At 44.0% G+C, this 71,925-nt stretch overlaps 2 protein-coding genes across 10 annotated transcripts in view; both read right to left on the bottom strand.

Moving 5' to 3' along the window:
- Positions 1-7,891, bottom strand: part of BRPF1 (bromodomain and PHD finger containing 1) — a 58,426-nt gene extending 50,535 nt beyond the window's left edge. For 7 of the 9 annotated variants that reach the window (XM_070738008.1, XM_070738009.1, XM_070738010.1 and 4 more), the window contains exons 1-2: positions 7,737-7,819; positions 2,643-3,258 (exon numbers count right to left, since the gene is read on the bottom strand). In XM_070738008.1, the coding sequence (XP_070594109.1) occupies positions 2,643-3,244 (602 nt within the window). In that variant the 5' untranslated portion in view covers positions 3,245-3,258; positions 7,737-7,819. Of the gene's footprint in view, positions 1-2,642; positions 3,259-7,736 lie in introns of all 9 variants that reach the window. The other 2 variants (XM_070738011.1, XM_070738012.1) reach the window with 2 other exon arrangements.
- A 17,593-nt stretch (positions 7,892-25,484) lies between these two features.
- On the bottom strand, positions 25,485-64,143 carry LOC139158397 (copine-9). The gene is made up of 14 exons (XM_070735706.1): positions 64,128-64,143; positions 58,711-58,814; positions 55,816-55,920; positions 51,933-51,974; positions 49,481-49,556; positions 47,680-47,733; positions 47,051-47,112; positions 46,660-46,706; positions 45,133-45,314; positions 39,977-40,104; positions 38,729-38,831; positions 37,181-37,238; positions 33,796-33,869; positions 25,485-26,067 (listed from the first exon to the last, which is right to left on the bottom strand). Exons 2-14 carry the CDS (start codon positions 58,800-58,802, stop codon positions 25,924-25,926), a joined length of 1,167 nt encoding a protein of 388 aa, XP_070591807.1. The 5' UTR covers positions 58,803-58,814; positions 64,128-64,143; the 3' UTR covers positions 25,485-25,923.
- Positions 64,144-71,925: the final 7,782 nt, after the last annotated feature.

Below are 71,925 nucleotides of genomic sequence, written 5' to 3'. Positions count from 1 at the left end.
AGTTATTGCTTCCTCTGATTCCAGAACCATAATAATGAACCTCCCATCTGTTTGCATCTGTTTGCCCTGCCTGGAGAAGGTTCTATTGCTGGGAAAGGTGGAAGACAGACTAGGAGGAGAAGAAAATCAACAGCAATATGGAAGGACTCGGTGGCAATAAGAATGTAAGAACCTAAGAAGTACTATGCTGAATCAGGCCAAAGTCCATCAAGTCCAGCATTCTGTGCCCACCAATTGTCTATGGGGATCTTGAGCAGAAAGAGAAGGCAAGACCCTCTCTTTTCCCTTGACCCCCGACAAATGGCAATGTGGGGAAGGACCAAGTTAAGTTCAGATTATCATAGAGAAAAATCTGTTGATGTGGCCCCCAAGAGTCAACACCAATTTAATGACACCCTATCTATCTATCTATCTATCTATCTATCTATCTATCTATCTATCTATCTATCTATCTATCTATCTATCTTTCTTGTTGGTTATGACCTATAAAGCCCTTCATGGCACCAGACCAGATTGTCTCAGGGACCGCCTTCTGCTGCACGAATCCCAGCGACCAGTTAGGTCCCACAGAGTGGGCCTTCTCCCGGTCCCGTCAACTAAACAATGTCATTTGGCGGGACCCAGGGGAAGAGCTGTGGCAGCCCCGGCCCTCTGGAACCAACTCCCCCCAGAGATTAGAATTGCCCCCACCCTCCTCACCTTTCATAAACTTCTTAAAACCCACCTCTGCCATCAGGCATGGGGGAACTGAAATATTCTTTCCCCCTAGGCCTTTACAATTTACGCATGGTATGTCTGTATGTAAGTTTGGTTTTTATAATAAGGGTTTTTAAATTATTTTAGTATTGGATTGGATTGTTACATGCTGTTTTTATCATTGTTGTTAGCCGCCCCGAGTCTACGGAGAGGGGTGGCATACAAATCCAATAAATAAATAAAATAAAAATAAATATCTATCTATCTATCTATCTATCTATCTATCTATCTATCTATCTATCTATCTATCTGTCTCTCTATCCATCCATCCGTCCGTCCATCCATCCATCCATCCATAGCCATTAGAAGTCACAATGGTTTAAAAAAAAGCACAAATGGTACAAATCATGTAATTTGCGTCATCTATGTCATGGTGCAAATGCCAAACAATGTGCCTTTTGCTGCATTTATGCCATGAAGTCACGAGGCGTGTGATGTATATGTGTATACTCAAGTCCCGCTTTTTTTCTAGCTTACAAAAAACCCCACAGCATCTCATAATAGGAAACCTTTAAACTTAAAGAACTCCTGCTATTGAAGCTGAGTGGAAGAGGCTGAGCAGTGTTGTTGTTACAATTGTGGGGGAGAAAAAACTACAATGTACCAGTTTCATTCAGTACAAGATACTTTTCAAAGCCAAAACAACAGAGGAGGAAGGAAGAAGAGAATCTAGCAATAGTAAAAGCATTTAGACTTATATACCGCTTCATAGTGATTTTAAGCCCTCTTTAAGCAGTTTACAGAACCAGCCTATCGCCCCCAACAATCTGGGTCCTCATTTTACCCACCTGGGAAGGATGGGAGGCTGAGTTAACCTTGAATCTGCCTTTTGTGGACCTTCTAGCAACAAAGTCAACTTTGGGGAAGTCAAATTAACTGAACAATTGCGTTATTGACCTAACTGCAGCAATTCGCTTAGCAACGGCGGTATAAGGAAGATTGTCGAAACGGGGTAAAATTCTCTTAACAACTATCTCGCTTAGCAGCAGAAATTTCAGACTCAACTGTGGTCTTAAGTTGAGGACTACCTGTATCCCAATGGAGTCACTTCCCAACCAGAGAGATACTTCTTTCGGTCCCCCCTAACCCCTCTGTCTTCCTACTGGGAAACACATTCTTAATGAGCCCTCCTCTCTCTACCCTCCTCTTTCTACCTGATATATGTTGTAAGCTGCCCCGAGTCCTCAGAGAGGGGCGGCATAAAAGTCCAGTACCTCTACTTACGAACTTAATTCGTTCCGTGACCAAGTTCTTAAGTAGAAAAGATTGTAAGAAGAAGCATTTTTTCCCATAGGAAACAATATAAAAGCAAATAATGCATGCGATTGGGGAAACCACAGGGAAGGTGGAGGCCCTGTTTCCTCCCAGGAGATTCCTAGATAGGCCCCACAGAGGCTTCCCCCCACCTTTTTCGGCCTTGTTTCCTCCCAGAAGATTCCTAGAAAGGCCCCACAGAGGCTCCTCTCTGCCTTTTCCGGCCCAGGAGATTCCTAGAGCGGCCCCATGGAGGCTTCTCCCCAACTTTTCCAGCCCTGTTTCCTCCCAGGAGATTCCAACAGAGGTCCCAGGGAGACTTCTCCCCACATTTTCCAGCCCCGTTTCCTCCCAGGAGATTCCTAGAGAGGCCCCACGGAGGCTTCTCCCTGCCTTTTCCAGTTACAGATTCGGAGGCTTGGGTTTGTAAGTGGAAAATTGTTCTTGAGAAGAGGCCAAAAAATCTTGAACACCTGGTTCTTATCTAGAAAAGTTCATAAATAGAGGTTTTTCTTAGGTAGAGGTACCACTGTAAATAAATAAATAAAGGACCCTCCATCTCTCCCACTTAAGCTGTCTGAGCCACGCTGTCCCGCATCCGGAACTCCACTGGCGGTCCGCCACTATATTACCTGTAATAAGAGGTGGGGCGAGGTGGGGCGTCGGGGGTGTCCTGGTCCAGCTCTCGGTACACAGCCTCGGGGAGCTTAGGCGTGTTGCCGGCTGAGGCGTTGTGGTGATGGTGGTGGTGGTTGGAATCCTTGCGCTTCTCCTTGTTCTTGTGCTTTCCGGCTTTGGGCGCGACCGAGGGCGTTTCGGTGTTCTCCTTGTTGCTGTTGTTCTCCGGGGCCTCTTCGGGAGTCTCGTCGTCCTCGGACACCACATCCAAGTTATCGAAAATGCTGATGCGGTGCACGCGGCCGTGCAGATCCACCTCGACCATGCGCTGGGCTTGCGCGTAAGTCATAACGTCCCGCCCTGGGGATTGCGACGTCTCGGAAGGGCTGGGCGACTGCTTGTTGGTTGCGCGGCCGTGCCGTCCTTTCTTTTTGTGCTTGCGCAGAGGGGTGTTCTGGGGGGGCGGCGGATTGTCATGGTCGTAGTGGTAGAGGTGGTACTCGATGCCGCTGTAGCTCTTGTAGATCTTGCGGCAGGTGTCGACAGGGCACTCGTAGGGTGGCTTGGTGGCCCGCAGATTGTGGCAGAAAGTCTTCACGTCAAAGTCCACCCCCATGGTGTTCCTTGGCTCTGTCGGGAAGGAAGGCCAAGAGGAGGAATGGTTAGAAACATAGAAGATTGATGGCAGAAAAAGACCTCATGGTCCATCTAGTCTGCCCTTACACTGTTTCCTGTATATTATCTTAGGATGGATATGTGTTTATGCCAGGCATGTTTAAATTCAGTGGCTGTGGATTTACCAACCACGTCTGCTGGAAGTTTGTTCCAAGCATCTACTACTCTTTCAGTAAAATAATATTTTCTCACGTTGCTTCTGATCTTTCCCCCAACTAACCTGATTGTGTCCTCTTGTTCTTGTGTTCCCTTTCCTATTAAAAACACTTCCCTCCTGAATCTTATTTAACCCTTTAACATATTTAAATGTTTTGATCATGTGCCCCCTTTCCCTTCTATCCTCCAGACCAGTGTTTCCCAACCTTGGCCACTTGAAGATATTTGGACTTCAACTCCCAGAATTCCCCAGCCAGCAAATGCTGGCTGGGGAATTCTGGGAGTTGAAGTCCAGATACCTTCAAGTGGCCAAGGTTGGGAAAGACTGCTCCAGACTATACAGATTGAGTTCATTAAGTCTTTCCTGATAAGTTTTATGCTTAAGAGGTTGGTTAGGTTTAGTTTAGGTTTGGTTAGGTTTAACCTAATGTGGTTAGGTTTACCACATTAGCCATCAACCAACACCCAGGTCCAAAGTGCAGAGAGGCTTCAGCATTGATCCTGGATTCCTAGGACTGGATCTATTTCACCCCAACCGATTCAGCAGAGTTGAAACCAGAAAGGCAAATGGAGACCTCAATGATCCAGGAGATCAACGGGGCAAAACAACTGGATCAGAACAAGTATTACAGCCATGACAGATATAACTTTGCATGTTTTTTAAAACAAGTATTATTTCCATCCTATTTCTTCCGCTTTATGGCTAAATTATGCAGATTGATAATAGCACTATCAGGAGACATCTTTAATTACAATCAATCTTGATCACCTGTAGCATGCTGCCAACAAAATCACCCAGCACTGTGAAGATATATTAATAATTGTGGTCAACACACAACTGTGACCCAAGACACAGAATTGCAACGATCCCTCACATCCAAACAGGAATATCCTGCTACAGTCTGTCAAATTTCCAAGTTGAGAGTTGATGCATCTTGCCCTCATTTACTTTATTAAGAAAATATTTACAACCGCCCAACTCACAGTCACTCTGGATGGGTCATTTTATTTTGAGTGGCTATCACACTTATTAGTGCAATTGTTGATACTTGGGGGGATTGTTTTAAAAATACTAATTCCTGTGTTTTCTTTCTGCTTCAGATAACGATGCTAATTTCTAAGGCTGGAATGCTGCTATCGCTACATTATAGTTGATACTGGAAATAAATTCTAAGAGCTGTAGAATTCAGCACCTCTTTAAAACACCGTGTAGAAGTCTGTACTGAACATTTAGCATCAATTGCAGCACTGTTAAACTTGGCTGATTGCAAAAAAAGCAAGCAAAACTAAGCAGGTCTGGACCTGATCAGTATTTGTATGGGAGACCACAGAACTGTAGATTGGGGTGGGAAGTCAAGAAACGTTTAAGAAGGCAACAGTAAATCAGTTCTGTTGTTGACAACCCCCCCCCCCAAAAAAACCCCAACCCCTCCTATCTGGACATATTTATGAGATCACCAGGAGTTAAACTCTACTCAAAGGAGATTTTATTTTTAACCATCAATCAAAGATGCGAAAAGCTTACAAGTTTGAAAATAATCCCATTTTCAGTTGCATAAGGAAGAAAGTAACCATGATTATCCAAATGCTATTTGTACTGAATTAAACCAGGGTACATTGTGAGAAATGATTCCAGGAGAAAGATTTCCCCAAGTGCCAACCTATTTTAGAGGAAGCATTTTCATTTGCCTTTCTTTTCAGAACTAAATTCTTCGATTTGTTTTTTATGCTGGAGCTTTACTGCCTTTATTGAGACTGTCGAAGCTAACTTATATTATTAAGGATGTTCTTCTCTGTCTTTTTTTTAATTCCAAGCCTCCGGGAGACTCTGGGACACTCCGATCATGTTCACAAGTGAGGAAAGAGGCTCCCGGCTCAGCCCCAAGCATACCTAGCTCCCTCTCACACTGCTTTTTACGGAGAGGGGCGGCATACAAATCCAATAAATTATTATTAATTATTATTATTATTTTTTCATCCCGCAGGGAGCCATTTGGCTAGGCAGGGAACAGGAATTAAGAAGGATGCATGGAAAGATGATGGGGGGGGGGGGGGTTTAATCAATCACTTCACAATTATATATATACCAATTATATATACATACACACACACACACCACTACTTAGCCTGAAGCAAACCCAATGGACAATTAAAAGTGGACAGGTATAGTGCACATTTTAAAAAGGAAGGGTAGTACCAGTGTTACTGTGATGGTAATTTGGCGTCATTGCCATCCCATCCATTACCTTAAGGAGAAATCTCACTAATCTCATCATGCTGGTTCCTATCCTTCTGTCATTATTCCCAAAGGAAGGGAACCGACTGAAGGCAATATGTCAGCATGCTAGAAACATAGAAGTCTGACGGCAGAAAAAGACCTCATGGTCCATCTAGTCTGCCCTTATACTATTTCCTGTATTTTATCTTAGGATGGATAGATGTTTATCCCAGGCATGTTTAAATTCAGTTACTGTGGATTTATCTACCACGTCTGCTGGAAGTTTGTTCCAAGGATCTACTACTCTTTCAGTAAAATAATATTTTCTCATGTTGCTTTTGATCTTTCCCCCAACTAAGGAGGATTCCCCTTCTTGCTAATCCCATGTTTTCCCTCTTGCCTCTAAGAATGATGGAACCCCGTGTGGTGGAAATGGCTCAACCTCTGCATGGTTAATGACAACTATGGACAAGATAGAAAGAGACAGAGAGGGGTGTGTGAAGAGGAATGAGAAGGTGTAGTGGACGAATGCTAACAGTTGGCACTACTTCTAACAGTTCAATCGTTCTCCGCAATCTTGCTACCAGCAAGGGGGGGGGGGGGGAGAAATGACAGTCAAGGTGGAGATTGTTCGGGCAACCCTCCTGGCAGCTGGGATTAAATAGGAGAAAATATTAAAGAGAGTGCAAAGAATGACAAGCATCTACTGCCTATGGCAGGTCACACCATCCGCTGCCTATGTCAATTGACAAGGCCATCTTCCTTTTGGCACCCAAGCTGAAGTTGCAGGGGGGGAAACTTCCACTGTCTTTCCATCCTATACTGTACCTACATGCATTAAGGAGGGAAGACAACTAACTGGAAAAAAGTGAGCTGTCAAAAGTCAGGCTCATGTTTTTGTTTGGTTTTGTTCTGTTTCCATTTTAAGAGAAATCATGCAGGGGGGGGGGGGAGAGAAACAAGGTAGCAACAAGACATTGAGAGAGAGAGAGAGACAGAGAATCCCTCCTTTAAGTGCATTTGCAGCCATCCCTGTTGAACGCCTGTGCTAAAAAGTGTGTGCGTGTGTATTTGTCTACAGCAGCCATTCCCCCAAACTTTCACATGTGTCGGCAAGCAGCTCCCCCCCAAAAACGAGCGACAATGGTTAAAAAAAAAGTTTTGCGATCTGCCCCACCACCCACCTGGCTCCAAATGGGGTAGGAACTCCTTCTTGAGTGGGATGGGGAGTGGTGGGATTGGGGTTGGACTAGCTCAGGGGTAGCCAAAGTTGGCTCTTCTAGGACTTGCGGACTTCAACTCCCAGAATTCCTGAGCTAGCATGATTGGCTCAGGAATTCTGGGAGTTGAAGTCCACAAGTCCTAGAAGGGCCAACTTTGCCTGCCCCTGGACTAGATGACCTTACAAGGTCCCTTCCGATTCTTAACCATAAAATCCAAGTCTAAACAGGCAGGCTTTGCACCAGAGGGGTTGGCAGCCGGGCATTATTGCTGTGAGCCGCCCCGAGTCTGCGGAGAGGGGCGGCATACAAATCTGATTAAACTTAAACTTAAACATTCGCGCACCCCTGACTTCCCAAACGCTACCTTGCCTCCCCAATTTTCACCTGCTCTCCGCCCACCGCCTGCAAGTGGGGGGGGGGGGCGCATAGGATTTCCCCACTCCCTTAAGCTCCCTCGCCCCGTTTTGTGAAGCGAGGCGGCTCCAGATTTTGGGGGTGGGGTGGAGGACGGGGGGGGGGGCTGTCACGCTAAACCCCGAAGCGGCCCGCCACCTTCCCGCTTCCCTCTGCACTTCCAAGCGGGGCTGCTGGGGTGGAAGAAGACCCGTGCCAGCCTCCCCACCACCTGCCGCCGCCGCCCCGCTGCTTCTCCTTTAACGGGCAGTCGTGGCTCATTGATTCCCAACCGGCCTTCTCCGCCCTGCAGCCTCCGGAGTCGCCTGTCCTTTTCCGGGAAAGGGAAGAAGCCGCTTTCGCTTGCTCGCCCGCCCGCCTCCCCTCTTCCAGGCCGCCCGACGGACGCCTCGCCCAGCCCGCCCAGCGCGGATCCTCCTCACCGAGCTCGCTTTCAAGCCCCGGGCCGCTTGAGACGCGGCGGCTGCAGGGCGACTCCCGCGGCGGAAGAAGAGCCCATGGGCCCAACCCGGCCCCGGACAATGGAGGGGTTGGAAAGCTCCGGCAGGAGGCGAAGCGGCGGCGGCTCCTGCGCGGGGAGGCCGCTGGGTAAAGCGGCGCCCTGGCAACCGCACTTTCGCCACGGCTGGGCCCGACGCGCGGCTCTTCCAAACACACACACACCACCCTCGATGCTCCTCTGCTACTGCTGCCGCCGCCCCGGCCTCGATTTTTTTGGGCGGGCTCGCTTCGATAAAATGTTCACCCCCGCCTCGCGAAAGCAAAGTGGCCGGGCCCGTCAGGCGCGAATCTGCCGCCGCGAATCTCCAGGCATTCGTTATGCGCTTGGCTCGAGAGCCGGGAAAAGGGGCCCCGCTTTGCCGCGTCCTCTCGCGGGCTGGAGCTCTGGAGAGAGGAGACCTCAAGTTGCTGGAGGGAAGGCCCCGAGGGAGGAGGAAGGGTGGTAGTTTTAATTGGGCTTCAGCGTGGCGGGGGACCTTCTCCCTCGAGAAACCATGTGTATGTGTAGGTCGATTGCCAGTTTGTGTGTATGAAGACCGATTGCGTGTGTGTGTGTGTGTGGGTGAGTTGCCAGTTTGTGTGTATGAAGACCGATTGCGTGTGTGTGTGTGTGTGGGTGAGTTGCCAGTTTGTGTGAATGTAGTTCGGTTGCCAGTTTGTGTGTGTGTGTAAGTGGGTTGCCACCAGTTTGTGTGTGTGTGTGTGTGTCTGTGTGAAGGCCGATTGTGTATGTGTGTGTATGTATGTAAGTGTGTTGCCAGTTTCTGTGTGTGTATAGGTCGATTGCAGGTTTGTGTGTGTGTGTGAAGGTGGGTGGATTGCCAGTTTGTGTGTATGTGGAGGTCGATTGCCAGTTTGTGTGTGTGTGTCTGTGTGAAGGCCGATTGTGTGTGTGTGTGTGTGTGTGTGTGTGTGTGTATGTAAGTGTGTTGCCAGTTTCTGTGTGTGTGTAGGTGGGTTGCCAGTTTGTGGGGGGGGGGGTGTAGTGGATTGCCAGCTTGTGTCTGTGTGTATGTGCAGGTCGATTGCCAGTTTGTGTGTGTGTGAAGATGGGTGGGTTGCCAGTTTGTGTGTATGTGGAGGTTGATTGCCAGTTTGTGTGTGTGTGTGTAGGTGGGTTGCCAGTTGGTGGGGGAGGGTTGGGTTGCCAGTTTGTGTGTGTGTGGAGGCCGGTTGTCAGTTTGTGTGTGTGTTTAGATAGGTTGCCATTTTGTGTGTCTAGGTGGGTTGCCAGTTTGGGGGGGGATAGTGGATTGCTAGCTTGTGTCTGTGTGTATGTGTAAGTCGATTGCCAGTTTGTGTGTGTTTGTAGGTGGGTTGCCAGTTTGTGTGTGTCTAGGTTGGTTGCCCGTTTTGTGTGTGGGGGGGGGTCGATTGCCAGTCATCACTGTCCCCCCCCCCCAAGAAAAGAGCTCCCAGGAAGAAGAAAAAATCTCGACCTGCGATGGGAAGCTAACTTGTCTTTATTTTTGGAATCTTGCCGATAAAAGTGGGATTTGAGTTTGTGTTGGGGGGGGGATGAAAAGAAAACCTGCTTTGATCCATGGCTTGAGTACGTTCAAAGCATTTCATATCCATCTGGCCGTCTTTTTATTATCCTGTAGTTTATGCACAGAAATATACGATTTCCTCAGTCAGAACCCGGAGGTTTACAGAATTGCAAAAAGCCTGGAGGTGCTTAACCCATGCTGAGTGCAGTAAAATACAATAGTGTTATTATTGTTTTTTTTGGCAGAATGATACATTAAAACAAACTAGAGTTACATTCGTCCCTGTTCACCAAACACTGTAGAGATGTTTCTATTTGAATTGGTATTTGCCTGGCAGAAAGCCAAGATTACCTTTAACCACAATATCCAACTGAAGGTTTGATTTAAAATCATCATTAATACCTGTCAATAGTTGGTTGCAAAATATTGTGAAATTAAAAGAATAGTGAGAAGCAGATGGATAGTCTTATGTTGGTTACTAATTTAATACAGGTAGGTATGTTTTGCCAAGTGATCAGGTGCCCAGGCAGTTTTGGATCTAGAGACAATGAACGCTACAGTAAATAAATTTTAAGCTTTATTGTTAGCTCAAGCAAACAGATTTAAAAGCATAACAAAAAGCATACATACTAAGCAAGATAACAGCTAACTTCTCTTAACAGGTTGTCAGGAGCCTCCTTAACAATAGCAAAGGTACCCCAAGGGCAGCCAATTTTCACAGTAAATAATAATAATAATAATAATAACAACAACAACAATAATAATAATAATTTATTAGATTTGTATTTGTATGTATGTTGGTTCCCTGCATAAGTTCCTCATTGCCATGTTTTCCCCAAAATAAGACCCTGTCTTATTTTTTTTGGAACCCTGAAATAAGCCTTGACCTTATTGCCAAGCAGTCAAAAGCCCAATTGGGCTTATTATTAGGGGATGTCTTATTTTGGGGGAAACAGGGTAATAACAAACCCACAGTTTTTATCAAAACCTGACACCGTGACTTTATGGTCCTGCTATGTTAAGGAGACTGCAAGGCATGGATTTTAACTGGATGGCATCTGATTGGGACGGGAATTGAAAGTCACACTTTTGAGTGAGTAGGTGTGGGGGGTAAAACTTTGAAGATATATGGAAATAATCTTCCCACCCACCCCTTCTCTTGTTCAGCAAGCTACAATGAAAAGCAAGCAGACCAGCTAGCCCAGAATGAACCCGAAACTTCTATACTTTTCTTAATATGAAGGTGAAATCAAAATATGTCACTAAACTGGCTGAAATAACCGTGGCCTTCCATATTGTCATTACAATGCAATGCCCCAATGGATAGCTGTTTTAAAGCAGTTGTGGAGTCCCATGATCTAAGGCTGTGAGACATGGTCAGGTGTGCCATGGGGAAATTAAACATGGGTCCCCAAACTACAGCCCGTGTGCCAGATACGGCCCGCGGAGGCCATTTATCCGGCCCACCGCCAGCCACCTCCATCCAAACATAAACATTCCCCTCACAATCCCTCCAGCTATCAGCGACAGGAAGAGTGGAGGCGCAGTGAACACTCACTGACCAATCACCTTCTAGGATTCATCTTGACCACTAGCGATGAACCAATAGCAGGCCGCCTCTCATCCACACCCAGGAGGGCCCCTGCTCAGGCTGCTGCGCACTTGTCATTGTGTGGCCGCGGCGAGTACAGTGTTCCCTCGATTTTTGCGGCTTCGAACATCGCGAAAAGTCTATACCACGGTTTTTCAAAAATATTAATTAAAAAATACTTCTCGGGTTTTTTCCCTATATTACGGTTTTTCCCACCCGATGACATCATATGTCATCGCCAAACTTTCGCCTGCCTTTAATAAATATTTTTTTTAATAAACTTTAATAAATAAACATGGTGAGTAATAATCTGAATGGTTGCTAAGGGAATGGAAAATTGCAATTTAGGGGTTTAAAGTGTTAAGGGAAGGCTTGTGATACTGTTCATAGCCAAATAAAGTGTATTTACTTCCGCATCTCTACTTTGCGGAAATTCGACTTTCGCGGGCAGTCTCGGAACGCATCCCCCGCAAAAATCGAGGGAACACTGTAGTTGAAGCTGCTACTCCTCCCCATGGTCCCGATTTCTAATCCTGGTCAGGACTGGAGGTAAATGGTGCCACCACTAGATGAAGCCTCAGTCTCAGCTGGTTATGTCTATGTATAATATGTACTGTGTTGGAGTGTCATTTTATGTCATTTTGGTTGGTGGTGTGCCCCAGGATTTTGTAAATGTAAAAAACATGCCGCGGCTCAAAAAAGGTTGAAAATAACTGATCTAAGGTACAATAAGCACATGAAATTTGGGCCACAGCTTGTAGACCTTCTGGAAAATGTGGAAAAGAATGGAAGGAAAGCTGTTGTGCTCATGCTTCAAAGACTGCCTTATATTTCCTGCCAAGGTTAAATCTTGCATTAGTCCCTCCAAAGCAATGCCTCTCAACCTTGGCAACTTGAAGATGTGTGAACTTCAGTTTGCAGAATTCCCTGGCCAGCACGACTGTGTGAAGTCCAACATGTCTTCAAGCTGCCAAGGTTGAGAAAAACAGCTCCAAAGAATTGCCGACAAGGTGAGTTTTTAGTTTATTCTCTTCACTCAGCAAGGTGATACCTTATCAGTGATAGCAGTTTGTAGAGTAGCAGTCCTATGAAAGCCGCTTAAAAGTTGAAAGGCAAAAAAGGTAGATCAAACAGTATTTTAGTTCCAATCATTCTGCAAGCATGAGAATGAAATCTACAGATGTTATAATGATGCACTTGTAATTATAATGTTATCTAACTGGTTTTTAATTTGCATCTTTTATTTTATTAATTAATTTATTAATATGCATATTAATGCATATTATTTTATTATTTTGTTAATTTATTTATTAATGCATATTATTTTATTTTTGTATTTTTAAATTATGAATTAAAGGAACAAGTGACAAGAAAAATAAAAATCACACATTAATCCTGCCATTTGAAGAAATCTGGAATATTTCAGGTTCTCCTATGTTATTTTTAAATTAAATTTTGGCTTATAATATGTTGGATATTTGAAACATAAATGCAGCAGGAATGATAAATTGACCACCTACTGGGAGACTTTTTCTCATGTAGGTGTAGAAATGCTGTGATGGTGGGAAGAACAAAGATTGATCATAAGTAAATTTTTTCAGCACTGTTATAACTTCAAATGGTTGCCAAATGAATGATTGTAAGTTGAGGAAACAACTTGTAAACAATTGCATGACTTACAGTATGAAGAGTTTGGTTTATTTGACATTTATTTATTTATTCAATTTTTATGCCACCCTTCTCCTTAGTCTCAGGGCGCCTTACAACATGTTAGCAATAGCATTTTTAATAGAGCCAGCCTATTGCCCCCACAATCTGGGTCCTCATTTTACCCACCTCAGAAAGATGGAAGGCTGAGTCAACCTTGAGCCGGTGATGAGATTTGAACTTCTGACCTACAGATCTACAGTCAGCTTCAGTGGCCTGCAGTACAGCACTCTACCTGCTGTGCCACTCCGGCTCTTAAGGCAATGACTGGATTCCTATAGTGCAATGAACCACAAATATATTTTAGCTTGGGGTATGAAAACATCTATGAATCCAGACCTTGTCAAATAGTTGTCCTTTTGTGTCTTTGTTAGACTTAGCAAGACCCATTCCGGATTTGGGAGGAATAGGTGGTTTTGATATAGTTACAAATTGGCATGAACAAATTTCCAAATTGCTTATATGGTTCTGAAATGGATAGTAACAATCCATATTATTTGTTGGTTAGTTTTGGTCTCTCGTGATAAAGTTTAAAAGCAAGGTGACTCCCATGGTTACCACTTATGGGTTGACAATCAACAAGCCCCACATTCAGGACTCGAGTGATGCTGCATGGTGGGGTGAACTCCCATCATTTGCTCCACTTCTGACACAAATGTGAATGCAATGATGAAGCTGAGTCTTATCACACATGTAGCACCATACTTGTAGCTTACAGTTATTACTCTGTACAGATTGTCACTGTTTAATTCCATGAAATATACTCAGTGTACCCGTGAGTTAGTACATTGACAGGAATATGCTATGGCAGTGATGGCGAACCTATGGCACGGGTGCCACAGATGGCACATGGAGCCATATCTGCTGGCACGCAAGCAATTGCCCTAGCTCAGCTCCAATGTGCATGTGTGTGCCGGCCAGCTGATTTTTGGCTCACATAGAGGCTCTGGGAGGGCATTTTTGGCTTCCAGAGAGCCTCCGAGGGGATGAGGGAGGGTGTTTTTACCCTTCCCCGACTCCAGCAAAGCCTTTGGAGCCTAGGGAGGATGAAACACAAGCCTACTGGGCCCACCAGAAGTTGGGAAGCAGGCTGTTTCTGGTCTCCAATGGACCCCCAAAGGGGGGGGGGTTGTTTTCACCCTTCCCAGGCATTAAATTATGGGTGTGGGTACTCACGCATGCACGATAGTGCACACGCACACTTTTTCAGCATCCGAGGAAAGAACAGTTCACAATCACTGTGCTATGGCATTGAAGTTCTTTCAGGAGTAAGTATAATTTATTATATTACCTAATTGCTCTCCCATAAAAAAGGGAGTACAGTGATCCCCTGTTTTTCATGGGGGATGCATTCCAAGACCACTTGTGAAAAACAAATTTCGGTGAAGTAGAGGAAATATTTTTTTAATGTATTTAATGAGTATTTGGACTTTTATTGTTTTTCCAATATATTTTATTAATTTTCTTAAAATAGATAAAACTGACAAACATACATTTAACATAAAAGTGGGGTTGTATCTTCCCCGCTTATTCTAGAAGAGTATTTGGACTTTTAAAACCCACCTTTTGCATTAAACAGTAATTCTATAATGTTTCTCAGCTGGAACTACACGTGATAGCCTACCAGTTTCTTTAATAGAGTACAGTAGTACTGTAGAAGAGTTTTATGAATTTTTAATGGATTTAAAATTTTCAATGGGTTTAATGGATTTAGGCCCCCTTTGAAAACCCATGAAGTAGCGAATCCGTGAAAGATGAACCACGAAGTAGTGAGGGATTACTGTAACTATAATCTCTTTAAAATCCAGTTTTAAACGTACTGGAGACAAAGCTTCCAAAAGATGGCACTGTGACTTTGGTCATCCCTATCCACATTTGCAGCTGCAGCTGGGAATTGTGGGCTCCCCGAAGGAAAAAACAGGGCAAATGCACCTTGGTTCCTTGTCGCTGGCTTTTAATTAACACAATATCTTTGGAGACTTTTCAAGCAAAAGTCATTACACACGGGAGATTTAATGGAACAGCTACTAAGGAAAAATCTCTCTGCCATAAAGCAGCGCAAGGAATGAAACTCGGTCGCATTACAGATTGTGAAGTTGGCACCAATAAAGGAGAATGTTTGTAGCTCAGGTTTGAAATGAAGGATCCTTGGTACGCTCTGAACTTGATCAACGTTTTCTTGAAGATGTGTCATTAGCCAAACTAGGTAACATCATCATCACCAGTGCTAACATCTGAGCCATGTTAGCTCAGGAATTCTGGGAATTGAAGCCCATAGTTTATAAAGTCACCATAGATGCCCGATCAATTTCCGGTCACAATTCAAAGTGTTGGTTATGACCTATAAAGCCCTTCATGGCATCGGACCAGAATATCTCTGGGACCGCCTTCTGCTGCACGAATGCCAGCGACCAATTAGGTCCCACAGAATTGGCCTTCTCCGGGTCCCGTCGACTAAACAATGTCATTTGGCGGGTCCCAGGAGAAGAGCCTTCTCTGTGGTGGCCCCAACTCTCTGGAACCAGCTCCCCCCGGAATTTAGAACTGCCCCCACCCTCCTTGCCTTTCATAAACTCCTTAAAACCCACCTTTGCCGCCAGGCATGGGGGAATTGAGATATCTCCCCCAGGCCTATATAATTTATGTATGGTATGTTTGTGTGTATGTCTGCTTAATAACAGGTTTTTTTTTAAATGTTTTTAAATTATTAGATTTGTCATGAATTGTTTTATTGCTGTTGTGAGCTGCCCCGAGTCTATGGAGAGGGGTGGCATACAAATCTAATAAATAAATAAATAAAATAAATTATGCTGTAGGGTGATTGCATGCAGGCAATGGACTTGTGAAATTAGGCTGGTGCTGCCATAATTAAAGATAAAACAAATTCATATGGATGGAGGACAAAAAGCCAATACTGTAATCTTGTCTAAAGGATCCCTTTGGGGAAAGTAAATAAGGAGGAAAGAAGTCCTTAAGAAGACAAAGGGAAAATCCAGAACTGATGTTCTTGAATGAGAAGCGAAACAACTTCCTCAAATTAAAAAAAAACAATCCAGATGATGGTAGCACACACACACACACACACACAATGTATCAATTTATTCTTACTGGTACTTGAACTGAACCACATTTGCCACTTGGTTGACCATTCACTCCAACGAGGTCTCATCTCATCACAATCACGTCATTTTTTTTTACTACTGTGAATAACACGATATTAGCCAATCCAAGACAAAGCTGAATGCAGCCCTAGCTAACTGCTAGCTGTAGTTCAGCAGTTCAAATCTCATCACTGGCTCAAGGTGGACTCAGCCTTCCATCCCTCCGAGGTGGGTAAAATGAGAACTCGGATTGTGGAGGCAATAGGCTGGCTCTGTTAAAAAAGTGCTATTGCTAACATGTTGTAAGCCAAACTGAGTCTAACGAGAAGGGTGGCATAAAAAATAGAATAAATAAATAAATTCCGTAAACCATTTAGAGAGGGCTGTAAGGCACTGTGAAGCAGTATATAAGTCTAAATGCTATTGCTAAGATAATTTTTGAACCAGTTAAAAAGCACCGCTCCCATCGCAGATCCTTAAGGATCACGACTATCTCCCTATCTTTCGCCAAGAATGTTACCCATTTGTTCTACTCTTTGCATTCTGGGTTTTTTTTAAATAATCAATTGGTGTTATTTATTTATTTATTTATTTATTTATTTATTTATTTATTTATTATTTGGATTTGTATGCCGCCCCTCTCCGAAGACTCGGGGCGGCTCACAACAAGTGCAACAAATCATAAATAATCCAATTAATTAAAATATTTAAAGATTTAAAAAAAAAACCCATATACTAACAGATATGCCTTTGGAGAGCCTGTTCGGTGTAGTGATTAGGCCAGGAGATTGGGAGTCCTAGCCCCAATTTAGACATGAAACTAGCTGGGTGAGCTACGCCCAGCCCCATTCTCTCAGCCCTAAGAGGCACTTCCAAAAACTCTGCCAATAAAACTTCAGGGACTTGTCAGGAGTCAACACTGACTTGAAGGCAGAGGGAAACGATACATCTTTTGAGGAACTGTTGTGTTGTCAAAAGTGAAACAAACTTGCCATATAAATGGTGTTTTTCTCCTTCCTCTGCATCTGAGATTGAAACATATTGTAGTACTAAGAAGGTGGCTCCTGAATTGAGATTATGGCATCATTTTTAAGCTTTCATCCCTGCCCTGATGTTGCCGTTTTGTGTCTTAACGATTGCTCTTCTATTTCTCCTATACAGTGTTCCCTTGCTTTTTGCGGGGGATGCGTTCCGAGACCGCCCTTGAAAGTTGAATTTCCGCGAAGTAGAGATGCGGAAATAAATGGATTTGCAAATGGATTTGTTATTATGTACTGTTTTTTATTATTGTTGTGAGCCGCCCCGAGTTTGCGGAGAGGGGCGGCATATAAATCCAATAAATCTAATCTAATCTAATCTAATCTAATCTAAATACACTATTTTTGGCTATAAACAGTATCCACAAGCCTTCCCTTAACATTTTAAGCCCCTAAATTGCAATTTTCCATTCCCTTAGCAACCATTCAGATTTTTGCTCACCATGTTTATTTATTGAAATTTATGAAAAAAATATTTATTAAAGGCAGATGAAAGTTTGGCAATGACATATGACGTCATCGGGTGGGAAAAACAGTGGTATAGGGGGAAAAACCCGCAAATTATTTTTTAATTAATATTTTTGAAAAACCGTGGTATAGACTTTCCGCGAAGTTCGAACCCGCGAAAATCGAGGGAACACTCTAATGTTGTCTTCAGCAGAGGATCTAATGTTTCTCAGATGTGAAATGACCCATTTCAGTCCATTTCAATTTGCTGGTTCACAGTTTTGACGCCTCTGGTCCAACAATAGCAACTTTGTCCTTAGTTTGGGTTCTGACATTTCAAGAATGCACACACACACACATATTTGCAGCACTGAACTCTCTAGTTGTCTCCGGATAGATCAGCAACAAGACAAGATTTCAGTGTTAATCCTGCCATGTCACAAATATCAGCGGTACTCATAACTCGTTCCCTTCTCTTCCACTGTCCCTTCTTGGATAGCAGCTCATCTACTATAGTGATGGTGAACATTTTAGTTCCCTCCCAACCACACATGCACACACCCAGGGATGGGCAGCAGGCAGGACGGGGTGGAACGCAATTCCACCGGCGGAAATGAAGATGCGTGCACAGCTCCAGCTGATCGACGGCTGTCACTCCCTGGATTACTGGTCTCGGCTTGGCTCTCCTTTTTCTCCCCTGCTGCTGCTGCTGCGCTCCTTGCTTTTTTCCTCTTTCCTCCTTCCTGGCCTCGGACGAGCTTCCCTCTCTCCTACCCGGCTCCCCTCCAGCATCACACGGCCACCTCACACCTGAAGTGCAAGCAGAAGGCTTGGTGGAAGCGGTGCTGGCAGCATTTATGCTTCTGGCAGCACCCGTTCGCCTAGCTACCCAGCCTGGGGCCAATCAGGAAGGAGAGTGCAGGAAACGCGAGACAAATTGTCACCCCAGCAGCAACACTGGTAAGGTTGTAAGTCGAGGACTTAACAGCTCACTTGAACGATGATGATTGTTCAAACCACTCCCATCTGGTCACATGACCAGCAAGCCACTCCTACCCAGTCACATGACCATTAAGACACACCCACAAAATAAGCCACACACATAGTGTGGCAGGAAAAATTTTGGCTACCCATTACTGCACATGACTATCCTATGAGCATACAGCACAGATTTTATCCTGCCATTGCAAAGGCCTATTTGTTCCTTATAAACGAGCTTGGGACTCTCCGTTAAGCAGCATTAGCGTACAGTCACTGCAATAGACACTTGGCTTAAATATTTATTCATTTTCTCCAGTCGTGACCTCATTCTCCATTATTTGCTCCCTTTTTTCCTACCTTCTCCATTGTTATATAAGGTATTGGCTGGTCCTCCACTGAGTATGATTCAGGAATTTCAGCACAGAACAAACGTTGAACACATTCGAGTAAGAAAATAGAGAAGAAGTATAAAAGACATTGTCAGGATCAGAGCTTACCCAATGCAATATTCCAAATTGCAGACAGAAGAATTGTAATGACTGATTGATTGATTGATTGGTTGATTCATTGATTCATTCATTTGATTTTTATGCCGCCCTTCTCCTTAGACTCAGGGCGGCTTACAACATGTTAGCAATAGCACTTTTTAACAGAGCCAGCATATTGCCCCCACAATCTGGGTCCTCATTTTACCCACCTTGAGTTGGTGATAAGATTTGAACCGCTGACCTACAGATCTACAGTCAGCTTTAGTGGCCTGCAGTACTGCACTCTATCTGCTGTGCCACCCCGACTTCCAACAATGTAAAACCGCTTCGTCGTGGTGAATATGCAGATGGTTATTATTATTATTATTATTATTATTACTATTATTATTATTAATTAGATTTGTATGCTGCCCTTCTCCGAAGACTCTGAAGTCATCTGATTGGCTGACAAATGTATATAACACATGATGCACCTTTGCATAGATGTGGCTTCTGGCTTGCCTTGAAGGTATTGTGGCTTAGTATGGTTTAGAGTGGCTTGTGAATTAGTGTGGCCTGTGGTGGCTGAAGAATTGTAGCTGAATATTGTAACTGAGAATAGTAGATAGAGAATTGTGAGTACTTTGTATAGTAACTGCTAGAGAGATAGCTACAGTGTAAATAGTTACTGTAGGTTTGCTCAGAGAGAAGTTAATATTTTCCTAAGAAACTCTGCAGTAAGTGTCTTCAATTATCTTCAAGACAAAGATTCCTGATATCATGGTCTGAGGCAGGCTGGTTAGCTTCTTTGGCTATCTGGGTGGACTAGCTCCTGCAAAATGTTACTCCAACAGATTATGGGCCCAGACTAACCAAGATTAAGCTCAGACTAGACTAGTGATAGCCCAGACTGAAGGTCCGGTGCTTGAGTGTTGGATATGTTAAAAATTGGCACACTAGAGAAAAGGCGGTCAGAATCTCAAGTCTGTATGGACTTGTGGACTCCAACTCCCAGAATTCCTGAGCCTATTTTTAATGGATCACACGGTGAATCATAAGCCAATGGGATGAGGCAGCCTCAACATCCAAAAAAGAAAATTCACTACAGATAGTCCTCGACTTATGACTGCAATTGAGGCTAAAATTTCTGTTGCTAAGCGAGATACTTGATAAGTGAATGTTGCCCCTTTTCATTGCAGTTGTTAACCTAATTTAACACAATTGTTACAAGGATCTGGTTTCCCCATTGGCTTTGCTTGTCAAAAGGTCACAAGAGATTATTAGATGACCTCCCCCAGAAACTACAACTGTCATGAATATGAGTCAGTTGCCAAGCACCGGAAATTTGATCAGACAAACATTGGGGATGCTGCAGTGATCATAATAGCAATAGCATTTAGATATATATATACCGCTTCATGGTGCTTTTAGAGCCCTCTCTAAGCAGTTTACAAAATCAGCATATTGCCTCCACCAATCTGGGTCCTCATTTTACCCACCTCGGAAGGATGGGAGGCTGAGTCAACCTTGAGCCGGTAGTGAGATCTGAACTGCTGAACTACAGCTAGCAGTGAGCTGAAGTAGCTTTCAGTGCTGCATTCACTCTGCGCCACTCCGGATAAGTGTGAAAGACAGTCATAAGTCACTTTTTTCAGTGTCATTGTAACTTGCAACGGTCACTAAGGAAACCTTTGTCAATCAAGGACTACTTGCAATGGTTTTGATTCTCATTTCACTAAATATGAATTATTTAATGCCATCTTTCATCTTCAACTTACTGTCACGTTAAATATTACAACAGCAAATTATGAATCCCACGGTAGATGGATTGGAAGGCCAGGGAAGTAAGCCAGAGAAGATTTTAAGAAAAGAGGGATGAGATGGATGAGAAGGCAAACAAGATACTTAATCCCCAGATCTCCTGTCTGTGTTGAAATAGTCACCCTCTGTATGTCTGGACTTTGGGGAAAAGGTGTTAATGTTTGTTTAAATGGTTACCTTTGTTTTTTTGGTTCTCCTTCTGTCCCAGTTGAAACAGTGTCGTTTGGCGGGACCCAGGGGAAGAGCCTTCTCTGTGGTGGCCCCGGCCCTTTGGAACCAACTCCCCCCAAAGATTAGAATTGCCCCCACCCTCCTCGCCTTTCGTAAACTTCTTAAAACCCACCTCTGCCGTCAGGCATGGGGGAACTGAGATATTCTTTCCCCCTAGGCCTTTACAATTTACGCATGGTATGTCTGTATGCATGTTTGGTTTTTATAATAAGGGTTTTTTTTAGTTATTTTAGTATTGGATTGGATTGTTACATGCTGCTTTTATCATTGTTGTTAGCCGCCCCGAGTCTATGGAGAGGGGCGGCATACAAATCCAATAAATAAATAAATAAACCCTTCTCAACTGTGATTACTGTATTTAAGTTCAGTTTGCTGTCTACCCTTTGTTGTCTCTCCTCCTTTCTTTTCTTCTTCTTTCTTACTGCACACACATGATGGCGCATTATGTGCCCACTTGTTTAGAATATTTTTATTGTTAGGATGGGAACCCATTTTCTTTGCGTAGTTACTTTGGTGTTGAACCAGAAAGGTAATGTGTATGTTGTGGGTTTGCTTTGATTAAAATCTGTTTCTTTTAAACTTTTACATTGACAGCTTGAATTACACAGATCTACAAAATCATCGCAGTTGACCTTGTACTTTTCTGAATCATTTTTTGTTCTGATTTAAAAAATGAATATATATATGAATATAGTTTTTCTGTAGCAGGTATAGTTTTCACAGAACAGCATCATTATTATAAGGTGTTGTGGTTAGCTCTGGCCCAGCTCCTGCCCCAAGGACTGTGGATGTGGGGGAGACATCCACATGCTGCAGGCCTGTTTTGCCCCCGGTGGAATCTGCTGATGAAGGCTCCTCTGACCAAGAAGACATGAGTGACAGGGAGGAGGAGAGTGGGGCAGACGGCTCAGAAGGAGATCAATTATCTAGCTCCTCCTTGGATTCGGAACAAGAGTTAATGATACAGCCACGCATGCGGAGAGCGATGCATAGGCAACAACAACTGAGAGATTATTATCAAAGAAAATGAGGCCACCTGTGGTTGGGTGGGGCTGTGGTAATTAGTGAGGCTGCTATAAAGAGCAGCGTGTGGGTTTGGCCATTGTGGAGGATTATCTGATCATTATGTTCCGTGCCTGCTTTGCTGACTTCAACCTTGGTGTGTTGCTTTTTTCCCGCTTTGAAACTAAAGCAGAGCAAAGGGTGTTTCACTTTATGAAAGAAGAAGGACTGTGAATTGCCTCAAAGCTGCAAGCTATCTCAGAACTGATAAGGGACTTGTACAAATTACCAGTTTGTTTGGAGATGAGTGCTCTTTGCTATACAAAAAGAGGGCTTAGTTTAAGTGAATTTTCGTTATAAAGAACATTGTTTTAAATTTTCAAACATGTTTGTGTCTGAAATTTGTATCTGACTTTTCGGGAGGATTCTGCCATAGAGCTCGACAGAACAATAAGGTATAGGAAATATACTGGCGACATTAAGAAAACAGTAACACAAGCCTACAAAAAATTTTTGTTTGTAATCATCGTAGTTGACCTTGTACTTTTCTGAATCATTTTTTTGTTCTGATTTCAAAAAAAATATATAGTTTTTCTGTAGCAGGTATAGTTTCCATGGAACAGCATCATTATTATAAGCTATAGGAAATATACTGGTGACATTAAGAAAACAGTAACACAGGGGTACAAAACAATATATTTTGTAATCATCGCAGTTGACCTTGTAGTTTTCTGAATCATTTCTTTTTGTTCTGATTTCAAAAATGTGTATAGTTTTTCTGTACCAGGTATAGTTTCCACGGAGCAGCATCATTATTATACGGTAGAGGAAATATAGTTTATAGTTTATTAGATTTGTATGCCACCCCTCTCCGAAGACTCGGAGAGTCTTAATACTGGCGACATTAAGAAAACAGTAACTACCACACACATTGAAAATGTAGAAATAATGTAATATTAAGGTTCAAACTTAATATCAACCGCTCCAAACTTGACTGTAAAAATTATGACTTTAGTAATCGAGTTGTTGAAGCATGGAACTCATTACCAGACTCCGTGGTGTCAACCCCCAACCCCCAACATTTTTCCCGTAGACTTTCCACAGTTGACCTCTCCAGATTCCTTAGAGGTCAGTAAGGGGCGAGCTTAAGTGCACTAGCGTGCCTTCCGTCCCCTGTCCAATTGTCTCTCCTATATTTTATATATCTTTTCTCCCGTTCATATATCCTTTCCTCTACTCTTCATTGATGTATTCTATTCTCATATCTCTTCTTCTATCCCTTCCCTGATATTTACTACTACACGTTTTTATTCTCTTTAACTTTCAATTTGTATTGGACAAAATAAATAAAAATAAATAAAACAAAACAAAAATGCTTCTATATCAGAAACTCTATGTGATAGAGCAAAACTAAGCATATTTTTGGAATCAGCACATCAAACTCCCTAAAACAGACATATTACCTTTGCTGATGATTTTTTTTTTGTTGACCAGTGTTATTAACAGTCTGTCCACCATCTGTGTGGCCCTATCACTGCCCCCAAAAGAGCAATCGCTTACCTGCTCTAAGGTAACCCAGGAACTGAGGGCCTTCCTCTAACATTAAGTGGAGCTCTTTGGACAAGAGTGACAAAGCAACATCAAGTCAAGGCTGAGGCAGCAGCCCAGTTTAGTTAGACTTCCTGCCTCTGGTGAATGAGCCGAGGCAAACATCTTACCAGCTGCTTCTGGGGCAGGGGCAGGAAAGCTGTGCTCTCCTTTCATAAAAAGAAGAACTAAAGTAGGCCGCCACCACCCGCAGAGGTGGGAATTGTCTCTCGCCATCTGCTTGGTAGTGTCAAGCAGTTGAACCTCACAGGCCATGTGCTAAATAGTTATCCCTAGTCAAGCAAGAGTTGCCACTCCCGCTGCTACCGCATGTACAGGAAGCAAAATCTGTATTTTCTCAGACTCGCCATGCATGGGGCTGCAGCCGACTGGCAATTTGCAGTGAATAAAATAGTTCTGAAAACCACTGCTGTGTTAAATGTAAGTAGGATTGGACAGAGAGATCTTCACTCCTGAACAAAGAGACAGAGAGAGAGAGACTCACTCCTTGTCTGGGAAGCCTAAGAGAGAGTGAGAGGAACTCAACACTGAAAAAAACCAGAACGGAACAGAATAACAGAGTTGGAAGGGACCTTGGAGATCTTCTAGTTCAACCCCCTGTTCAAGCAGGAGACCCCATGTCCATGATGGCTGCGAGAGCCATCGTGGGGCTCCCTAGATTCGCCCACGTTTCTGCAACACTCCACGGCCTGCACTGGCTGCCGATCGGTTTCCGGTCACAATTCAAAGTGTTGGTAATGACCTTTAAAGCCCTACATGGCATTGGGCCAGAATACATCCGGAACCACCTTCTACCGCACGAATCCCAGCGGCCGATAAGGTCCCACAGAGTTGGCCTTCTCCGGGTCCCGTCGACCAAACAATGTCATTTGGCGGGCCCCAGGGGAAGAGCCTTCTCTGTGGCGGCCCCGGCCCTCTGGAACCAACTCCCCCCACAGATTAGAACGGCCCCCACCCTCCTTGTCTTTCGCAAATTACTTAAGACCCACCTTTGTCGCCAGGCATGGGGGAGTTAAGTTATCCTTTCCCCCTAGGCTACTACAAGTTGTGCATGGTATGTTTGTGTGTATGTTTGGTTTTTTTATAATAAGGGTTTTTTAGTTGTTTTTATTAATTGGATTGTTCATGTTGTTTTACCACTGTTGTTAGCCGCCCCGAGTCTGCGGAAAGGGGCGGCATACAAATCCAATAAAATTTTTTAAAAAAGAAAAAGATGGTGAACCTTTTTTTCTCAGGTGCTGAAAGAACGTGGGCATGCACTATCGCGCATGCGTGAGTGTCCACACCCGTAATTCAATGCCTGGGGACGGCGAAAACAGCTTCCCCTGCCCCTCCGGAGGCCCTCTGGAGGCCGGAAACGGCCTCTTTCCCAACTTCTGCTAGGCCCAGTAGGCTCGTGTTTCACCCTCCCCAGGCTCCAAAGGCTTCCTTGGAGCAGGGGAAGGAAATAACACCCTCCCCCACCCCCCCTGGAGGCTCTCTGGAAGCCAAAAACGCCCTCTCAGAGACTCTGTGCAAGCCAAAAATCAGCTGGTTGGCACACACATGCAAAGTGGAGCTGAGCTAGGGCAACGGCTCATGTGCCAGCAGATATGGCTCTGGGTGCTACCTGTGGCACCCATGCCATAGGTTCACCATCACCCATGATGGTGATGCGTGCCACAGGTGGTATGCGGAGCCTTATCAGAGGACATGCGAGACTTTGCTGTGTTTCAGCTTCAGTGCTGACCAGCTGGTTTTCGGCCATGGGAAAGTCCATTTTATCTTCCGGATGCTCTGAAGCCCCGGAGACAAAAAAAATCCCCCAATGGACAAACTGGAAGCTTGGAAAAAGACACTTTTGGTTTGCTGTTTTTTGCACGCCGGAGGGTTCAAGGAAGTTTCTCGAAGCCCCGGAGTGCAAAAAACCCAGCACAATGAACAATGTGTTTTCCAAACTTCCGGTTTGCCCATTGTGCTGTTTTTTTGCACTCAGAAAGCTTCCCTGAACCCTCCAGAGTGACAAAAACAGCACAACAGGCAAACCAGAAGTCCTTCTTTTTACTAGACTAGACGTACCCAATTCCTCCAACCATTTTTCATGTTTTATCCCTCCCCCAATAATTTCTGATGCTCTTTTCGGCATAAAAGAATAAAATAGCCATGTGAGAACATAAAATGATAAAAGAAGAAGAAGAAGAAAACTGTTGTATGAGAACCTGGGACCAAGGATACTTTATTGTCAATAACCAGGCAGACAGAACCATGGCACCTTATTAAATAAACTGGTCAAGAAGTAAACCCAGCCCCCAGGGTCCCCAGCATGCTGCTGCCTCTTCCGAACGTCCTCTTTTGAGGCTCTTGGCGGGGCTGTTGTATGAAACTGGAGCCACCTCCTTGAGATCCTGGATGGAGCCACACTTTTTTGTGCTGGTGTCTGAAGTGTGAAGTGTGGCACTCCTATCCTGCCCACTTCCTGGTAGTGAACTTCCTGTCCCCCCTCCCCCTGCCACCTCTGAACTATCCAGTTCTGAATAGAAAGAGTGGGAAGAACCCCTCTTGCCTTAAGTGGAAATCATCTTCCCAGTCCCAATTACAGTATCTCGAAGGGCTCCCGGCTGCGGAGAAGACAAGAGCTACTGTGGTCTAAGCAGAAAGAGGCTTGATGTCTCGGGTCTTCATATAGGAAAGCAGCTGCTCTGGGATTTCGGCTAGGACGTCTTTCGCTAGGCGTGCCATGCTTAAAATGTGGTTGCCGGAATGGTCTACGTAGTCTCGGAAGGGCACAAACTGCAACAGCAGGAAAGACACACACACACACACACACACAAAAGTCAGTGGGTGCTGCATAGAAACATAGAAACGTAGAAGTCTGACGGCAGAAAAAGACCTCATGGTCCATCTAGTCTGCCCTTATACTATTTTCTGTATTCTATCTTAAGATGGATATATGTTTATCCCAGGCATGTTTAAATTCAGTTACTGTGGATTTATCAACCACGTCTGCTGGAAGTTTGTTCCAAGGATCTACTACTCTTTCAGTAAAATAAAATGTTCTCATGTTGCTTTTGATCTTTCCCCCAACTAACTTCAGATTGTGTCCCCTTGTTCTTGTGTTCACTTTCCTATTAAAAACACTTCCCTCCTGGACCTTATTTAACCCTTTAACATATTTAAATGCTTCGATCATGTCCCCCCTTTTCCTTCTGTCCTCCAGTCCAGACTATACAGATTGAGTTCATTAAGTCTTTCCTGATATGTTTTATGCTTAAGACCTTCCACCATTCTTGTAGCCCGTCTTTGGACCCGTTCAATTTTGTCAATATCTTTTTGTAGGCGAGGTCTCCAGAACTGAACACAGTACTCCAAATGTGGTCTCACCAGCGCTCTATATAGCGGGATCATAATCTCCCTCTTCCTGCTTGTTATACCTCTAGCTATGCAGCCAAGCATCCTACTTGCTTTCCCTACCGCCTGACTGCACTGTTCACCCATTTTGAAACTGTCAGAAATTACTACCCCTAAATCCTTTTCTTCTGACATAACATAACATAAGTAGAACGTAGTAATAGAAAAGATAATAAGACAGTAGGACAGGAACATTAGGCACATAAGTGCATTTATGCACGCCCCTTACAGACCTCTTAGAAAAGGGGAGAAGTCAATTGTAGATAATGTAAGGTTGAGGATTTTGGGGTTGGGGGAAGTAACAACAGAGTCAGGTAATATATATATATAGTATAATATATAGTATAATATATAATAAAATATACAGTGGTACCTCTACTTAAGAACTTAACTTGTTCCGTGACCAGGTTCTTAAATAGAAAAATTTGTAAGTAGAAGCAATTTTTCCCATAGGAATCAATGTAAAAGCAAATAATGCATGCAAACCTATCAGGAAAGAAATAAAAGCTCAGAATTTGGGTGGGAGGAGGATGAAGAGGAAGAGGAGAGTCGCTGCCCAGAGCGAAAGGAGCATTTCTTTTCTCTGGGTGCTGGCATAGGTTTATTCCCTCTCCAAACGCCCAGAGAAAGGAAATTTGTTCGCTCTGGACTGCCAAAGCCTCCTTAAGTGCCACCAAAAGGCTCCTCTAGCAGCCCAGAAAAGCCCGCGATGGCCGATTAAAGGGGGAATGGCAGGAAACTGGTTGGGCCTTCGTGCCGCTCTAAAATTTCCTGGGAATTTTTTCTGGGCTCGGGTTCTTAAGTACAAAATGGTTCTTAAGAAGAGGCAAAAAAAAAAAATCTTGAACACCCGGTTCTTATCTAGAAAAGTTCTTAAGTAGAGGCATTCTTAAGTAGAGGTACCACTGTATATATAAAAGTAAACACACAAAATACAAGCAGTTAAACTCACACAGAAAAAGAAAAACATTAAAATAAAAGCAAAACTCTTGATGATCACCCGTTAGAAATCCTAGCACCTCACTCTTTGCATAGATTGAGGCTGTTAAGAGAAACAAGTAGAGAAGAACCGTTGTACCTACCTGAACGGTCTTCTCAGTGCACTGGAAGGAGAGTCCAATATGGGTTATTCTCAATCTTATTGGTCGAGACTGAGTTTAGAATTAACATATTATTAGGCACCGCCCCTTGCCTGCCCCCAGTGAGCTCAGTTTTAAAACGAAAGGTAATATAATCCAACACAATTTTATTGAACCAGAATCCGTATATAGATATATAAAACAATCAACAAGAACCGAACCCAGCTTCCCTGAAACAATCTAATGCTGGGAGGGTTTGGACTCTCCTTCCAGTGCACTGAGAAGACCGTTCAGGTAGGTACAACGGTTCTTCTCCATTGCATCTGGAAGGAGAGTCCAATATGGGATATACCCAAGTTCCAATCAAATGGGAGGGAGATTGTTAGCAAGGGCAGCTGGAGAGGAACACACCCTCTGTAATACCCTTCTCCCAAAAGATGCCTCAGCTGAAGCATAGGCATCCAGTCTGTAATGTCTAGTGAATGTAGAAGGAGTCTTCCACGTTGCAGCCCGACAGATGTCCTCAATCGAGGCTTGAGTCCTCCAAGCTGCAGACGTGGCTGCACTGCGGGTAGAGTGCGCCGTGACCCCTTGAGGTGGATTCTGAGCTCTAGCCTTATACGCCTCCCCTATGCAGTCCCGGATCCATCGGCTGATTGAACTGGGAGAGACGCCCAGACCCTTTTTTGGTTCTGCAAATGAAACAAATAATGACTCGGACCTTCTAAAGGCCTCAGTCCTCCTAATGTAAATTTTAACAGCTCGCCTAACATCTAGTTTGTGCCACCTAAGTTCTGTAGGGTGGCTCCCTTGCGAGCAAAAGTCTGGCAAAATTAGTTCTTGCTTCCTATGGAAAAGCGAGTTGACCTTAGGAATAAATGTCGGGTCTAAACGTAGAACTACCCTGTCCGGATAAAATATACAAAGGTCTGGTCTAATGGATAATGCAGACAAATCCGATACACGTCTGGCCGAAGTGATAGCCACTAAAAAGGCCGTCTTGATGGAAAGAAATTTGAGCTGAACGGATCTCAGAGGCTCAAAGGGAGGCCCAGTCAGGGCCTTCAACACCAGAGATAAGTCCCACGATGGAAACCTATGAAGAGGCGGGGGACGACTGTTTGAAGCTCCTTTTAGAAAGTCCCGTATCCAAGGATGAATTGCTAAGGAGCGTAATTCCGGTAGCCGGATAACGGTTGCCAATGCAGCCACCTGTCTCCTAAGGGTGTTTGGAGACAGTCCTTTTTCAAGGCCCGATTGCAAGAATTCAAGGACTGTCAGTATCTGGGCTCTTTCTGGTTGCATGTCCTTCCCGGTGCAGAACTGACAGAAGGCCGACCACGTGGCCTGGTAAATCCGGGATGTTGACGGCCGGCGGGCGGCCTGCATTGTGGCAATGATACTGTCCGGCAGACAATGCTCCCTCAGTTTGTTCCTCTCAAATGCCAAACGGCTAATTGGAGCCATTGAGGGTCTGGGTGGAATATTGACCCCTGACTGAGGGAGATTATCTTGTCTGGAATCCTCCAAGGTGGGGAGATCGACAGTGCTACTAAGTCCGAGAACCACGGGCGGCGTGGCCAATGTGGTGCAACTAGTAACACCTCCGCTTCCTCCAGTATAATCTTGTCTATCACTCTCTGGACCAAGTTTGTCGGAGGGAAGGCGTACAATAGACCGCGAGGCCAGCTCGACCGTAGGGCGTCGACCTTCTCTGCCATGGGAGAGTGGAAACGAGAATAGAACCTGGGGAGCTGCGTATTGTTGTGAGTGGCGAACAAGTCCAACAGCGGTGTCCCGAATCGTAGTGTGATCTTGTGGAACAGCTGTGAGTCTAGCCTCCACTCTGTGGGGTCCAAGGTGGTTCGACTGAGCCAATCGGCCTGGACGTTGTTGACGCCTGCTATATGCTCCGCGGATAGAGAAGCCAGGTTGTACTCGGCCCAAGTGAAGAGGGCCATGGTCTCCTTCATGAGGCGAGGGGACCTCGTGCCTCCCTGGTGGTTGAGGTAAGCCTTCGTGGCCACATTGTCCGTTAGGACTAAGACGTGTTGACCCCGAACCAAGGTTACAAAATGCTGGAGCGCTAAAAACACAGCCCTGAGCTCTAGAAGGTTGATGTTCACAGGGAGGAGGTCCTCCCTGCTCCAGAGTCCCTGAGCTACCTGGGAGCCGATGTGTGCGCCCCAACCCGACAAACTTGCATCTGTAGTCATGACTAGTTGATCGGGAGCCTGGAAGGAACAACCCTGGAACAGTGCTGGAGAAGTCCACCAGTCCAAGGAGGTCTTGACACTCCTTGGTAGCCTGATCAGCCGGTTTGACTGGCTGAGTTTCGCCTTCTGGGCCGGTAGCAGCAATCCTTGTAGTGGACGAATGTGGTGCCTGGCCCATGGCACAATCCCTATACAGGAGACCATGGTTCCCAGTACCCTGGACAGAAGGGTTAGGGATACCTTTGGCTGTCTCTGGATGGAGGCTATTAAGGCCAAAATATTGTCTAGTCTGTCTGGTGAAAGCGACACTGTGCATGTCGTGGTGTCTATCACTGATCCCAGATGTAGGAGTCTTGTAGCAGGGATCAGTTGGCTCTTGGGAACGTTGATGGTAAAGCCGTGTTCTTCCAAAAATGTCATCGTAAGGTGGAGATCTCGGTGTGCTCCTGCCTGGGACTTGGACAACACGATGATATCGTCCAAGTAAGCCATGAGGCGGACGGACCGTGTACGGAGATGAGCTGTGAGCACATCGAGCAATTTTGTGAAGGTACGAGGAGCCGATGATAGGCCGAATGGCATGGCCCGGTATTGGTAATGCTTCCCTTCCACACAAAATCTTAGATACCTGCGATGTGGTGGGAATATCGGCACATGTAAATAAGCCTCCTTCAGGTCTAGGGAAGTGAGAAAGTCCTGAGGGCGTACTGCCGCTAGAATAGTATGCAAGGTGTGCATCCTGAATCTGCGGTAAAGAATGAACTGATTTAATAATTTCAGATTCAGGATTAAGCGACAGCCCCCGGATGCCTTGGGGACTATGAACACCATAGAGTAAAATCCCCTGCCTTCCATGTGTTTTGGCACAGGCTCTATGGCTTGAATCTGAAGGAGGTGGCTTACTTCCTGAAGCAATTCCTCCCGTTTGGTAGGGTTCTTTGGTGTTGGACAGTGTAGAAACCGGTTGGGCGGGGGCTGAATGAATTCCAACCGTAGTCCTTGTGTCACTGTCGATAGAGCCCATTTGTCTGAGGAGGTGGCTAGCCAGGAGGCGCTGAAAAGGTGTAATTTCCCTCCTACTGGCTGTGTCAAAGCAAAGTCATTTGGTTCGTTTAAATCCACGCTGGTTGGAACCTCGAAATGGCCGTCTGTTTGACTGATAGCCTCTGGCCCTGTCTTGGAAGGGGGTACGGTCATTCCTGTATGCATTCTGGCCGAAATTGGCCTGGGGAAAGGACCTAAATTGCTGGTTTGACCGAGAGGTGTCCCAACGAAAGGACTGACGTCGGTTGTATGGAGTCTGACGACGATCCTGACCCCTCCTGGACCTTGGAAGAATCTTCCGTTTGTCCTTGTCCTCTATGAGGACCTTCTCTAATATGTCGCCAAAAAGCTGAGACCCCTGAAATGGCGATGATGCCAGGCGCCATTTAGATTTGGTGTCTGCTTGCCAACTGCGCAGCCATAGCATTCGGCGTGATGCGAGGGTAGCGGACATCCCTCTCCCAGCAAACTTGGCAGCATGTAAGGTGGCATCGGCAGAAAATTCAGCCGCAGCCAACAACTTACTGAGGTCCTGGCGCATCCGTCCTTCCTCTGGCCCCAGGCGAGACATCATGTCCTCGATCCAGACGATGGAGGCTCTATTAAAAAAGGAAGCAGCCGCTGCTGCGCGAAACCCCCATCCGGCCATCATGTGGGTCTTCCTGAGGAGCACCTCAGCCTTCTTGTCCTCTGGCTTCAAATTGTCTCCCATCTCAGCAGGAACCAGAGCGTTGGAAACCAGTGTCACCACTGGTGAATCTATGGGAGGAAACTGTAAGAGAGCCTCTACCTCGTCGTCAAACGTGTAGAACTTCCTCTCTATCACTGATGGTCCCTGGGCCGCTGCTGGATATTGCCACGGTCTCTTGATACTTTGCACGAAAATTTCTGATGCCGGGACATGGTCTGTTTCAGGCTTGGGCTCCTTTAATAGAGTAGAGGATCTAGATGGCACGGCCTGAGATGGTTGGGCCGGATCCTTCAACTCCATAGTCTGTCTTGCCTTATATAAAAGAGTCCTGAACGAGGACTGTTTGAACAGTCCCGCCACCTGAGGTTGTTCTGGAGGTGCCTCATCCTCTGACATATCATAGTCTTTATCACTGTCCTCCATTAACACAGGCTCCTCAAGTACAGATCCCAAACCTGAAAGGGGCGGTGCAGACCAGAGATCCCGGGTTGTGGCTTGTCTTGGCTGTTGAGGCCCTTGCTGTGCTCCCACTGCTATGCCCTTAGTATAGACATTGGTCAGTAATTCCTGAAAGGCCGGTGGCATATCCTGCCATGTGTCAGGGTTGTCCCTGAGCCCCGCAGCTGTAGGGGTGAAGGTAGCTGCTGGAACCGCTTTGGCCTGAGGTGAAAAACCCCAGACTGGTCTCTCCTGGGTGGCTGATCCCGGCCTGCTTCTGGGAGTCTGAAGCTGAGTCAGAGCTGGGTGATCAGGAGACCAATCTCTCTCAACCCTCTCTCTTGGGGTTTGTGGGCCAGCAGCCACATCAAGGCCAATGGGTGGTCCAGGCCTGGGCAGTGGAACACTGTGGAGGGCTGCCTCCAACTTCTGTTCGAGGGCCTGAATTCGCCTCTCGGCCTCTTTGATGGCTGAGGAAGAGGACTGGGATGATTTAGCCTTTATCTTCCCCTTATCCTTGGGCTTGGCCACCGGGGCAGAAACTGCAGATCCCAAGGCAGGTGCTGGGTCTGCATTGCCACAGGAATCCATAGTACTCACAGTATTTGAGCAGAAATCAGAGTGTTAAAGCAATTAACGGCACAGAGCTGTATTAATTAAGCAATCACCTCCGACTGATAAAAAACTCCACAAAATGGCCCCCCGAAGCTGCTGCCCAGTGCGCATGCGCCTGCCAGCCGTTGCAACCGTTCTTCGCGCCTAAATTAGGTCGCTGAAGCAATAAAGATAGAGGAGGAGGTGGGGGGGGGGAGGAGTTCCCCTCAGCCGCTCAAAATGGCGGGCGCAGAGCGCAGTCTAAGGCAAAGGGAAAACCAGAAGGCTGACAGCCCTTCCCCATCGCAAGCCTTTCTGTCCCCGGCGGATCCTGTCTCCGCATCTCGGGTGGCTGCGAGGCATCCGGAAGACTCTATCCTGTTAATCCGGCTATTGCAAGTGTCTGCTTGGCCGCCGAACATATGGTCGGCGGCAGGCGCCCTTTGAAGAAGCCGCGGCTTTTCTGACAGCGGCGGCGGCGCTCCCGGCGACCCAGAACTGTCGCCCACCGGCAACTTATTCCCCTGGACTCAGGGTAGTGCCTATAGAGGAATTTCCGTCTTCGGGGGACGCCGCGTCCCCGAGCCTCCCAGTGGGGGGGGCGGACCCCCCCCCCCTTCGGCTCCCAGCCGAGTTTGGCCACGGAGGCCAGTGACACCAGGCTGCTCCCCTTATGGGACGGTACCCTCTATGAGGGAAGAGGTCTCCTGGGGAAAATTCGGTGGGGGAATCTGCCCACGGAGGGCAAAAACCCCTTTCATCTTCTGCTAGAAACAGAAATAAAAGAAGAAAAACCGTTAACATTTTCTTTATTACAACTAACTCATACGTCTCGTTACTTAGACTGAGTTTTAAAACTGAGCTCACTGGGGGCAGGCAAGGGGCGGTGCCTAATAATATGTTAATTCTAAACTCAGTCTCGACCAATAAGATTGAGAATAACCCATATTGGACTCTCCTTCCAGATGCAATGGAGAAGAGGACAATTCATCACAGAAACCTTTCTTTGGCTTCATTCTAACCAGCCAGATTCTCAAAGAAGAGTTACCTGTACGATGTCTCTCTCAGCATAACGGCCCCTGGAGGAGACCCGTACTTCATCTCCATCCAGCTCTTCCATAGCTGAAGATAACAAACAAAGAAAAGATCTTAACATCTGTTGCCGTCTTCCAGGAGAGCTATTACTCTACACCGACACACGACTAGGCAATAAATCTTAAGGTCCTTATTTCTACATTCTACATGGGGCTACCTTTGAAAAGTGTTCAGAAACTTCAGATCATGCAGAACGCAGCCGCGAGAGCCATCGTGGGGTTTCCAAGATTCGCCCATGTTTCTTCAACACTCTGTGACTTGCATTGGCTGCCGATCAGTTTCCGGTCACAATTCAAAGTGTTGGTCATGACCTTTAAAGCCCTACATGGCTTTGGACCAGACTACCTCCGGAACCGCCTGCTACCGCATGAATTCCAGCGACCGATAAGGTCCCACAGAGTTGGCCTTCTCCAGGTCCCGTCGACTAAACAATGTCGTTTGGCAGGCCCCAGGGAAAGAGCCTTCTCTGTGGTGGCCCCAGCCCTCTGGAACCAACTCCCCCTGGAGATTAGAATTGCCCCCACCCTCCCTGTCTTTCGTAAACTACTCAAGACTCATTTATACCGCCAGGCATGGGGGAGTTGAGATATTCCTTCCCCCTAGGCCATTACAAGTTATGCATGATATGTCTATGTGTATGTTTGGTTTTATAATAAGGGTTTTTAGTTGTTTTATTAATTGGATTTCTACATGCTGTTTTTATCATTGTTGTTAGCCGCCCCAAGTCTACGGAGAGGGGCGGCATACAAATCCAATAAATTATTATTATTATTATTACTATTACTATTACAGTGGTACCTCGAGATACGAGTTTAATTCGTTCCGGACCTGGGCTCTTAAGTCGAGCAGCTCTTATCTCGAACGACTTTTCCCCATAGGAATTAATGTAAATAATTTTAATTGGTTCCAGCCCTCAAAAAACTCACAAAGTTAGTCTAAATTATGCAGAAAGACATGTTTTTAATGAAGAAATGTACATGTACATATAAATGAATAATGAAGTTTCTTTCACTTAACTTGTAAACTTTCTTAAACTTTTAAATTTACATATGTTCAACTTCTCTGCCACCCAATCCTGTAGGACAGAGGTCCCCAACCCTTTTTGCACCAGGGACCGGCTTTAAGCGATCAAGAGAGGAATGGGTGAATGAATGGACGGAGGGTGGGAAGGAAGGAAGGAAAGAGGGAAGGGACAGGAACAGAGGAAGGAAGCAAGGAAACTTATGAAAGGGGAGAGTAAGAGAGGAATGAGTGAAGGGAGGGAGGGAGTGAAGAAGGTGGGAAGGAGAAAGAAAAGAAGAAATAGAGGAAGGGAAGGTAAAAGAGAGAAAGAAAAAGAGCAAGAAAGAAAGAAAGAAAGAAAGAAAGAAAGGGGGAAGGGACAGGAACAGAGGAAGGAAGCAAGGAAACTTATGAAAGGGGAGAGTAAGAGAGGAATGAGTGAAGGGAGGGAGGGAGGGAAGAAGGTGGGAAGGAGAAAGAAAAGAAGAAATAGAGGAAGGGAAGGTAAAAGAGAGAAAGAAAAAGAGCAAGAAAGAAAGCTGCAAGCACCCCCCCGAGCCCCCCAGGCCGGCTGCAACCTTTTAAAACGCGCGCCGCTTCGCAGCTGTCTCCTGAAGCCAAACGCGGAAGTTAGCGTTTGGCTTCAGGAGACAGCTCCTTGGCGCTTGTATCTCGAATTTGGGCTTGTAAGTAGAACAAAAATATCTCTCCCCTCCCAGCTCTTATCTCGAGTTGCTCTTAAGTAGAGCAGCTCTTATGTCGGGGTTCCACTGTATTATTATTATTATTTTGCTCTAGTTTTGCAGAGGATCAGGAATCAGCGGCAAGGAATGGAATGGAATAGAGTAAAGTAGAGTGGAGTGGAGTGGAGTAGAATAGAACTAGAACAGAATAGAATAAACACAGGCGCATGCACACAGGCCTTTCCGGTTTGCCCAAACAGGCAAACCGGAAGTTCCAGGAAACACACTTCCGGTTTGCTCATTGTGCTGTTTTTTACACTCCAGGGCTTCAGGAAGCTTCCCTGAACCCTCCGGAGTGCAAAAAACAGCACAACGGCAAACTGGAGGAGCGTTTTTCCAAACTTCTGGTTTGTCCGTTGGGGGATTTTTTTTGCCTCCGGGGCTTTAGGGAAGCTTCCCCGAAGTGCCTGGAGGACGAAACGGCCTTTCCCAAGGCTGAAAATCAGCTGGCCAGAGTGCACATGCGTGCTGGAGCTGAAACATGGCAAAGTCTCATATGTACCCTCTGATATGGCTCCGTGTGCCACCTGTGGCACGTGTGCCATAGGATCGCCATCCTGGCCCTATACCATTTGAGACAAATGGTTATCCAATCTCTTCTTAAAAACTTCCAGTGTTGGAGCATTCACAACTTCTGGAGGTAAGTTGTTCCAGAGGTGGAACTCAACAGGTTCTGACCATTTCTGGAGAACTGGTAGTGAAAATTTTGAGTAGTTTGGAGAATCGGTAAATACCACCTTTGAATAGCCTGGCTCCCATCTATTATCTGCCTCTCAAGTCCCAACTGATCAGAAGGCAATGGGGATTTTATCTATCTATCTATCTATCTATCTATCTATCTATCTATCTATCTATCTATCTATCTATCTATCTATCTATCTATCTATCTATCTATCCATCCAAGGGGATGTCACAGAGAGGAGGGGATCACTTTATTCTCCAGGGCACCAGAGGGCCAGACGAGGAACAACGGCTGGAAGCTGACCAAGGAGAGATTCAACATGGAGATAAGGAGGAACTTCCTGACGGTCAGAGCGATCAACCAATGGAACAACCTACCAACGGACGTTGTGAACTCCAACACTCTGGACATTTTTAAGAGAAGATTGAACTGCCACTTGACTGGTGAACTATAGGGTTCCTGCTTGGACAGGGGGTTGGACTCGATGGCCTTCATGGTCCCTTTCAACTCTAACAATAAATAAATAAATTATCTACCTACCTACCTACCTACCTACCTATCTATATCATCTATCTATTTATTTGATTTCTATGCCGCCCTTCTCAAGGTGACTCAGGGCGGCCATTTTGCAGTAACCTTCCCCTGCCACGCCCACCAAACTATGCCACGCCCACCAAACCACGCCTACAGAACTGGGATTTTTTTTTATCCCATCACTGATGTTGTTCCACTGATTAATTGTTCTGCTTTTGAGGTTTTGCTTATGGGTGCAACCAGCCAAAGACTGGGATGCCAGCCTTGATGTCTTGCCAACCTGCACTCTCCTTGAAGCATCCAATCCACTCACTGGGTTCCTTGGACTCAATTCCCCGATCACTCACCATTCATCTCAAAATGGGAAGGACACTTACCCCCAAACTCAGCAGGGCCCACTCCCACGATGATGACAGACATGGGTAAGGAGGAAGCCTGCAGAACAGAAGGTTTCTTGTCTCAAATGCAATTTATGCAGCTTTACAACCCAGGAAATAAACTACAGCCTTCCTAAATTTTGGAACTTCCACTCCACATTCTCCTGGGCCAAAAATGCCAGGGGAATTGGCATTGGCTACTAAAAGCGAGGTAGGGGAAGACTCTACTTGCAGCCCTGGACTTTAAGACCACAGCTGAACCCAACATTTCTCTTGCTAAGCAAGACAGTTGAGTTTTTTGCCCCATTTTACAACTTTTTGTGCCACATTTCACAAGTGAATCACTAAGTTGGTCGTCAGAAGAATCATAAAAGGGAGACACACGCAACTCCAGGACACTGCAACCAAATGAGCCATTTGCCAAACAATCCGCACTTTGATCACATGACTATGGTGATGCTGCAATGGTCATAAGTGTAGAAGTGGTTGTAAATAGAGGACTATTTGCACTTTAAGTCACCTTTGGGCATTTTTCTTGATAGCAATAGCAATAACATTTAGACTTATATACCGCTTCACAGTGCTTTATAGCCCTCTCTAAACGGTTTATGGAGAGTCAGCATATATTGCCCCCAATAAATCTGGGTCCTCATTTCACCCACCTCGGAAGGATGGAAGGCTGAGTCAACCTTGAACCTACTGAGATTTGATCTGCCAAACTGCTGTCGGATCGTGATCAGCAGAAGTAGCTTGCAGTACTGCACTCTAACCACTGCACCACCGACACCCACTCTCATACACAAACACACAATTGATAACAGTGCACTGTCCCTGGGTGGCTCACACAGACTATTTAATGAGGATTCAGGGGTTTGGAGCTGGCAATGGGGCTTTAATGCCTCAAACTTGGACTTTATTCCTTTTCTTATTAGCCGATGAGCTACAATTATTTTCTGCTATGCTCCCGCCCCCCAAAGAAGAACTAAACTTTTCGTGCCCTCCCAACTCTCCGCCGGGATGATAGTTTGCAATATTTGTCACATTTTTGCTGAAAAAAACTCAAGCGTCTTATCAGTGTGATTGGGGTGTATAATGTGTTTTAGTGACCCCTTAATTTATTCGGCTTCATGCTGTCCACTGCCAACATTTTTAGACACAGTAAGTATACTGATCTTTCCTTGTCTCCCACCATAGTCACAGTGAAGCCAAACGCTACAGACGCTTCGCCATATTTCCTCATCTTAGCTTTCGGGAGACTTACATTAGTCTCATTATCTCCGTCTCTCTCCTCCTTTCTTTTCATCCCTGTTAAATATTTTTCTATCGTGTCTCTTAAGGGTTTTGTTATCTGCACTTCATAGCTCCTGCTCTGTGCTGTGTGTTATTGTTCGATGCAAAAAAAACCCTAATCCCGTGGCAAAAAAAAAGCAAATTCCTCAGGATCACGCACCCTCCTGCCATCACTGTTGACCCCCCTCCAAGTTGGGGCCGTCCCACTATTTAAGAAGCACTGAGCTACACCACTGAGCTATACCAAGGCCGACTCACACTGACAATTGCTTCTTTGGTCTGCAGCATGTCAGAAATCACTCCATCAGTAATGATGAGAAGGACGTAATACTGGGAGCCATCAGTGACCTGGGCAGCCGAACTGGGAAACAGACAGAGAGAGAGAGAGTGATGGAGGACACTGATTTAAGCACTTTACTTCCCACAGCCTCCTTCAAAAGTCCTGTCCGGAGTTCCTTTGTCGGAAGCTTTCTTAGATTAATCTTATTCTGGACATACCTACAATTAAAAGATGCATATCAAAAAGATAAAAGGGAATATGGTTTCCAGATAGGGAGGGGTGACTTGGACAAGACACTATTAAAAAATGACGAAAAATTAATTGGTAAAATATATAAATTTTTGATTCATTATGAGACAGAATTGGAAATCGTAAAAGAGAGTATGATAAGCTGGGGAATGAATTTTGGCTACACAACTGAATTAGAAAAATGGGAAAAAATATGGACTAATAATTGGCAGATGACAAAATCAATTGCATTCAAGGAAAACCAATTAAAAATGTTTTACAGGTGGCACTTATCACCGGAAAGACTATCAAAAATGTTCCCAAAAACCTCCCCATTATGCTGGAAGTGCAAAAAAGAAAGAGGCACGTTCTATCATCAATGGTGGACATGCATACAAGCAAAAAATTTCTGGAATAAAATAACAAACTGGCTAAAAGAAATAGTAAAAGAAGAAATTGAAAAAAAACCAGAATTGTATTTATTGGGTATTTTCAATAAAAAAGTAGAAAAAGAGGTAAATTATTTAGTTATACATATATTAACAGCTGCCAGGATAGCATATGCCCAACAATGGAAAATAGACAAACCACCGGAAGAAAATATAGTAATTAAAAAAATATTGGACTGTGCGGAGATGGACAGGTTATCTAAAAGATTAGAGGGAAAAGAAGATTCAGATTATTATAAAATATGGGCAAACTTTTATGATTGGTTAAAGAAAAGAGCAACAAAGAAATAAATAAAAACTCACGCAAAAGCAAAACATCGAATAAAAGAATTGAAAAATTAATACTATGTAAATGAAGAAAAATTCTCTGATTGAATACCTAAAAAGTAGGGAAACTAAGGGAAAAAAAAGATTAAGCTTATTCTGAAACACTTTTTTCTGCTGGGGCTGCCAGCACTCTTATTTAAAGGAATCTTTAAGTAAACTTGAGAAAGTTTGTCATGTTTGGGGAACTGGGTCAGAACACTTCCTTGTCTCCTCCCCGCTTACCAGGCCACCTGGTTGATGACAGGTGCGAAGTTGGTGGGTCCGTAGAGCTGCACGGTACGTAGGCTTTGGAAATAGGATTCCAACACCCCTTCGATGCCCTCGCAGTTGGGATTGTCCGGGTTATGGTTCTAGAGAGACAATGGCACAGCTCAGCAATCTGGAAAATGCAGGCATGAGAGACTCTTCCCTGAAAACCCTCAAAGGGCTCTAGAGGTGGGAATTCTGGGAGGGATGAAGAGCATTGTGTTGGGGAAATCGATCCTTAAGTACTGACGGTGTTTCCTACTTTGGTAATGAAATGACCGGAAGAAAACCATCAAGCTCAGAGAGCAGCAAGGATCCGACACTGTCAGATGAATGTCATCTGTCACAGAAGAATTAGGACTTTGGGTTTTTCTAGTGAAAGACTTGCCAAAATCCACCTGAGAAATCCTTTGGATTGTTTTGGCTGGTCTACATAAACTGAAGCACCAACTAAACACATAAGCCGCTGTAGGTTTGAAGTCCAGAATTGATTGTATTATTCATGTCTTGTTTAATGAAAAGAAGGACCAGGGCAGACATGATAGCAGTGTTCCAGTATCTTAGGGGTTGCCACAAAGAAGAGGGAGTCAAACTATTATCCAAAGCACCTGAGGGTAGGACAAGAAGCAATGGGTGGAAACTACTCAAGGAGAGAAGCAATTTAGAATTAAGAAGAAATTTCTTGACAATTAGAACAATTGATCAGTGGAAGAGGTTGCCTCCAGAAGTTGTGAATGCTCCAACACTGGAAGTTTTAAGAAGATGCTGGATAACCATTTGTCTGAAATGGTATAGGGTTTCCTGCTTAAGCAGGGGGTTGGACTAGAAGACCTCCAAAGTCCCTTCCAACTCTGTTTATTGTTTATTATTCATTCATTCATTTAATCAGATTTCTATGCCGTCCTTCTCCTGGGACCCAGGGTGGCATAGAAATCTGTTGCTGTTATTATTGTTGTGTTGTGTTGTTGTTGTTGTTGTTGTTATTATTATTATTATTATTATTATTATTATTATTATTATTATTATTATTATATCCATAAATATTAAAGGGCAGGTCTCCAACTATCGTCCAGTCTCCAACCTTCCCTTTATGGGGAAGGTTGTTGAGAAGGTGGTGGCACTCCAGCTCCAACGGTCCTTGGAAGAAGCCGATTATCTAGGTCCCCAGCAGTCGGGTTTCAGGCCCGGTTACAGCACGGAAACTGCTTTGGTCGCGTTGATGGATGATCTCTGGCGGGCCCGGGACAGGGGTTTATCCTCTGTCCTGGTGCTCCTTGACCTCTCAGCGGCTTTCGATACCATCGACCGGCTGGAGGGGTTGGGGGTGGGAGGCACTGTTCTCCAGTGGTTCTCCTCCTACCTTTCTGGCCGGTCGCAGTCGGTGTTAGTGGGGGGTCAGAGGTCGGCTCCGAGGTCTCTCCCTTGTGGGGTGCCTCAGGGGTCGGTCCTCTCCCCTGTGCTATTTAATATCTACATGAAACCGCTGGGTGAGATCATCCAAGGACATGGGGTGAGGTATCATCAATATGTGGATGATACCCAGCTTTACATCTCCACCCCATGTCCAGTCAACGAAGCAGTGGAAGTGATGTGCCGGTGCCTGGAGGCTGTTGGGGCCTGGATGAGTGTCAACAGACTCAAACTCAACCCGGATAAGACGGAGTGGCTGTGGGTTTTGCCTCCCAAGGACAATCCCATCTGTCCGTCCATTACCCGGGGGGGGGGGGAATTATTGATCCCCTCGGAGAGGGTCCGCAACTTGGGCGTCCTCCTCGATCCACAGCTCACATTAGAGAACCATCTTTCAGCTGTGGCGAGGGGGGCGTTTGCCCAGGTTCGCCTGGTGCACCAGTTGCGGCCCTATCTGGACCGGGACTCATTGCTCACAGTCACTCATGCCCTCATCACCTCGAGGCTCGACTACTGTAACGCTCTCTACATGGGGCTACCTTTGAAAAGTGTTCGGAAACTTCAGATCGTGCAGAATGCAGCTGCGAGAGCAGTCATGGGCTTACCTAGGTATGCCCATGTTTCACCATCACTCCGCAGTCTGCATTGGCTGCCGATCAATTTCCGGTCACAATTCAAAGTGTTGGTTATGACCTTTAAAGCCCTTCATGGCACTGGACCAGAATATCTCCAAGACCGCCTCCTGCCGCACGAATCCCAGCGACCGATTAGGTCCCACAGAGTGGGCCTTCTCCGGGTCCCGTCAACTAAACAATGTCGGTTGGCGGGCCCCAGGGGAAGAGCCTTCTCTGTGGCGGCACCGGCTCTCTGGAACCAACTCCCCCCAGAGATTAGAACTGCCCCTACTCTTCCTGCCTTCCGTAAACTCCTTAAAACCCACCTTTGCCGTCAGGCATGGGGGAATTGAAACACCTCCCCCGGGTTTGCTCAATTTTATACATGGTATGCTTGTGTGTGTGTCTGTTAGTATATGGGGTTCTTTTAAATCTTTAAATATTTTAAAGTTATTTGGATTATTTATGATTTGTTCTATCTTGTTGTGAGCCGCCCTGAGTCTTCGGAGAGGGGCGGCATACAAATCTAAATAATAAATAATAAATAAAATAAGTGAATGGGAGTGACCATGATGTGTTTGCATGTGTGTGCGTGTAGAAATCAAGGGGTCAGTAGTGTCCCTCAACGTAATCTTTTTTTTGACCCAAACTGCAGATGCCCTTGAGTAGGGCTGACCTTGACGTGTCCCTCACAATAACATTTTAGACAAGAAATATTAAAAGATATAGCATTGAATTATCTGAATTGGGAACCTTTCTTATTCACTTCTAATCAATGATGTACGGCTATGATAATTTATTCAGTGGTAAAAAAAAGTAGCTAAAAAAAAATCCCGTTCTATCTTTAATGCTATTTCTAATGTCACCCTCATGAGGTAATACCATTGAAAATTATAATAGAATTTTAAATAAATGATTTCTGCGCAGCACCACCATCCACTCCGTTAATAGAAGCATGAGGATGACCTCAGAGAGTCTCTAAAATAACTTTCTTAAAAATAGTAATAATACTAATAATTTATTAGATTTGTATGCTGCCCCTGTCCGAAGACTTCGGCCGTTGCAGTGTTCCCACAATCATTTTGGAGACTTGACAACAGGTCCACATTTATAATCATCACACTGTCAGCAATATGACTGCAATCTGGTTATAAAATAGGTTGGTCATGTGGACTGACCCAATTCTTTTGTGGTGGTGGTTAAAACAAACACTGTGGTTATGAAGTAACCATTAAGTAATGGTTGGCTAAAGTGCGGTTTTGGCAAAGCTGTCATAAAACAGTGACTGTGGGATGCTGCAAATGGCCATCAAGACATCTGTATTGATGAGCACCTGAAATTTGGTCATGTGGCTGCAGAGGGAGGAAGGTCAAATCCGAGTCATAACTCCCTTTATTTTGAGTCACTTGTAAGTTTGGACAGTCGCTAAGTGATCGGTCATAAGTTGAGGACCAACTCAATCTAACTTTCAGGTGTCTGTTTAGGAATGTGGAACTACGATGGAGTGCCAACCTTGGCAACTTTATAGAATAGAATTCTTTATTGGCAAGTGTGATTGGACACACAATGAATTTGTCTTTGGTGCATATGCACTCAGTGTACATAAAAGACTTGTGGACTTCAATTCATAGAAACATCGAAACATAGAAGATGGACGGCAGAAAAAGACCTCACGGTCCATCTAATCTGCCCTTATACTATTTCCTGTATTTTATCTTAGGATGGATATACAGTACAGTATGTTTATCCCAGGCATGTTTAAATTCAGTTATTGTGGATTTACCAACCACGTTTGTACCAAGCTTTGTTCCAAGAAAGTTTGGAATTCCCAGAATTCCTCACCCAGTTGCCAAGGTTGGAGACTGGCCTCTGAGAAAGTCCTATTTCTGTTAGAGCATAGGAAGCTGTCTCATAATGTATTCCTTCCTTCCTTCCTTCCTTCCTTCCTTCCTTCCTTCCTTCCTTCCTTCCTTCCTTCCTTCCTTCCTTCATTAGATTTTTATGCCGCCCCTCTCCATAGACTCATCCCATCTAGTATCTAGTAGAGCTCCCCAGTAGACCTATTATTTCTAAAAGATTTCCCCTGACCATGTGTGACCAACTCAAGGGGGAGATGTGCTCATCTTTGATTCCCAGCCGAGGGAGATTGAGTGCTCTGAGAGATCTTGTCTTAAACTGCATCAACAGAGGGATACACTCCAAGACCAGGGAGGTACTAATGCCACTCTATAATACCCTAGTCAGACCACACTTAAGAGTACTGTATTCAATTTTGGTCACCTCACTATAAAAAGGACACTAAAACCCTAGAGAAAGTGCAGAAGAGAGCAACCAGAATGATACGGGGAGTGAAAACCAAGACATACAAAGAGAGATTGCAGGAACTGGGCATGGATAGTCTAGCGAAAAGGAGGGATGGGGAGGGGGGGACATTATAGCAGTAAACAGATACTTGAAGGGTTGCCACATAGAGGAGGGGGTCACATTGTTTTCCAGGGCACCAGAGGGCCAGACCAGCAGCAACGGATGGAAGCTGACCAAGGAGAGATTCAACATGGAAATAAGGAAGAACTTTCTGATGGTGTGAGCGATCAACCAGTGGAACAGCTTGCCGGCGGAAGTCGTGAATGGCTCAACACTTGACACATTCAAAAAGAGATTGGACTGCCATCTGACTGGGGTGGTGTAGGGCCTCCTGCTTGAGCAAGGGGTTGGACTAGATGACCTGCAAGGTCCCTTTCAACTCCAATAATAATAATTTAAAAAGATGCTTCTGTCCTCCAGTGGCCAGCATAAAAATACGGAATGCAGTAATTTCCCCGCCAAAGTGGTACCTATTCATCTACTCGCGTTTGCATACTTTCAAACTGCTAAGTGAGCAGGAGCTGGAGCAAGGAACGAGAGCTCACCCTGTTGTGCACTACTTGTGTCTCAAACGCAGGGCGTTGGGCTTTCCAGCGGACAAACTACACCATTGAGTCATCACGCCACCCCCCCCCCCCCACTCTCTCAGACACTTTCAGATGAAGATTGAGAGTTGTGTGTGTTATTGGCCGGCATTCTCCTGTTATGGTCCCCCCTCTCTTCACCCAGGAAGTTCTTTCTTACCAAAGGGAACTGATGAGACACTTTGCCATCTGGTGGCACCTTGGCGCCAAAGCCGTAAGCGGGGAAAAGTTTGTCGCTGTCGTAATCCTGGATGATCTCGCCAACTGCTTTCAGTGCCATGGCGTAGGAGCTGAGTTGATAAGGGCTCATGTAATGAAGAGAGGTGGGTTGAGAAGGGTTCCCTGTGAAAAGGCATTTTGTCAGGCTCAACAATGGTTGCATCCGCCTTTTCCCCCAGCCCAAAGGCGTCAAGCTCCCATCGGAGCCTGAATCTGTGGAAGAGGACGAGCTGGAGCTAGAGCCGACAGAGATCGAGGGGGCGGGTTTGTTGGCTTCATAGGAATGTGGGAAAGAGCAGTCCACGGCAGTCCGGGGCCCCTGAGGATTGGGACAGCTTGTTGGCAGGAAGGAATTGCCAGTAGTGGGCTGCTGCATGGATGGTTTGGTACGCTACCTGGGTATCTCTGCATCCCAGATGCATGCACACATGCCCCCCTGTGAGATTCGGCTTCTGCGCATGCGCAGGAGGAAAAAACTTGCACAAGGACACTCGTGCAAGAGAGATTTCACCGATTTTTGGCCTTTTTTTGCTTCCGTGTATGCACGGAAGCAAAGAAATCACCCAAAATTGGTGAAATCTCTTGCACATAAGCATCCTCATGTGAGATTTCACTTCCTGTGCATGCACAGAAGCCAAATCTTGCAATGGTGTGTGTGCCCGCGCCGGTCATGGGGAGCACACCGGTAGCGCAGGCGACAGGGAGCCCTTCACTGCAGGGCAGGATGACTAAGAGAGGGTAAGTGGTGGACAGAGCTCAGGCGATAAGTGAGGAACATGCCCTCCTGATTCACAAGCCTGGACAGTGGAGAGAAGGTGGGAACAGCCCAGGCCGACCCAACAACTCGGGAGGAGAGCACCCCACCTCTCTTTCCAAGGCACACCTGGGGACTGACATTTAAGGAGAACTATGGGGAGGGGCATTTGTTGAGAACAAACGCTAAATTGATAGAGTTTGGTGTGGTGGTACAGACAGTTGGACTTTGCAGGAGTGCTTGTTTCTTCCTGACTTTGTGGACTCATTGTTCCTTGGTTCGTGGACTCATAGTTTGTTTACTCTGCTGGACTGGGTTCATCCAGAGGCTGCCAGGTGTGGCTGTGCACACGCTTTGCTCTGCGATTTGCCAAGAACGTGGGAGCATTTGAGGGGGAAATTAGAGCATTAAAGGGGAGTTTGAACTCTCAGCTGGTGGTGTGACCTTCGTACCTTGTTCTGCGTCATCATAAAAGGTTTCTTGGAGTCACAATACAGGTAAGTCCCATACCTTCCTACCTGGCCATTCCTATCCAGGGGGCCCACGTGAATTCTCGTCCTATCGTCCCCAAATAATGAGAGTAGAGACAGTGCCCAGGTGTGGCCACTCCTAAACGGATCTCCGCGAGCATCAGAGTCCACCTGGCTGCTTTGTGCTACCAGCCCAAGAGCTGCGCTCGGTTCCCATAGGGACACGCAAGTGTGTTGTACTCACCATTGGAGGCCGTGAAGTCAATGGCGACGGTGAAATTCAGCTGCGTCCTAAGGATGGGGCGGAAAAGAGAGAGAGAAATGGATGCTGCCATCCTTGGGGACTCCCTTCCAATGTCCCTTTTGGGGGTGCTCGGCAATTCATCTTCCCACCAGCACCAGCCAGTCTCCCTCGTCAAGAGACCTGGAGCATCCCCACCTTTCCCCGATGTGCCGCTCCCGAGGCATCTACTTCCTTATCACCTTAAACAGTCATTGCGCTCTGCCCCTGACGCCCTCTTATATAGTTCCCCCCGCAAGGCCTCAGGGGCAGTGGACAGGAAGAGGGCTGAGGGCTCGTGAAACCCTCAGAAACCAGGGACCTGAGAGGCATCCAGGATTTTCAACCGACGCACCCGCCTCGAATGTAATCAACAAAGGTGAATTCTGACTGCACTGTGAATGACAGAAGGGTTACCTAACAGGAACAGAGAAGAAAAAGAAACAAACAAAAGAGAAGAAGAAGAGGAAGAAGAAGAAAAAAAAAAGAAAAATCATGAGATATTCTGGGTGGTGAGCTCATCTGGGCAATAAATATTTCCGTGCATGCGAAGAAGTAAAAAAAAAAAAATCCACCAAAATCTTATGCGCACGAGTGTCCCTTCATGAGATTTTGCTTCTGCACATGTGCAGGAAGCAAAAAAAGGCCAAAAATTTGAGGGGGGGGAAAAAGATGGTGCCATGCGACGGTTCGGCAAAGATGGCACCGGAGCCATTGCGTAATCGGCAAAATGGCGCATCCCACCGCACCACTAGGAACCCACCACTGGCCCTCAAGAGAAGGGAGTGAGGAAGAGAAGGGGAACGTGATGGGTTTCAATAACGCAAGCAAGCGCTTCCCGTTTTGAGAGCAGGCAAGACGTTTGACTGGACTGTGGCCCAGCGAGAAACATTCCCATCAGCTTAACGTGACCCGTTGCATTGATTTGTAAGGATGAGGGACGGTAGGGCCGAGAGGGAGGGAAAATAACTGTCCTAGACTTACAGTCCCCGAGTTAAGGTACTTCTTTTTCTTGCACTTCTTCCTGGGGTTCGTAACCTGGAGAGGGAAGAAAAGAAGGAATGAGGGAGAGTCCGTTCAGAAGTGGCTGCCCCCTGTTCATCATTCTAAGAAAGAGACCTGTTTTACTATTGGTACACAAAGATACAGAAATGGTTTTCTTAGTTTTGCACTGTAGTACGTCATAATCTTCTGTAAGCAAAGAAACAAATAGGTGGCAGCAGCAGGTTTAGATGCTCCCAGAACAGGGCTGGGTTCTAACTTACCTCGCTGCCGGTTCATTTCGTCCCACATCGCATGGGCGGCATGCCCAATCCCCCCCCCCCGCCCAAAAGCCAAAACCAAAATGATGACCACATGCACAGTGCTAGAAACTTGGCTTCTGCACATTCTCAGAAGACTTTTTTTTTAAAAAAAATCTTTTTTTAAAAGCCTAAAACAAGATAATAATAATAATAATAATAATAATAATAATAATAATAATAATAATAATAATAATTTATTAGATTTGTATGCCGCCCCTCTCCGAGGACGACCACATGCACAATGCCGGAAACTCGGCTTCTGCACATGCTCAGAAGACAAATACCGGTATATATATATATGTTTTAAAAATCATTTTTTTAAAAAAAGTCAAAATCAAGATGGCAACCACGTGCACATTGTTGGAAACTTCGCTTCTGTGCATGCTCAGAAGAAAAATATTTTTTTTTAAAAAATTCAAAATAATAATTTAAAAAAGATGGCAGAGACCAAGAACCGGCACCGACTGAACTGACTCACCAGCAGGCCGCTACCAGTTTGGGCAATCTATCTGAACCCACCCCTGCCTCAGAGGAAAATCCTTGGGATGGGGGGAAATTTTCACTTATGGCTCTGTAGCAGCATATGTATATTGCAGAACTTAAAATGTCTTTTCAGCCCACAGCCCAAATATATAGGAAATTGCTCATGGCCATAATAACTATTAATGTATGACTAGGCTTCATCATCATAGCACATAACTGATTGTTTTAATCAGATTTTTTTTTTACATTTTCCCTGAACATTTATTTATTAATTTATTTTATTAATTTGATTTGTATGCCGCCTCTCTCCGTGGACTCGGGGCACCTCACAACAAACACAGAATACATAATAAAACAATTTGATCCAATTAATAACAGTTAAAAGACTTTAAAACATCCTATTTCAATCAGAATCTATCAGAATGGAGCAGGAAAGGAATGGAGATCTTCTAATCCAACCCTCAAGCAGGAGACTCCATACCAGTGAAAGGCTGCAAATTTTTTTACTACTACACTGTGGGCGTGGCTTATTTTGTGGGTGTGGCTTGCTGGCCATGTGACCAGGTGGAAGTGGCTTTACAATCATGCGATCCGGGTGGTGGTGGCTTACAAGCAGTGATGGGCTACCAAACTTTTTACTACCATACTGTGGGAGTGGCTTATACATTTTGTTTCAACATCTTTCAATACAAATTGGGTGCTCTGGGGTGGAGCTCCAAATTTTGCTACCGGAACTGCGTTCCCGACCATTCCCGTAAGAGCCCATCACTGCTTACAAGTTCATGTGACTAGTTTAAAGGTGGCCAACTTGGCGTCATTCACGTCAAGGGTTTGGGTTAGGTTGCCTGGCCTCTCCTCACCTCAAAGAGATACATTTTCCTTATCTGTTTACTACTGCTGAACATCCAAAATATACTATTTAATTCTAGTACAAGTACTGCACCAAAAAGCTAACACCCTTCAAGAGAATCTGTATTTCTGCCAGGAGAAAGTCTTACCTCATAGACTGTGAACTGGTTCTGGGCGCGAGAGAGTTCCCGGTAGCTTGTGGCAAACTCTCCAATGAAATCATGGCTGCCGAGACAACAACAAAGAAGTAACGCAACACTTCACCATTGGGAGTAGCTTAAACCTGGATCGAGCCAGTGCATGAATAACGGGTGTTCAGAGTACCTCACACCCTGCTGTGAAGAACCGAGGATTTTTAATTACTCCTCCCACCCAATTCACTTAATCCTCTTTGCCCCATAGGGGGCATCTACAAATGCAGCAGATTGAGATGTAGAAAGAATTGTACCGCTCCGAACTGCAGTTGGGGGTGGAGGGTTGGGAACGGATTTCGAATGCTTCGCATTTGAGTCCAAAAGCCCAAATTCAGTTAGAAGGAAATAACCAAAGCCCAGAGTTTGCAGAGAAAACCCCCCATTTTTCTCTTTCTCTGCTACCTCCGCATTTCATCTGTCACAGATTTTTCTTTCTACTTAAAAAAATGGCCTCCCCCATCGGCTTCCCAAAGGACCATCGCTCATATTACCACCTTATAGAAACATAGAAGATGGACGGCAGGAAAAGACCTCATGGTCCATCTAGTCTGCCCTTATACTATTTCCTGTATTTTTAAAATAATATATTTATTGTTTTTTTCCCCATACAACATATGTTCATGTTTACAGGTGAATCAACATCTTGTATCAAATAATTGAGCAACACTAGCTCATAGGCTAATAAGAAAAGGAATAAAGTCTAGGTTTGGGGCATTAAAGCCCCATTACCAGCTCCAAACCTCTGAATCCTCCTTAATAGAAACATAGAAACATAGAAGATGTTCCTCATGGTCCATCTAGTCTGCCCTTATACTATTTCCTGTATTTTTTAAATAATATATTTATTGGCGTTTTTCCCCCCATACAACATATGTTCATGTTTACAGGTGAATCAACATCTTGTATCAAAAAGTTGAGAAACACGAGCTCATAGCCTAAAAAGAAAAGGAATAAAGTCTAGGTTTGGGGCATTAAAGCCCCATTACCAGCTCCAAACCTCTGAATCCTCCTTAATAGAAACATAGAAGATGGACGGCAGAAAAAGACCTCATGGTCTATCTAGTCTGCCCTTATACCATTTCCTGTATTTTATGTTAGAATGGATATATGTTTATCCCAGGCATGTTTAAATTCAGTGACTGTGGATTTACCAACCACGTCTCCTGGAAGTTTGTTCCAAGCATCTACTACACTTTCAATAAAATAATATTTCCTCACGTTGCTTTTGATCTTTCCCCCAACTAACTTCAGATTGTGTCCCCTTGTTCTTGTTCTTCACTTTCCTATTAAAACACTTCCCTCCTGAGCCTTATTTAACCCTTTAACATATTTAAATGTTTTGATCATGTCTCTTCTGTCCTCCAGACTATTATCATGCAGTATTTGCTGATCCAGCACCAAACAAAGAGGGGTTGTGAGGGGGAGGACGTTCTACCTGTCAATGACTACTTCAGCTTCAACCACAACAACACAAGAGCACGCAACAGATTCAAACTTAATATTAACCGCTCTAAACTTGACGGTAAAAATATGACTTCAGCAATCAAGTTGTCGAAGCATGGAACTCATTACCTGCCTCAGTAGTGTCAACCCCTAACCCCCAACATTTTTCCCTTAGACTATTCACGATTGACCTCTCCAGGTTCCTTAGAGGTCAGTAAGGGGCGTGCATAAGTGCACCAGTGTGCCTTCCATCCCCTGTCCAATTGTCTCTCCTTATCTCATTGATCATTTCTTCCTTTCAAATATGTTCACCTATACTTTTATATCTTTTCTTCTATTCTTTTCTTTATTTATATTATTACATATCTATTCTCTTCAATGTGTATTATGTATTGGACTAAATAAATAAGTAAGTAAGTAAGTAAGTAAGTAAGTAAGTAAGTAAGTAAGTAAGTAAGTAAGTAAGTAAGTAAGTAAGTAAACAAACAAACAAACAAACAAACAAACAAACAAACAAACAAATAAAGGGTTGTCTGAAGGATATGATGCAAACCAGAGGTGGGTTCCCACTGGTTTGGACCAATTCTATAGAACCAGTAGTAACTTATCAGCCAGGGTCGCTAGAACTGACATTGACTGAGGCCTGCCCTGCCCCCCGCACCAGCTCTCTTGTGGTGCTATAGGCACCACTGTTTTTTTTGCTTCTGCCGTGGCTATTCAATTTTTTGACAACAATACAGAATCCTTTCCCATTGTAGCTACTGTAGCCTTCACTACAACAAGTGGGAAAACCACATGGACAGGATGGGCTTCCAACAATATTTCATTCAGTGATCACACAACTGTGATTGTGACTTGAGATTTCACTTCCAAATGGTTCTATTAACTCTGCTTCTCAGGAGCCAATTGTGAAGCACATGAATGGGAATCCAAGTTGTCTATAAAAACGGGCCTATATTCTCACCTGCCATCCCGGTCCCAGTCATAGACGTCGATTTTCACGGTCCTAGAACAGAGGTAACAAATAACAAGAGAAAATTAGTTCCCAAAGAAGGATTTCAGCTTAGGAAAACAGCAGCCCAGATGAAAAAAAGGATATACTGCAGAGCAGTGATTTTCAACCTTTTTTTGAGCCGCGGCACATTTTTTACATTTACAAAACCATGGGGCACATGGGGGGGGGGGGATAAAAAAAGTTTGGACAAAAAATTCTCTCTTTCTCTCTTCCTCCCTTTCGCTCTATTTCTCTCTCTCTCCCTCTTTCTCTCCCTTCCTCTTTTTTCTCTTTCTCCATCCCTCTTTCTTTCTCTTCCTTCCTTCCTCTTTTGTGCTCTCTTTCTCTCTCCCTCCCTACCTCCCTCTGTCTTTCTCTCTCCCAACTTCCCTCCCTCCTCTCTCTTTTTCTTTCTTTCTTTTTTCTTTCTTTCTTTCTCTCTCTTGCTTGCTTTCTCTCTCTTGTTCTTTTTCTCTCTTGCTTTCTTTCTTTCTCCCTCTCTCATTCTCTTTCTTTTTCTCTCTCACTTTCTTTCTCTCTTTTTCTTTCTCTCTCTCTTGTTTTCTTTCTTACTTGCTTGCTTTCTCTCTCTCTTGCTTTTTCTTTCTCTCTTTCTCTCTCTCTTTCTTTCTCTCTCTCGCTCTCTTCCTTTGTTACTTTCTCTCTCTCTTGTTTTCTTTCTCTCTCTGAGCTTCACGGCACACCTGACCACGTCTCACGGCACACTAGTGTGCCGCGGCACACTGGTTGAAAAACACTGCTGTAGAGCAGGGGTGTCAAACTCAATTTCATTGAAGGCCACATCAGGATTGTGTTTGACCTCAGGGGGCCGGGGGGAGGCCATGGCCAACTCAATGTCACTCATGTCTGAGGCCCCTGTGGTGGGCTGAGCTAAAATGGGCTCCCAAACTCCATTTCTGGCTGTGACAACCTCCTGCAACCCTCTGCCAGTGAAAATAGAGTTTGGGAAGGCTGCAGGAGGCCCTTCCAAGCTCCGTTTTCACTGGCAGAGTTACTGTGGGCCAGTCTTTTGCTGTTTCCAGCGTGACCCTGTGGGCCATATCTAAACAACCCCCAGGCCGGATCCAGGCCACGGGCCTTGAGTTTGACACCCCTGCTGTAGAGTTTATGTCCACACTCATTAAATTCCTTTAAGTACCAGTCCATAATACACAGAACTTTCTTTTCACTGAGAAACATGTCAGGAAATATCAATCTTCCTTATACCATTAAACATTTATTTTATTTATTTATTTTTTAGATTTATAAGCCGCCCATTCCTGATGGACTCAGGGAGGCCCATGTATGTACTGCATGTTCCACCTATATCAATAATCCTTGACTTACAACAGTTCGTTTAGTGACGGTTCGAAATTGCAACGGCACTGAAAAAAATGACTTATGACAATTTTTCACCCTTACAATTGTTACATCCACAGTCACACAATCGACATTCAGGCGCTTAGCAACTGACTCAGGTTTATAACAGCTGAGGTGTGCAGGGGGTCCTATGATCCCCTTTTGTGACCTTTTAAAATCAATGGGGAAGCCAGATTCATTTAACAATCGTGTTACTAATTTAGCAACTTCAGGGATTCACTTAACAAATACGTCAAAAAAAGTAAAAAAAACTCACTTAAAAAAAATTATTATTATTATTATTATTATTATTATTATTATTATTATTATTATTATTTAATTAAATTTGTATGTCGCCCCTCTCCCTAAACTCGGGGTGGCTCACAGCAGTAATAGAAAACAATGTACAATACAAATCTAATATGTAATATTTAAAAACTAAAAACCCATAGTTTAAAAAACATACACACAACATACCATACATAAACTATATAGGCCTGGGGAAGATATCTCACTTCCCCCATGCCTGACGGCAGAGGTGGGTTTTAAGAAGTTTACGAAAGGCAAGGAGGGTGGGGGCAATCCTAATCTCCGGGTGGAGCTGGTTCCAGAGGGTTGGGGCCGCCACAAAGAAGGCTCTTCCCCTGGGTCCCGCCAGACGACATTGTTTAGTCGACGGGACCCAGAGAAGGCCAACTCTGTGGGACCTAACTGGTCGCTGGGATTCGTGCGGCAGAAGGCGGTCCCGAAAGTATTCTGGTCTGATGCCATGAACCCTAATAAAGATTAAGATTTAGGTAACAAAGTAATGTAAAACTAGTAGGCTGATAAAATAAAATAAAACTTAAAAAGCTGTAGCAATAATGTCAACGGGTAGGTTGGCAAATTTGTAAATTGTTGAGTGTTTAAGATATATAATTGTAACTATGAAATACTATATTTATATGTTTGTATAGGTTGTGTTTTGTTTTTTGTTTCTGTTTGTTTTGTGGTATTTATGAATTTTTTAATGTAAATAATTAATAGAGATTATTTTTTTAAAGATTTCTAACTTGACAACATAAATTTGGGGTTCAATTGTGGTCGTACATTGAGGACTACATGTACGTCAATGGTTTTTAATAGCCTTGGGGCAATCTACATTCAAGAGGACCTTTTGACCTGGAAACAGCATTAAAAAATCCAACTTAAATATATAAATGGTGGAATTTTAAAAACAGTGGTAAAATTATATAAGTAAGAATTTATAATTATTTGAATTTATTAATTAGAAGGTTAATTGCATGTATAGATGAAAGAATATTTAGAAATTAATGAGTGTGTTCTTTTTTTTCTTTGCCTTTTTTTAGTCATATTAAATAAGTAAATATTAATTAATTAATTGAATAACATGATAGTAATAGAATGTAATAGCTTAAAATAACAAAAATATAGAGTATTTTTGCAATATTACTAATATTAATCTATTATCTTTTAATATTGTATTATTAGTTTAAGTATTTTATATTTCATAGATAAGGAAATTAATTAAAGTTATATAATTTATAACATATAAATAACAGAGTTAAATTTAATAAGAATATAGAGTGAGAGTGTTATATTTCTGAATCGATCTGATTACAATTAGGTTTGGGGTTTTATGTATTAGTTAGACTTCTATGATAAGCGGAGCAATGGTAGCTCCTTGAATGTTGCATGTTGTCTGTCTTTGTTTATCTAATGAAAAATAATAAAATATATATATATATATATTTTTTAAAAAATCCAACTTAAATTTCTCCCCCTCTAACATTTTGGGTGCTCTGCGCTTTGCCACCCTTTAGGCCCCAAGTATAAACATAAACTCTTTAGGCCCCAAGTACAAACATAAACTCTTTAGGCCCCAAGTATAAACATAAACTCTTTAGGCCCCAAGTACAAACATAAACTCTTTAGGCCCCAAGTATAAACATAAACTCTTTAGGCCCCAAGTACAAACATAAACTCTTTAGGCCCCAAGTACAAACATAAACTCTTTAGGCCCCAAGTACAAACATAAACTCTTTAGGCCCCAAGTACAAACATAAACTCTTTAGGCCCCAAGTACAAACATAAACTCTTTAGGCCCCAAGTACAAACATAAACTCTTTAGGCCCCAAGTACAAACATAAACTCTTTAGGCCCCAAGCATAAACATAAACTCTTTAGGCCCCAAGTACAAACATAAACTCTTTAGGCCCCAAGTACAAACATAAACTCTTTAGGCCCCAAGTACAAACATAAACTCTTTACGCCCCAAGTACAAACATAAACTCTTTAGGCCCCAAGTACAAACATAAACTCTTTAGGCCCCAAGTACAAACATAAACTCTTTAGGCCCCAAGTACAAACATAAACTCTTTAGGCCCCAAGTACAAACATAAACTCTTTAGGCCCCAAGCATAAACATAAACTCTTTAGGCCCCAAGTACAAACATAAACTCTTTAGGCCCCAAGTACAAACATAAACTCTAACCTGTCATAGTCCCCATTGCACAAGGAGCGGACAGGAATGGAAAATGGCTGCCACACGGGATTCAGATTGTTCTTCACCACCTCTGTCTTGTGGCAGATGGTGAACCTGGAACCAGAGAGGAGTCATGGCAAAAGGAGGAAAGAGCAAACGTGACAGGAGAGATAGTGACCTTTGAGGTGGTGCGGAGTAACATATTGCGGCCTCTAGAGGTGTTGGACTGCATTGCAGTTGAGGACACACTTTGTCATGCTAGTTCAAGAGGATAAAAACTATAGTCCAGAATGGGGCCTCTACACTTGGTAGCTTTAAAACTTGTGGACTTCATCTCCCAGAATTCCACAAGGTAATTGGCTGAGGAATTCTGGGAATTGAAGTCCACAAGTCTTGTAGAGTTCTGGGAATGGTCTAGAACAGGGGTGGGCAAAGTTGGCTCTTCTATGACATGTGGACTTCGACTCCCAGAATTCCTGAGCTAGCATGATTGGCTGAGGAATTCTGGGAGTTGAAGTCCACAAGTCACAGAAGAGCCATCTTTGTCTACCCCTGGTCTAGAATATCTGCAGGCCTCCAGATTAAAGAAAGCTGATCCATCCACCAACCAGAAGAGCTTGTCCATCTGCAAGAAGAGCCCACTGGCACAGGCTCTTTTGGGTTTCCGAAGCCACAGAAATTGGAGAGGGAATTTCAGAGCCGCAGCGTCTCGATTCCCCCCTTCCATCTGTGCCTCTCAAACCCAGGCCCTGCACACCGTGCCTGTTGGCCTCCTTCCCCAACATCCTTTATTGGAACATCCACTCGTTGGAGAAGGACGGAGATCAGCTTGATGTGACGGGGAACAAATGTGGAATGTGCTCTCCAACCACTTCTGAGCCAAGCTAGAAATGGACATTGAGTGCTACCGTTGCTAAGCAACCAGGATAGCCTTCTCTGCCTCTACCACTGAAGCAAGGCCATAACCGTAGCTGATTTTTTTTTTGGCCACATATGGAAAAATCCGACTTTTCCACTCTAAGCCTGCTGAGGAAAAGGACTCACCAGCTGCAATCACTCGTGTAACCATCTTGCACAGCCCCAGAACACATCAAGTGAAAAGCAAATCCCTTTATTCATTTATTTATTAGATTTGTATGCCACCCTTCTCCAAGAACCCGGGGCGGCTTCCCTCCCTCCCTCCCTCTTCTTCCATCCCAAATACAGGTGTGTGTATTGGGGGCAAAGGTTAAAATGGGTTGGGGAATAAAATAAACCAATCTACTTTGGGGTACCGTGAATATAGAAGCTGACCTTTAGAAAGGACAAGAAAGCAAGCTGAGATGGCATCCTATACAGAAGCAAGGAAGGGGTAAAAGGGCAAAAAACATGCCTCAGCTGTTGAGCAGGGGAGCCATGTTGTTTCGGCTTAAGCTACGGACTAAACTCACACACACATACACACACACCGCCATTATTTGCCTTCCATCCCCTGTCGTATTGTCTCTCCCATATCTGTTCTTCTATTCCTATATCCTTTCTCTATTCTTTCATTGATATATTTTAATCCTATATCTTATTCCTATAGCCTATATCTTTATTCCTATATTTTATTCCTATATCTCTTCTATTCTTTCTCTGATATACAGTGGTACCTCGGTTCTCGACCACAATTCGTTCCAGAAGTGTGGTCGAGAACCGATTTGGTTGAGTACCGAATTAATTTATCCCATAGGAAATAATGGAAATGGGTTTAATTGGTTTCCAGCCCCTATTTCCTTTATTTCCTATGGGATAAAGATCTGAGGAGCTCTATAGTCTAAGCACTCCAAGCTGTAGGAAGGGTGGGGGTAGCTGCAATACCGGCAGTTTCGGGGGAGGGCTCCTTTCCTCAGTGGTTCGTCTTGTAGCTGTAGGTAGCTACACCAACTTTCTCCTTCCCGGCGGTGGCGACGCCGACGGCGGCAACGGCTTTCCTTCGAGCAGCAGCAGCGCCGGGAATGTTACATGAGAAAGGGAAGCCGTTGACGTTCCCGGCGCTGCTGCTGCTCGAAGGAAAGCCGCTGCCGTCGTCGGGAAGGAGAAAGTTGGTGTAGCTGCTTAAAGGGAATAAGACGAACCACTGAGGAAAGGAGGCCCCCCCCGAAGCTGCTGGTATTGCAGCCGCCCCCACCCTTCCTACAGCTTGGAGCGCTTAGACTAGAGACGGGGAGGCTGTTTAGTGGGCGGCCAGGATGGGTGTGTTGGATTCCGACTCCCATTCTGTCTCACCCCGTCCCCTCAGATCTTGTAGCATTTCAGATAATAAACAAAACTTTCTGTGGCTGTTCGGTATTCGAATTTTTGTTTAGGTACCGAAGCAAATTTTTGCCGAAAATTTTGTTCAGTATCCGAAATGTACGAGAACCAAAGCGTTCGAGAACCAAGGTACCACTGTATTTTACTACGAGTATATCCTCTGTAACCTTCATTGTATGTTGGACAAAATAAATAAATAAAAAATTATTTTCTGCTCATATGACAACAAGGAATAGTCCTCATATTCCTCCATGCTAGGGACATGTAAAATAGAGAATATTTTCCCCTCAAATCTTGTTCCTCCATCTCAGAATAAAAAGAGTTGAGTGAAAACTGGTGCGGGGAAAAATGGGGTTACTGACATGGGTTGGGGGGTCACATTTGAGAATCAACATTCACCCATCCTTCTCATCTCTTTTTAAGTAGCAAAAAGAATGGCCAGAGAAGAGTAGAAAGGCAAGGCTAGCATCTCTTGGAAGCAGACACATGTGTGTATGTGTGTGTATGTGTGTGTGTACACAATCCAGGGCCTAACGACACTATCAAGGCAGCTACATGCCATTCAAGTAACAGCCCAGAATCAGGCCTGGGAAGTTGGTTGCCTCGAAAGGGGGGTCTCTTGCGTACGTGCCGTCTTCGTTGCTGCGGTAGAAAACAAGGAAGGGATCTGATTTGCCAAAGAAATCCTTCTTGTCCAGCTTGTTGGCACACAACTGCATGGTGACAATGTCCTGGAAAGGAAAGGCTACATCAGAAAGGGAAGCGGAAGCAAGGAGGATCAACAGGAGTGGCAAACTACCAACAACAACAACAACAATAATAATAAAAATAAAAAATACAACAACGACAATCATAACAGCAACAATAATAACAATCAGAATAATAATCATAACAATCATAACAATCATAACAATCATAACAATCATAACAATCATAACAATCATAACAATCATAACAATCATAACAATCATGATAATCATGATAATAATCATAATCATGATCATAATAATCACCATCATCATCAAGCTGCAATGACTTTGGCATAAGCCAGTGAAAGTGGTCCCAGTGGTCCTCGGCATGCTGGGCGCAGTGCCAAAGGATCTCAGCGGACATTTGAAAACCATTGGAATTGACAAAATCTCCATCTGTCAATTGCTTTACTGGGATTGGCACACATAATTTGCCTCTACATCACACAGTCCTAGGTGCTTGGGAAGCGTCCGACTGGTGATGAAATATGAAATCACCATAGTGATCTAGTTTGCTGTGTTGTATTGTTGAAATAACAACAACAACAGAGTTGGAAGGGACCTTGGAGGTCTTCTAGTCCAACCCCCTGCTTAGGCAGGAAACTCTACATCACTTCAGACAGATGGTTATGCAACATCTTCTTAAAAACTTCCAGGGTTGGAGCATTCACAACTTCTGGAGGCAGGCTGTTTCACTGATTAATTGTTCTGTCAGGAAGTTTGTCCTTAGTCTTAAGTTGCTTTTCTCCTTGTTTAGTTTCCACCCATTGCTACTAACCTCAGGTGCTTTGGAGAATAGGCTGATTCCCTCTTCTTTGTGGCAACTCCTGAGATATTGGAACACTGTTATCATGTCTCCCTTAGTCCTTCTTTTCATTAAAATAAACATACCCAGTTCCCGCAACCGTTCTTCATTTGTTTTAGCCTCCAGTCCCCTAATCATCTTTGTTGCTCTTCTCTGCACTTTTTCTAGAGTCTCAATATCCTTTTTACATCGTGGTGACCAAAACTGAATGCAGTGTGGCTTTACCAAGGCCTTATAAAGTGGTATTAACACTTCGTGTGATCTTGATTCTCTCCCTCTCTTAATGCAGCCTAGAACTGTGTTTGGGTTTTTTGGCAGCTGTCTGTCTACTAAGACTCCAAGATCCCTGTCATAATTGCTAGAATAAGGCCACCATTTCATTTAAAAAAAAATTTTTTTTAATGGACACTCAAAATATATATGTAAACACAAAAGAGTCATTTCTGATTTAATTGCATTTTCTAAAAAAATGTCCCCTTTGTATGATTCATTCATGTTTTTCCCCCCCAAGCAACCTGAATAGCTTACAGATGGTTATCCAGCAACTCTGGTCTGGGCTCTCTTTAGAGTCAGTCCAGGTTTTTTGTCTATTATACCTCTGAGAATCAACGTCCATTCAAAAGTGCTACTGGCAAAATTTCATAATGGCCCTTTTAAGATAAGTAGTTCAAGTGGCTGAGTTTCAGGGCTGAAATGAATTGAAAACATTCTCATCCACAGATGAGCTCTTCCATATTTTTCCATATTTAAAGAAGTTATTCTCCACTCATCCATCCCTATATCTCCCTCCCTCCGTCCCTCTCTGTCTGTCTGTCTCTCCTTTCCCACCCAATCTCTCTCTCTTACAGCCATGTTGAGGCAGCAGGAAGCAAAGCAGAACTGGGGGGTAGGGAAATGTATTCCCTGCCATAATGGCATAAAATTAACTGTCCGCGTATTTGATTTGGATCTTGAATCTATACCTCGGTTTTTGGCTTTGTGCCAAAAACTAGCAAAGTAATTTGGGGTATGGAGGGCATATTAAATAAAGTTTTTGCTGCTCTGGGCCTGACATGAAGAAGAGGATAGAGCCTTGGTATTGCAGTGGTTAGAGCAGTGTTTCCCAACCTTGGCCACTTGAAGATATTTGGACTTCAATTCCCAGAATTCCCCAGACAGCGAATGCTGGCTGTGGAATTCTGGGAGTTGAAGTCCAAATATCTTCAAGTTGCCGAGGTTGGGAAACACTGGGTTAGAGTACAGTACTGCAAGCTGCTTCTGCTGATCACCGGCTGCATGCAGTTTGGCAGATCGAATCTCAGTAGGCTCAAGGTTGACTCAGCCTTCCAACCTCGCAAGGTCGGTGTTCTGCCAGCATGTTTCAACCGCCTGTAATTACAGGGTAATTAGTCCAGGAAGACACACACCACACGATAAAAGGAAAACCCAGAAGTTTTTATAAACAGAAAAACAGAAACAGCTCCCTTTTGAAATGTCAAAGGGATTTTCTGGTACACATAAGGCACAGGTTAAATGCAATCCAATTGCTCACCCAATAACTGGGAAATTGAGTCCAATTCTAAAGTCCAGAGAGTCCACACACAATCTTGAACAGCACAAAAACCACGATCTTGATGAAACAATGAATCAGATAAACTGCCATGAGACTAAAACACCAAGCTGCACTTTTATCTGTAGCACTAATTTCACCAGCCCCACCCAACCACAGGTGGCCTCATTTTCTCTTGTAATAATCCTTCAGTTGTTGTCTCCATCACTCTATGCATGTGTGGATGTGTCATTAATTCTTGTTCAGAATCCAGGGATGATACAGATGATTGATCTCCTCCTGGGCTGTCTGCCAAACTCCCCTCTTCCCTGTCACTCACGCTTCCTTGGTCAGAGGAGGCTTCGTCGGCAGATTCCATCGGGAGCAAAACAAACCTGCAGCATGTGGATGTTTCCCCCACATCCACCCGCACATTCCTTGGGGCAGGAGCTGGGCCAGAGCTAACCACAACAGTCGGTAAAATGAGGACCCAGATTGTTGGGGTCAATATGCTGACTCTCTGAAAACTGCTTAGAGAGGGCTGTAAAGCACTGTGAAGAGGTATATAAGTCTAAATGCTAATGCTATTGCTAAGAGGAGGTCAACCTAGTCTCCAAAGCACTTTGAAGGCAGGACAAGAAACAATGGATGAAAATGAATCAAAAGGAGAACTAAGGAGACATTTTCTGATAATGCAAACAATTAATCAGTGGAACGACTTGCCTCCAGAAGTTGTGAATGCTCTATAACTGGAGGGTTTTAACAGACTAGAGAGCTATTTGTCTGAAATGGTACTAGAGAAGACATCCACAGTCCCTTCCATTATTCTGGCAGAAGTACACGGCACAATTAATTCAACTTTAATTTAAATGCTTTAAATATTGCTAAGCCTTATTAAGATTTCAGTGTTCCCACATGAAATCCTGAAAGTTTTTGACTAAGGGAGGTTGAAAATCATGAGATTTGAAGAGAGAACGCCAAAAATCTGGCCATTTAAAAAAATACGGCAGGTAATTTTATTTTCAGTATATCTACACTATGGAATATTGAGTTACATGAATAGTGAGATTTATAGTTGGGTATCTTCCTCCACTGTTTTTTTGGCAATTCTCACCATGCCATTCAAAAGTCAATTATGGTCCTTAATTCAGCAAATGTTAGAAACACAGAAACATAGAAGTCTGACGGCAGAAAAAGACCTCATGGTCCATCTAGTCTGCCCTTATACTATTTTCTGTATTTTATCTTAGGATGGATATATGTTTATCCCAGGCATGTTTAAATTCAGTTACTGTGGATTTATCTACCACGTCTGCTGGAAGTTTGTTCCAAGGATCTACTACTCTTTTAGTAAAATAATATTTTCTCATGTTGCTTTTGATCTTTCCCCCAACTAACTTCAGATTGTGTCCCCTTGTTCTTGTGTTCACTTTCCTATTAAAAACACTTCCCTCCTGGACCTTATTTAACCCTTTAATATATTTAAATGTTTCAATCATGTCCCCCCTTTTCCTTCTGTCCTCCAGACTATACAGATTGAGTTCATTAAGTCTTTCCTGATACGTTTTATGTTTAAGACCTTCCACCATTCTTTTAGCCCGTCTTTGGACCCGTTCAATTTTGTCAATATCTTTTTGTAGGTGAGGTCTCCAGAACTGAACACAGTATTCCAAATGTGGTCTCACCAGCACTCTATATAGCGGGACCATAATCTCCCTCTTCCTGCTTGTTATACCTCTAGCTATGCAGCCAAGCATCCTACTTGCTTTCCCTACTGCCTGACTGCACTATTCACCCATTTTGAGACTGTCAGAAATCACTGCCCCTAAATCCTTTTCTTTTGAAGTTTTTGCTAACACAGAACTGCCAATACTATACTCAGATTGAGGATTCCTTGTTGTTTGTCCCCGTTCTAATTGGACATCCATGTAAAAGAGTTCACCTTGGCTGCTCTTCTAAGCTTGGTTATTTTCTTGCAGGCATTTCGTTACTCAAACTAGATAATATCATCAGTGCTAATAGTGACGAAGTGACCTTGTTTGGGAAATGTAACATCTGCAGGGAAACAACCAACAAACTCGAGCACCAAGGACTCCTCAGTTCACGCCTGAGATACAAATTTTCTCCTTTTTGGTAGTTCATCTTAGAGAGGCTGCCCCACTTTTTTTACTCATATCTCACTATGCGTGAGGTGGTGGGAGATTAGATTAGATTTATTGGATTTATATGCCGCCCCTCTCCGCAAACTCGGGGCGGCTCGCAACAATAATAAAAAACAGTACATAATAAAAATCCAATGCCCACCAATCTAATTACAATTTAAAATTAGTAATTTCCTAAAACAATCCCAATATATATATAAAAAACAGGCACACAGTCAATCAATCAACAACACAACATGGGCAAGGGGGAGGTGTTTTAGTTCCCCCATGCCTGACGGCAGAGGTGGGTCTTAAGGAGTTTACGAAAGGCAGGGAGGGTGGGGGAAATCCTGATCTCTGGGGGGAGCTGGTTCCAGAGGGTCGGGCCCCCCACAGAGAAGGCTCTTTCCCTGGGTCCCGCCAGATGACATTGTAGTCGACGGGACCCGAAGAAGGCCGACTCTGTGGGACCTAACCGGTCGCTGGGATTCGTGCGGCAGAAGGCGGTCCCGGAGATATTCTGGTCTGATGCCATGATGGAGTTTATAGGTCATAACCAACACTTTGAATTGTGACCGGAAACTGATTGGCAACCAATGCAGACTACGGAGTGTTGGAGTAACATGGGCATATTTAGGGAAGCCCATGATTGCTCTTGCAGCTGCATTCTGCACAATCTGGAGTTTCCGAACACTTTTCAAAGGTAGCCCCATGTAGAGAGCGTTACAGTGGTCCAGCCTCGAGGTGATGAGGGCTTGAGTGACTGAGGGAAGGTCTTCCTAACTTTCCCTCCAGGATGAGGGAGAGAACAAGTCACTCACCCGACAATTGCTGAGCTCTTCAGCGGACATCACTATGGCCCCACACTTCTTTCCTGGAACTCCCCTAAATTTGATGAAGAGATAAAAACCCAAGGTTAGCGCAGGAGCAGCCCATTCCTGCTTGCAGAAACCAACTACAGTAGTCCCTCACCTATCGCTGGTGTTACGTTCCAGACCTCGCCGCGATAGGTGAAATCCGCGATGGGGAATTTATCTACTGATAGTACTTATTTAAGTATTTATATTGTAATTGTTTGGTAAGTTTTCATTATTCTAAGTGTTTATAAACCCTTCCCACACAGTATTTATTTTAGATACAGTATTTAAATACAGTATTTACAATTTTAGATTTATTTTTTTTTGAAAAACCTGCCGATCGAGTTCAGTGGGCTGTTTAAATCTGCCGATCGGCTTCCTCAGAAACCCGCGATGAAGTGAAGCCGCAGTAGGTGAAGCGCGGTATAGCGAGGGACTACTGTAAACTGAAATTCAATTTGAAAAAGATTTTATATCATATCTCCCTTTATTCGTCTTTAAACCAAATAGAAACTCTTATGCATCACGAAACATATCAACGCAAATACTCATCAATTTCTATATCAATTCTCACACCTTTTCCTTTTTACACATAAGAATACATTTATTACACTGTACATATACACCCCCTATCATCCTACTATACCCTGTCGTATCAGCTAAAAACGTCTGCATCACACGCAGGTTTACCCCCCCTAATACTTCCTAATCACTTCTTCTTTAAAATAAACTTTAAATTTCCTTAACTATTCCAGTTGAATATCAATACACTATCTTTCCTTACCTCTATTCTCCTTTACTCATTTTTCCTTTTCACAAATCACTTTCTACTAACCAATACAGTGTTCCCTCGATTTTCGCGAGGGATGCGTTCCGAGACCGCCCGCGAAAGTTGAATTTCCGCAAAGTAGAGATGCGGAAGTAAATACACTATTTTTGGCTATGAACAGTATCCCAAGCCTTCCCTTAACACTTTAAGCCCCTAAATTGCAATTTCCCATTCCCTTAGCAACCATTTAGATTATTACTCACCATGTTAATTTATTAAAGTTTATTTAAAATTTTTTTTATTAAAGGCAGACGAAACATTGATGATGACATATGACGTCATCGGGCAGGAAAAACCGTGGTATAGGGAAAAAACCCGCAAAGTATTTGTTAATTAATATATTTGAAAAACCGTGGTATAGACTTTTCGCGAAGTTTGAACCCGCGAAAATCGAGGGAACACTGTATATACTGTATATACGTATTAGAAATTGGAAATTAAATGTATGAATTACAAATATAACATAAGATATAAACGGTAACAATAAGGATATCTTTTACTTACATAGTCTGAGAAATACATTATTGATACAATTTTTTTAATGTATTACTATGCATAATACTATCATTTTCCTAAATTATTTGATTTTGTATCCTTTCCCCCTACCCTTTTTCGCTTCCCGTTTATACTCCCCTCCCTTTTTTATTAATTTAATAAATAAACTATTTAAAAAAAAGAAAAAGAAACCACAAACACAGAGACATGGTTTCTTGAATCAAAGCTTGTCCAGGCCAGGAAATATCTTTGAGTGAGCAACTTTATGATTTGAAACTCTGCCTCTGGACTTGTAAGTTTATTATTTACAATAAGTTTCTTGTAGCAGTGATACCTCGTCTTACGGACCCCTTGTCATGTGAACTTTTCGAGATACAAACTCGGGGTTTAAGATTTTTTTTGCCTCTTCTTCTGAACTATTTTCACCTTACGAATCCGAGCCACCACCGCTGGGATGCCCTGCCTCTGGACTTCCATTGCCAGCCGAAGGCTCCCCTCACTGGGAAACCCCACCTCCAGACTTCTGTTGCCAGCGAAGCGCCTGTTTTTGCGCTGCTGGTATTCCCCTGAGGCTCCCCTCTATGGGAAACTCCACCTCCGGACTTCTGTGTTTTTGCGATGCTGCGATTTCGCTGAGGCTCCCCTCGCTGGGAAACCCCACCTCCAGACTTCCGTTGCCAGCGAAGCACCCGTTTTTGCGCTGCTGGGATTTCCCTGCTGGGATTCCCCTGCAGCATCGCAAAAACACAGAAGTCTGGAGGTGGGGTTTCCCATGGAGGAGAGCCTCAGGGGAATCCGAGCAGCACAAAACTGGGTGCTTTGGCTGGCAAAAGGGGTGAGTTTTGGGCTTGCACGTATTCATCGCTTTTCCATTGATTCCTATGGGAAACATTGTTTCATCTTACAAACTTTTCACCTTATCAACCTCGTCCCGGAACCAGTTAATTATCACTGTCTATACAAATATAAAGTATTAATTCTTCACTTAACCTAGTCACAATGTAAATGGTTAATACGTAACACATAACATGCAGACAAAATCCTGTCAAGGTATGATTATTAAATAAACAGAGGAGTATCTAATTAGTTTTTAACCTTAGACAAACAGAAGGGTTTTAATTGCCTTAGATAAACAGAAGTTTAAATAAATAAATATTTCCTTAAGCTAATCAAAGGAGTAGGTTTGTTCTTATCATATCCACAGAAGGCATTCCATATGAGCACATGATTGCGAGTTTAACATTTTGCTCCTAGCTAGAACAACAGAAGAGCTGAATAAGTAAGTAACCTTTACCCTAGATACACAGAGAGTATAACTTTTAGATTGAAAAATGTCAGAATAATGAAATGCTTTATTGACAAGATAGGTTTGCCATAGCATTGCAATAATCGACAATAGCCTACACTCACAGCTGCAAAGGAATTGCTCGTGTTGGCAGTAATGGAACTAATATGGCAATGTAGGAGAGATGTGTGGACAGGAACACAAATGAGAAAGATGAAGTACTACCCTGTTTCCCTGAAAATAAGACAATGTCTTATATTAATTTTTATTTATTTATTTATTGGATTTATATGCCGCCCCTCTCCGAAAACTCGGGGCGGCTAACAGCAATCATAAACAGTGTACAATAATAATTCAACACTAAAACCGAATTAAAACCCCCTTAATATAAAAAACCAAACATACATACAAACATACCATGCATACAATTGTAAAGGCCTGGGGAGGAAAGGAATCTTAGTTCCCCCATGCCTGGTGGCAGAGGTGGGTTTTAAGTAGCTTTACGAAAGGCAAGGAGGGTGGGGGCAATTCTAATCTCTGGGGGGAGTTGCTCCCAAAGATGTGCTACGTCTTATTTTCAGGGGATGTTGATTTTTTTTCCAATGAAGTACAATTCACATTTATCGCTGAACAAAAGAAGTGAACATTTATTATATACTGTACAGTAGTTGTCATCACAAACCAGCATAACCAGACAAACTGTGAATCCTATCAAGAATTTCTTACTACTACCGTATCATTATTTCCATGTACAACAATTATACTTTCTTCAAATATATGTTATATATGTTCTGTTCAGGAATGCTGCGAAACGAAACGTCTCCTATGTCTTACTTTCAGGGCATGCCTTCTATTAAGCAATTCTACGAAATCTCTCCTATGTTTTATTTTCGGTGGTGACTTATTTTCGGGGAAACAGGGATCACCAATACATATACAGCAGCCATGCCCAGATACTGTTGTGGTTCACTCTGGGACCCCTCCGGGAATGGCTGACCTTCTGTCGGTTTCCAGCTCAGAGGGAGAGGCTGAGGAACAGGAAGTGCAGACGGACGAGGAAGAGGAATCCCAGGCTGAAGAAGAAGGACAGCCAGAGTTCCACCAGGGGGAGCTCTCCCCAGCAAGCAGCCTGGATTCCTTAGGGGAAAATGCTCAAGACATCATAGATATGCGACAAAGGAGAGCTAATCAGAGACGGACTCAATTGGCTAAGTATTTCCAGCATTAGAGGTCACAGCTGGGTTTGGGTGTGGTGCTCTTGGGAAAGGATAAAAGGCGGACCCACCCTTCCTGGCTTGTGGAGTTTTATCTTGGAGATTCGTGAGACCTGTCTGTGAACTTTGGTGGCTTACAATCCTGGTTTGTGTCTTGGACTATTGAAACCTTGGGGGGGGGGGGTGCCAGCAAGAAGTTTGTGGTATTGACTGGACATCAGGACCCTGCTGTAACGTATTATAGCCTGTCTGTTGTGAAGACAGGTTTTCCTTTGTGCTTATTTTTTCCAGCTATAAAATACTTTTGGCTTTTACCAGAGTGTCTGGCTGTTTTTTCAGTTGGTGTTGAGGTCTGGGGGAACCCAGACAGAACAGATACCATTTAGGATTTCATAGTAAAACTGTGTCCCTAAACCTGAACCTCCCATATGTGTTGACTTTCAATTCCCAATAATTTCATGTGCCCTCCAGGCAGAGGAATATGCGAGCTGAAACCCTCATTTTAGTGGCACCCAAGACAGGGAAAACAGTGTAAGATAGATAGCTAGATACCATAGCTAGCTAGCTAGAATGATAGCCAGATAGCCAGAGAGAAAGACAGGCAGACAGACAGACAGACAGAGTGAGCTAGATGAATATACAGATGTAGACATAGATACATAGATGATAGATAATAGATAGATAGACAGACAGACAGACAGACAGATAGATACTGTAGATAGATATAAATAGACAGACAGACAGACACACATACACATATATAGAGAGAGATAGACAGAGATAGATGATAGATAGATAAAGATAGGTGATAGCCAAATAGCCAGGTAGAGATACACATAGATAGATGATAGATTGTTGTAGATAAACAGACATATAAAGATACACAGAGATAGATAGAAAATAGGTGATAGATATAAATAGATGATACATAGGTAGAAAGATGATAGATGATGGGTAGAGATATAGGTTACCAGTTAGTAATACACATAAACAAAGCTTGGAAATGATAAAAAAGCAAGATAAACAGTAATGATGAAGAAAATCCAATTTGTGGCTTCAACTACCCAATAATGTATTGCAGACATTGCTTTATAAGAGGGGTGGGTTTCTTTTCTGCAGCCTACACAGAACCCTAACATTCTGCTGCTTAGATTGGGTGGCAAACAGTAGAGTTCCTATCACTTTTGATTGGAAAATGAAACAAAACAGTTATGTGAAGCCTCTAGCAGGCTTCCTTCTCTATGTAAAGCAGAGGAAAAGGAAGACAAGCTTGTGGTTATCCGTCAATATCACCCTCGTCTTTTATATTCCCCATTTTCTTGTTAGAATGATGTGCTAATAACTATAACCAGCCATAAAGCAGCTCCCTTGTTTTATAGCATGCCTATCAGAAATTATCGGACCCTGAATCCAAAGTTAGCTGAGCGGAGAAGATGAGCAATAAACAAAAATTAAATACCTAACCTGCAAGAGGCCATTGGGTGGGATAATAATATTGAAGGGAATTGCATCCCCCTCCCCGCATTATATTACAAGGATGTGATTCTTATTTGCCTGGCACGGATGGTTACCCTGAATAGCTTCCTTCAGTCAGACAGCATAATTGACAGCAGTGTTAGCAGAAACTCCAGGAAAGAAGGATTTAGGGGTAGTGATTTCTGACAGTCTCAAAATGGGTGAACAGTGCGGTCAGGCGGTAGGGAAAGCAAGTAGAATGCTTGGCTGCATAGCTAGAGGTATAACAAGCAGCAAGAGGGAGATTGTGATCCCGCTGTATAGAGCGCTGGTGAGACCCCATTTGGAATACTGGAGTTCTGGAGACCTCACCTACAAAAGAATATTGATAAAATTGAAAGGGCTACAAAAATGGTGGAAGGTCTTAAGCATAAAACGTATCAGGAAAGACTTCATGAACTCAATCTGTATAGTCTGGAGGACAGAAGGGAAAGGGGGGACGTGATCGAAACATTTAAATATGTTAAAGGGTTAAATAAGGTTCAGGAGGAAAGTGTTTTTAATAGGAAAGTGAACACAAGAACAAGGGGGCACAATCTGAGGTTAGTTGGTGGAAAGATTAGAAGTAATATGAGAAAATATTATGTTACTGACAGAGTAGTAGATGCTTGGAACAAACATCCAGCAGACGTGGTTGATAAATCCACAGTAACTGGATTTAAACATGCCTGGGATAAACATATATCCATCCTAAGATAAAATACAGGAAATAGTATAAGGGCAGACTAGATGGACCGCGAGGTCTTTTTCTGCCGTCAATCTTCTATGTTTCTAAAGAGTATAGGAATAGATTCTCCTCAGTTGGAGATCAGAATGAAGGAGCTATCAGTGGGCCTGCTTCCTAATTCCCACTGTATTAAGGTGTCAGGTCCCAAGAATGACAGGTGGGGTTACTTTAGTTGCTTTGATTGCTTTTCACCTACAGACAGAATCTTGCCAGACTAAAGCAACTATTTGCAGGGCTATAGATACATTCTGAGATGTCAACTCTGAAGCTAGCCTTACCGAGGCCATCTAGGAGGCTTCAGTGCTGCCACAATGGGGCAGAGGGATAGGAATTGGGGGGGGGATAGAGATAGTTGTGGGTTTGTAGCCAAAACAAAAAAAGTTTCCCCTCTGAACCAAAGACATTCCCATAGGTGGCTGAGGAGAAGAGGAGTGAAGTTTCCAAGTGACCGGACACCACCTTGATTGGACCATGTGATAGATCATTTGGAAAAGTGGGGAGGAACAGATAGTGCCGTGGGGGACACTGGCATGGTGGTACAGTGGTTAGATGCAGTACTGCAGGCTACTTCTTCTGATCAACAGCTGCCAGCAGTTTGGCAGATCGAATCTCACCAGGCTCAAGGTTGACTCAGCCTTCCATCCTTCTGAGGTGGGTAAAATGAGGACCCAGATTGTTGGGGGTGATATATGCTGACTCTGTAAACCTCTTAGAGAAGGCTGCAAAGCACTGTGAAGTTGTATATAAGTTTAAATGCTATTGCTATTTTTAATTACGTAGGTGAAAACTGCGGGAACCTTTAGAGTCGGTTTTTACCAGCTTGTGCCAATATGATATATCCAATAAACTTGTCCTTTGAGGAAACTAGTATTGGATTATTATTATATGCTGCTTTATTATTGCTGTTAGCCGCCCCGAGTCTCCGGAGAGGGGCGGCATACAAATCCAATAAATAAATAAAATAAATAAATAAAAACTGTTTGCCTCGGAGTTCTGTTTGCTGTGGGTGTATTACTTGGAACTGTTAGTTTCAACCTTCTTCCTGCCAACCAAATTTTCCAAGCTCTGCTGCTTCTTTGCCCTCGTGGGAATCCAGACTACATTCCACCACACAAGGCAAATGCTGTGTATCACAACCATTTTAAGGAGGCAGCAGCATACTTTGCCCAACGGAATTAGTCTCTGATGGAGAAGCAGGTCCCCAGGACCTCCAGCGTTGTCCTTGCTGCGGTTGTGGCCCATCCACGTCCTGCCCAGCTGATCACAGATTCTGAGGATTAAGAGACGGGTGTGGGTTGGTATCCGAGGCCCATGTACTTGGCACCTGAGTTTAATAGTGGGGAAGTTGGAGCGGATGTGGGGTCAGAGGCTAAAAGCCAACCGGGGCTTGTTGCACCTTCAGAGGTGTCCATGAGTGACTCAGAAGAGGAAGACCCTCTTCTTGATGCCAGAGTATGCAGAAGTGTTAGAAGACATGAGTGGCTGAGCAGGAGGAGGTCTCTGAGTGAATAGATCTCTCGAACACTCGGCCACGCCTTTTGGCTATTTAAGGGTTAGTCTTGTGATGAGTGAGTGCAGAAGTCAACTTTCTAATATAAATTATGACTGTTTGGATTTGGCACTTGGATTATTTATGTGAGTTACAAACTAAATCTTGATGCCCAGGCTTCCTGTCAGCTCAGAGTGAGTCATGTTAA

Source organism: Erythrolamprus reginae, chromosome 2 (assembly GCF_031021105.1).
Source record: "Erythrolamprus reginae isolate rEryReg1 chromosome 2, rEryReg1.hap1, whole genome shotgun sequence".
Lineage (NCBI taxonomy): Eukaryota > Metazoa > Chordata > Lepidosauria > Squamata > Dipsadidae > Erythrolamprus > Erythrolamprus reginae.
Note: the sequence above shows the minus strand (reverse complement) of the source record. Positions and strands in the feature narration are given on the sequence as shown.

What these genes read in the sequence shown, in the direction of transcription:
- LOC139158397 (XM_070735706.1), bottom strand. Translation starts at nt 58,802, where the DNA reads ATGCAGTTGTGTGCCAACAAGCTGGACAAGAAGGATTTCTTTGGCAAA. An exon ending in GTCATCAACCAGGTGGCCTG is followed by an intron (nt 38,832 to 39,976) that starts GTAAGCGGGGAG and finishes TCTGTTTCCCAG; the next exon opens with TTCGGCTGCCCAGGTCACTG. An exon ending in GGGCCCTGCTGAGTTTGGGG is followed by an intron (nt 33,870 to 37,180) that starts GTAAGTGTCCTT and finishes TGTTATCTTCAG; the next exon opens with CTATGGAAGAGCTGGATGGA.